At 46.0% G+C, this 64,678-nt stretch overlaps 5 protein-coding genes and 1 long non-coding RNA gene across 20 annotated transcripts; 2 read left to right on the top strand and 4 right to left on the bottom strand.

Moving 5' to 3' along the window:
* Positions 1-7,329: 7,329 nt before the first annotated feature.
* LOC118507562 (proton channel OtopLc) lies at positions 7,330-17,446 on the bottom strand. 5 transcript variants are annotated; one of them, XM_036046188.1, is made up of 9 exons: positions 17,084-17,446; positions 15,297-15,975; positions 12,557-13,270; positions 12,341-12,458; positions 12,161-12,266; positions 11,883-12,089; positions 11,647-11,807; positions 11,405-11,570; positions 7,330-11,339 (listed from the first exon to the last, which is right to left on the bottom strand). In XM_036046188.1, the coding sequence occupies exons 2-9, from the start codon at positions 15,758-15,760 to the stop codon at positions 10,375-10,377; spliced, it is 2,901 nt and encodes a 966-aa protein (XP_035902081.1). In that variant the 5' UTR covers positions 15,761-15,975; positions 17,084-17,446; the 3' UTR covers positions 7,330-10,374. The 5 variants fall into 5 exon arrangements, with proteins under 5 accessions (XP_035902081.1, XP_035902089.1, XP_035902101.1 ...); XM_036046196.1 differs by having other exon boundaries at positions 17,167-17,446; XM_036046208.1 differs by having other exon boundaries at positions 17,292-17,443.
* Positions 17,447-21,940: 4,494 nt separating this feature from the next.
* LOC118507981 (vesicle-associated membrane protein 7) lies at positions 21,941-25,622 on the bottom strand. Of its 2 annotated transcripts, none has more exons than XM_036047341.1 (4): positions 24,722-25,622; positions 23,877-24,117; positions 23,497-23,793; positions 21,941-23,425 (listed from the first exon to the last, which is right to left on the bottom strand). In XM_036047341.1, exons 2-4 carry the CDS (start codon positions 24,078-24,080, stop codon positions 23,228-23,230), a joined length of 699 nt encoding a protein of 232 aa, XP_035903234.1. In that variant the 5' UTR covers positions 24,081-24,117; positions 24,722-25,622; the 3' UTR covers positions 21,941-23,227. The 2 variants fall into 2 exon arrangements, with proteins under 2 accessions (XP_035903234.1, XP_035903244.1); XM_036047351.1 differs by lacking the exon at positions 24,722-25,622 and adding an exon at positions 24,270-24,656.
* A 289-nt stretch (positions 25,623-25,911) lies between these two features.
* Positions 25,912-28,385, top strand: LOC118507895 (mitochondrial amidoxime reducing component 2-like). 6 transcript variants are annotated; one of them, XM_036047165.1, is made up of 5 exons: positions 25,912-26,034; positions 26,104-26,326; positions 26,686-26,729; positions 26,859-27,717; positions 28,081-28,385. In XM_036047165.1, the coding sequence occupies exons 3-5, from the start codon at positions 26,720-26,722 to the stop codon at positions 28,259-28,261; spliced, it is 1,050 nt and encodes a 349-aa protein (XP_035903058.1). In that variant the 5' UTR covers positions 25,912-26,034; positions 26,104-26,326; positions 26,686-26,719; the 3' UTR covers positions 28,262-28,385. The 6 variants fall into 6 exon arrangements, with proteins under 6 accessions (XP_035903058.1, XP_035903079.1, XP_035903068.1 ...); XM_036047186.1 differs by having other exon boundaries at positions 25,913-26,034; positions 26,880-27,717; XM_036047175.1 differs by having other exon boundaries at positions 25,968-26,034; positions 26,126-26,326.
* Positions 28,310-29,945, bottom strand: LOC118507912 (mitochondrial amidoxime reducing component 2). The gene is made up of 3 exons (XM_036047211.1): positions 29,682-29,945; positions 28,631-29,525; positions 28,310-28,559 (listed from the first exon to the last, which is right to left on the bottom strand). The coding sequence occupies exons 1-3, from the start codon at positions 29,689-29,691 to the stop codon at positions 28,454-28,456; spliced, it is 1,011 nt and encodes a 336-aa protein (XP_035903104.1). The 5' UTR covers positions 29,692-29,945; the 3' UTR covers positions 28,310-28,453.
* Positions 29,946-30,274: 329 nt separating this feature from the next.
* On the bottom strand, positions 30,275-50,404 carry LOC118507780. Of its 5 annotated transcripts, none has more exons than XM_036046826.1 (9): positions 49,508-50,404; positions 45,650-45,815; positions 42,483-42,587; positions 39,180-39,644; positions 36,929-37,140; positions 36,776-36,845; positions 35,679-35,816; positions 33,082-33,252; positions 30,275-32,962 (listed from the first exon to the last, which is right to left on the bottom strand). In XM_036046826.1, the coding sequence occupies exons 2-9, from the start codon at positions 45,803-45,805 to the stop codon at positions 32,897-32,899; spliced, it is 1,383 nt and encodes a 460-aa protein (XP_035902719.1). In that variant the 5' UTR covers positions 45,806-45,815; positions 49,508-50,404; the 3' UTR covers positions 30,275-32,896. The 5 variants fall into 5 exon arrangements, with proteins under 5 accessions (XP_035902719.1, XP_035902711.1, XP_035902748.1 ...); XM_036046818.1 differs by having other exon boundaries at positions 45,650-45,821; positions 49,508-50,403; XM_036046855.1 differs by lacking the exon at positions 39,180-39,644 and having other exon boundaries at positions 45,650-45,821; positions 49,508-50,401.
* LOC118508195 lies at positions 44,054-45,043 on the top strand. Its single transcript, XR_004905748.1, has 3 exons — positions 44,054-44,151; positions 44,212-44,401; positions 44,481-45,043. It is a non-coding gene; the product is annotated as an uncharacterized LOC118508195 (long non-coding RNA).
* Positions 50,405-64,678: the final 14,274 nt, after the last annotated feature.

Here is a 64,678-nt window from a genome sequence, read left to right as displayed (position 1 = left end):
CAGTTTTTTTTTTTTTAATATATATTTTTTAGAGGTGACGAAAGCCAAATAAATGAAAACTCCGTACGGTGAAAGATGGGAAAATTTTGCGCTAGCAAATAAAAATAGATCGAGTCAGAGCCGCATTTTCCTTTTCCCCCGTTCGTTTCGTTCATTTTTCCAGCACTCCCGGAACTGTGCGGCGGCGACAAAAGGGCTATCTTCTATTGCATTTTCTTGCTTTTTTTCGCTTCCTACCTCATGCAAGCAAATGGGTTTGTCATCCACGGCCCGAAGGAAAAATCAGCCAAACAGGAAAAGCCGTTCGCAGCCGAAAGGAAATCTTTTCATACCGTGCTGCCTTTCTTTCGTCCGGTTGGGAAATATCTAGGTCAGAGACAAATAACTCAAACACTCGTTAAAGGAAAATTCATCCCTCTTTCCGCCTTTTTCCTAGAAACTGTTGTCCAGAGTTAGGTAAAACGAAAGGTAAAAGGTATAATTTAATCAACCGAAAACAACAACAAAAAGTTGCTTTTATTTTTGGACACACCATTAACTATACCGGACAAAAAAGAAACGAAAAGAAATATAAACAAAGCTTAATATATGGAAAGGGAATCAAAATTGACACAAGAAAAGTCTAAAACAACACATTAGACAACAAAGTAGTAAATGTGGAACGCTTCAACATCAATCGCGAGAAGTCAATCTGACAATTAAAATCGCCCATTCGTCGTTCCCGGCTCCAACGGGCGAGAGCACCCATGAGACTCCCGGGCATGGCAGAGTTGTTTACAAGCAAACGTGCAGCATACGCTACTCAGCAGCGATCGCTTCCGGTGCGATCACAGTTTAGCATCGTTCGACCGATTTTAGCCCATCCGCACTAATTCCTTCGCCTCGGTTTTCCAGGGAAGAAAAATGGCAAATCTTGACGAGACGAACAAAAACCTGATCTCCACCACCCAGAACGCCCCTGATGACTGATGCTGGTTAGCGATTTGTTTACTTTCCCATCAATCGAGGCCAACGCACGCAGCGAAACGCACGCGGCAGGATTTTCCGATCGCATTGATGCAACACCAGCTTCCCGAAACAAAACCCAAAAGAAAAACCCCGAACAGGGGACCACGAAACTATATTTATGCCATTATTGCCGAGCGCACCATTATTATGACACGCATAATTTATACTTCAGCTACCCTTAAATCCACCCCAATATTTCGTCCGATATCGACTTCAAGGAATGGCGAGATTTTTTGTGTTTTTTTTTTTGCACCAGAGTTCGCCAGCTCGATTATCGGATACACGCGGAACCAAGCGCGTTGATGGTGCGCGTGTTAAGTTACCCGGTAGCTTCATATTTCAAGCGTACTGTGGGAGATCGGGGTAGAAATTAGCGCCATTCCAGTTCATGAATAACGCGCGCGCACCGCACCCTTTGGGGAAGGAGCGAATTCCGAGACCGAGAGCTCAAGTGTATCAATTCACCTTGGTGCTCGGGGCAGAGTTTATTTGGAGAAGGTTGAAGCATAAATTTGTCGTGTAAAATGGGTGAAAATGGGCAGATCAAAGGGAGGGAAAGAGAGTGAAGGTTTGTATTGGCAATGTTACACCTATTAATTGCACTGGGCGGTAGGACGTTGCGTATTGAAGTCCCTGATGAGTTGGATTTCAAAGCACTAGGGTAGACGTGTTGGTCTTGGGGGATGAGGACGGACATTGGAACGTAGTATTACATCTCATAGCAATGGAATCTCCAGGGTAAAGGTATGACCTAACCAAGACTGGATAATCAACCTTAGTTTTGGAGGTAGAAACGAACATGTTCTGAGATATATCTGTTGACAGTTAGTATATCTGTACAACCTGTTCATGACTCCGTCTACAAATATCTAATACTGCAATCAGGGGTCAACAATCAACTGCGACTACGACATAGTTGTTGACATCCGGTCACACCAAAACTGGCAGAAACTTCTTCAATAAAACTTCTATCTCGAAAGGGAGAAACTGGGACTATATAGGACACATAGCACTTAAATAAGACTCATATACATGAACTCGGACCTCCTAGTCAAGCTGAGAGAAAAATATTCAGCCAGTATTTCCAATCCCGTAAGAACGTTAATGGAGGACAATTGTACAGCAAATAAGACTCGCCAGATTTCGGTGAGCTGGTATCGTCATGAGAATGGTACCCGATGACTTTGCCCTTAACGTGCTTGCCGAGCCATCCAGATGAACATATCAGGTGTGGTTATCCCAGACTGAAATAAAGTAATGGCTTTGATGCGTCCACCAGGAAAATCTGCGATTCTGAGGACTTCTACTACAGGCCCATACCACGCAATAGTTGTAGCACAAAGTTAGCAATTATCTTTGAAGTGTTTCTGCATTTCAACTTATACTATAGCTATCTCACTACTTTGGTGACTCGGTTGGACTTGGAGTAGCCATTCATGTCAATAGTAGCAGGCCATAAACCTCGGGATATTTTAAAGCCAAACAAAAACAGTCTACAGATAACAGCATATACTTCAGTTTTAATATCTATTTTTAATTATTATTGTTTTAATTATCAGGAGCAATGCAAGTCTCCAAGAACTTGGAGTTCTTATTATCTCAGCTTCAGTCTCAATCAAATATTAATATTTTTAGACCCGAAGGTAAGGCAATATCTCAGAAAACATCTCCTGGATTGTTGTGAGGATTTTTTCCTGACGATGTCTAGACTTTTGGTCCATCTACTCATTTTCCTTCTGACAGCCATCTGTGGTGTAAGAGAAATGTATGCTTAACGTGTTTTGTGCAGAAAATTTAGATAGGTTCAAGATATATCTGTATTTAACCCAATGAACGAAATTTCAGAATTATAACTTTGAACAGTAGTTGCAATATGTCTAACTAAAAATATAAATAAAATAAAATAAATAGTAGCTGCAGAAGAGCATATATGCAATCAAGGTATCAATATATCGTAGATCGAGTCCTCCGCTTTCTTGGAACAACAAGCAGTCGTTGTTTACGAAAAATATCTGGACCTAGATATTCTAACCTCACTTGACAATCATACAACCAGAAACCTTGGGCAACGAAAGCAATAAAAATATTTATTTTCGAAGCAGTGCTGCCAAAACTTCTTCCAGGTGGGTATCATATGTAAACAATAAATATTTGCATTCCTACCCTTCAGCTACTGGGTGCAAAAACCCCATAACCCTTCATTTCGAATGAACGAGATTCTCAAACGAGCACAAATAACGACCACTATTGACATTTATCACCATTCCCTCGAAAAACGTCAACGTTGTTTATGTCCTCGGCGTTTTGTGCGGCGATGCACCAATCTAAACCCTGGAGCACAGCTTGAAGATGCACAAATTACCAGGATTTTACGATGGGATGCATCTGTAGGCGTTGGCGAATAGCGGACCGGGCATGGCGGATGGGTCGTAAAAATTTCCACCTTCCTGTCGATTGTTAGGAACAAGGCGTGAAACTAAGACAGCAAACAACCGTCCCCAATGCCGTCATTGTCAATCCTCATGGGAGCGACAGTAGAAAAGAAAAACCAAACACGTAGCTGCAAAGGAGAAGATAAATTTCCCCATTCCACTTCCAGGGAAAACGCGCAACAGTTGGTCTTTCTTAGGATGTAAGAAATCGAGAATGACCCACTGGCATTTTACAGCCGGCCCTCGATTCTCAAGGACGCAAGCTGTGGGTTTTTGCCCTTTCTGCAGTGTAATAAATTTTACAGTACATTTTATTTGTATTTCGGCAGCGCGATTGGAAGCGCAATAAAAACAAACGTCCCTCAGCCAAACGGGGAAAGCTAGTGTTGGTATGAATTAAATGAATTTAATCACTTTCGCCAACCCGGGCACCGATTACCAGCAATGTGAGTACAAATCTAAATATTATTATTTTCGCGTCCTTCATCATTTCGGTAATTACCGCGAAGGTTTCCGTTTGCCAGCGGGCGATTTGTTTATCCGGCATTATAAACATTGACGAAGGAAATATTGGTTTTATGAAGGTAAATATTGGTCAGCTGAAACATATGACCAGCCGAATGCTAGCCCTCGGACATGTGATGGTTGAAATATTTTTTATGAAAAATAAAACCTCGCAAAAGTGACATAAACATTGGGGAAAAAGAAGCGTGACATTGCGCCTAAAAGTATGCAATGTTTCGGGATGGATTTGTTTACGGGAAACTACATCAAATGATGGCACTTTGACAGCAAATCTCGATTGTTTACTACTGAGCTGCAGGGAGCAAGAAGCTAAGCATGGTTAATTAGCATCTCTGCTTTCTGTTTCTCGCCTATTCGCTTACCTACAACCTTCGCAGCAGCCACTTGTTCACGTGTGATCTTAAATTACCGTGTCTGATTGACACCACTCTTCGGGCACCGAAACGCCAACACACTGCAGAACTACTAGCGGCTACTAAGTGCACAACCCGTTTTTGACCTCTCACTCGTCAACCTGCACGTGTTTGAAGCGTCGTAAGGTATCTCGCAAGAGTCTTGGACCACACCACGCCAGCAAAAAAAAAAGAAGAGAACACACAACACAAATTGGACACGCTTCCGGGATGCGTCACATACCGTGCTGCACACAGACTGCTAGGTGTGCTAGGTGTGTTGCTACTGCGTCGGAGGAGCTACTAAACACAACTGATCGGGTTTGGGGCTAGACATGCCCAACGCTACCCCCGCCGGGGAAGGTTGTGGTAGACGATTTCACATGCTCTGCAGAAAATTCACTCCCCTGTCGGTGCTCGGGTATCAAACGGGCCTGGTGGACCTTTCCCGGCCTTCTTCAACACCTTCATCTCCTCCGTTTGCGTCGGTCCTCAAAAAATCATCCGTCTGAGATCAGAGAAATTGTGTTTTTCCTTCTTTTTTCTCTCCCACTTTCTTCCATCGTACGGCGTATCAATCGAGATGTCAATGGCAGCGAATGAATTGTAATGTTTGTCCATGGTCGGAGGAGCTGTTCCTGAGGAGCCGGTAGAAGAGAGGGCGACTCTGCTGTACCGCGTGCGAAGATAAAAATAGTCTTCCACACACAACCCGAACCGTTCGAGCGAAGCACACGACTCGTTCTTGGGGGGAGAACCGGTGGTGACCGGTGATGTGAGTGAAACCGCACGCAAGCCACGAGCGAGATGCAAGAGGGAAGGATCGGTGTACAGTGGCGACGACTCGCTCCGAACCTCGAATGCGCAACCGACTCCAAACGTAACACACTACCGCCCTTGGGGAGCAGCATCTTTTAGTGGTACGGAAGTGTTCTGGTTGCCATTAAAGTTCTTGGTGTTTGCGTATTTGGGCAGACGAAAACGAACTAGACGCAAAACAATCGGATGACTTGAGTCAGGATGCGGCGTGGTTTATAGTACATAGATAGAAACATCAACACAGGAAGCAGCAGTAGAGAGAGAGTGAGTGTAGCTTAAGGAGGCGAAGATGCGAGGAAAAGAAAGGAGACATAACACCGAGGATGACAACAATATCGTGGATGATGACTTACGGATGCTGATGTGCTGAGATTTGCTGATGTTCGTGTTTTTCACTTTTCTTTTATTTTCTGGATATCTATATTTGTCCTAATAAATGTATCACACGCCGGAGTTTGTTGCTTTACATCGCAGAGTTCTTGCTTTCTCAATAACGGCGAGACGTGGAAAATCCAACGACTTGGAGTCTAGACTAGGGATACGGTAGAGTAGAAAGTCGAGAGGCACTATCTCGTGATGGACGCTATCTTGCTTTGGATGTTTATGACAAAGAATGCACCCACAAAAGTGTATGGGCTCTAGCCTAGCTACGTTTATTACGGCTTACGGTAGACACTAAGAGATTGTCTAATTTAGCACTATATCACTATATCAACACCACCCGCAATGAACACACGCAACACGCATCGATCGGTGAAGCGCTTTCCGCAATCACTAGCAGAGGTTGGCGTGGATGGCGTCTAACGCAGGAATGACCTAACCGGACGTTAGCGGACCGCCAGCAGACGGCATCCTGTGCGTTGGGGTAGGTTTTGTGAGCCCGGTGGTCCCGCGTCAAGCAATCGTGCGGGCCGTTTGCAGAAACGTTGCAGTTACCGCCTTGTCAACACTGTTCGGTTTTACCACGTGAGCAAACCCCGACGAACCGATGCAACAGCGCATCACATCACGACCACTGTAAAGCCCACGCAGGTGGCACAAAACTTCCTTCTGCGTTGAGGTGTCGGTGTGTGTGTGTGCGCTTGTACTGCGGGTTCGGGATCGGCATCGGCAGTGCTGGCGAATGGATCATATGACCTCGATCCTAGAACCGACGGTAGCAACGGCAGTAGCAACGATGTCGTACCACGACCAAAAAAGCCTAGTGCGAGGAAGCTAGCAGTAGTTGAGGTTTGGGATCTGGCTTTTTTTTTGCCAAACAGGCTCTCCCGAGTACTCGGTTTCTTGTCTGCAGAGCTCATCTAGCTAGGGAAGTACAGGTTGACCCAGTTGAAGCTGTGGGTTACAAAAGGACGCTCTCTCAATCTCTCCCACCAATCTGCAGCAGGAAGGAAATCTGAGATGTATTCAATTTCGTGAGTTTTTTTTCCGGGAAGAGAATAGGAAGTCTTCGGTGGATAAAGCTCCAAAAATGGTGGTGAACTTCAAGATTTTACAGTTCTTGCTGAACTTTCTTCGGAGGGTATATCTCCACCACCAAGCATTCCGCTGAGCATCGAGTTGAGATGCTATGTGGGGATGCTGGCCACATCCACACTGGATATCACCACTCACTCTCTCATTGTATCCCCGAATCGGGAGGCTGACTCCCGACGAGCTACTTCAGAACGAACCCATTTTCCAGCGATAAGTTCCCAAGAACGAGCAGGACTCCTAGCGCCGGCGCACTACCGCCCATTCTATCGGCGTTGACTCCTACGGTGGACACTGAGTTCCCATGAGCATGATTTGCCCTAGATGCCCACACACATACAGATACACATACAAAACGACTCCCCTCTCCCCCTTAAACAAGCTTCCCCCACAAAGCGAACACGAGCCTTCGAACCAAGAGGATTTGTGTTTGGGGAATGACACTTGAGAACTAACAATCAAATATAACGAGGTTTGATTAGTGTACTTGTACGGATGGTCTTTTGTTATCGATACTGGCTGCGTCTCGCAGTACGACATCTCGTCCCGCTTCAAGTACCGTGGACGAAAAGTTGAAACAAATCCGAGAAAAGCAGGATCTCTGTATGCGATTAACCCTTGAGTGAGCATTTGGATGTAATTCAAAGTAGAAAAAATAAAATCTTCAGCAAGTACAGCAATTAGTACGATAAGTTTTCTGTCTCGGTTTATTTTTTGCAAAATCCCGAAAATGGCCGTCGTAGAGTTTGTGTAGACTTTTATTGAGTTTCGTTTTGATTTGTTGTTTGTTTTGTTTTTATTCGATAATATTCTCTACCGGAACATGGCTGTTCGTGTTTTCGTGTTAAAAAGTATCCCAGTAACATACGCATAGTATACATATATAAAAAGAACATCGAAGCCTGAACACCCGACTGGATTCTATCGGTTTGAAGACCTATATCTATACTTATATATGTTTTGTTTGCATTTGCCGGAAACACTGTACCGAATGTTTCGCCGTTTTCCCTCGGAACGCGAGTTCCGATTTCCGAATGTGTCAAGAATGATACAAAATCCAAAAACAAACATGGCAGAATTAATGGCACAAATTAGCACAAATGTTTCGCATCCCTTTTTTTTTTTTTGTTGTTGGCTTTTCTTTTTCCCCTTTTCATTCCCCGAACGCACAACGTATATGGCTGTAAAATGTAACAAACAAGTTAATCGATTGTTGCCTTTTTGTTGTTGTTCTAACTGATCGACACAGCAACCAAATGGAACAGTTCTCTCTCTCTCTCTCTCTCTCTCTCTCTCTCTCTCTATCCTTCTTCCAATTAAATTTTTATCTCACCTTCATTTCCGTTGTTTTTAATTGTCATTTCTTGCATTGGCTTTTTCTTTTTTGTTTCGATTTTTTCTTTCATCTATAAGCGAGAGGAGGATAATAAATTTTTCAAGAATTTAAACGGAATTCAAAAACCACTTTAACAGCATCGTGTTTTCCCCCCGACCCCCTTCACGTTCTTTAGTCTTAAGCTACTAAACGAGAGTCATGTGTGTGTGTGCCTGGTGTTTGTTTGTTTGGTGTCGGTACGTGTATGTCGCCTATAGTGAGCGTTTGACAGTTATAAGATTAGCAATGAGTTTGAGAGTATGGCTAGATACGATCGTCGCCCGCCATAGGAAAGCGCCCGATAATGCACACAAAAGGAGACACGAAAATGTTGCCCACACAGTACCGGGGTTGTTTGCATTGGCAAGAAAAGACAACGATTGATAGCGGTTAAGGGTTAATAGGAGTGGCGTGTACATAGTAGGTATGTGCTTTTCTGGTTTGGTTTTGTTTTTGACATGCAGATGGGAAGCGAATGTACCATCAGGATCAGAATGCTCTACGTATATAAATAAGCGTTTGTTTGTTCTTATCCGTCTACTTCAACTAGTCATAATATCAACCTGCACCTTAACTATGATGCAGTGAGCAAACGGTTTCCCTCAACAACAAAAAGCCGAGCACAGAGCACGTGACTTCGACGAAAATGAAAGTGACAACGATGGCCAAACACGCCGAGACCCGTCTGGTGCGATGATCTCAGCACGGAAGAATTTCCGCATTTTCCCGGTCCCGAGACACGCACATGTGCCTTTTACGCCGTGTTTGATGTTTTGCTTGCTATGTTTGGTTGGCGTGACTTTTGCCTCTTGGCACGCGAAAAGCAACAGACGAGAGAAAAACTAACACAATGCGACACACAGCAACGTTTAGCTTCTGAAACGCTAACTTATCACGCTTCTTCGTACCACGGTACCATCCGCAGCGGTCGGTATTTCCGATATTCTTAACCTACTTAGCACACACACGCAAACTAATCGATCGATCGTGCTCGTTGGGTGTATGTTTGTGTGTTTTTGGCGAATGCGTGCGTGATCCATCAATGAAATTACTTAACGTAGATGACGATGGTGAGGTTGGATGCTACTAGAGGAAGCTACTACGCAAGTCAAAAATCTTCAAAAGTTTGTCTCCGCCATGTTCGGACCAGATCAGTAATACTGTCCCCAGCTGGTGGCACCATTTTCCTACTATGTCTGTATAAATAAACGATTAAAACAGTTTCCACTTCTTCGACTACCATTAAAAATCACCCTTATAAAACATCGCTTACTGGCAGGAAGTTATAGTAGTAGTGACCATTACGGAGTACTCGTCCATCCATCCGCTATCTATAGTTGATTAATTGTTACGTTGGTTTTTGCTTTTGATTTGCTTTGACACTGAGTTTGAGTTTGTTTTGCTTGTTGGACAAAATTGTTTGGCACCGAACATTTATATAGACGGTATAGACGGTTTTGACATTTGATTTTCTTTATCAGAGTATGAGTTTTGAGTATATCCTTTGGTGTCTCCACCCCGTTAACAGCTACACACCTGTACGCAGATAGTATGAGATTAGCAACACTGTTGGACGCTTACCGATTTCATTTACTGGACGTCACACACACACACACTGCTTGCGTTACGGTGACCACACTCGTGTAATACGTGTACGAGCGTGTACCCCAGACCTAACCCTAACTACTACAATTCGATACACATATATGCATATAAAAAAGTTTCCTTCCAAAAATTGCGCACCCGTTGGCTGTGAACAAAATGTATCTAAAAAATCGACTACCGTTGCTATAAAAAAACCACCTCTATCCCGGTTGTGTTCCCGTCGCGTATTTCGTTCCAATAAAACCATGGTCTCAGGATTGATGCACACCGGCATCTGCGTTACATGCCATTCGCAGGTCACGTAGTACGTGTGTAGTATAAAAGATTGGAAGAATCGTCGGTGGGCCGTTTGTCGAATAACTTCCATCAGCATCACGCACAATCTGGACCCTTATTTCTTCATCGGCGAGAGATCCAATCGAACCTGTGGTGATGTCAAAAAACTCCTTAACTGACGTTAAGAGCAGTAGTTTAAAAAAAAACTGCCTCATATACGACTAATCCTCATATTTGATGTGCTTTTCAAGTTGTGCTTGCTCCACTGCATCCCCTAGACGCGCAGATACGCGTTCAGATCGATGGAGGCAGAATCCTGAGGCGGCGGTACGCTAGCGGATGTCGGTGTGATCGGTTGCGCCACACCGCTACAGCCAGCCACCGTTTCCTCGACGGCCGGCGGTTCGTCCGTGCGCCTGGCACATATCCTCGACACGCGTGCCGGACAGGGCCAAGCACTCGCACGACCCTACATGTACGCCGGCTTCATCTTGTACGCCCGTTTCCAGATCTCGCACAGGCAGACCGTGCTGTGGAAGCGGTAGAAGATCGCGAGCGGCATCGACACGTGCGTTATGATCGTCCACGCCCACAGCCCGTAAAAGTGCAGCTGTATCGGGTGCGATTCGGCACGGCTTTTCTCCAGCGTGTTGATGGCCCACATCGCCAGATTGCTCACCAGCAGAAAGGTCACTATCTCCCGGCCCGGTTTCTTGCGGATGTGTTCCTGCGTGGCGGCCGAACGACGGCTCGCATCCAGTATGAACATTGTCTGGCAGGCAGTTTCGACCAGCGAGGCAAGGGCCGTAATTAGCACCAGCACCGTATCACGTCGCATCGTAAAGTGTCCCCCAATCACGGTGAAGGTGCTGTACAGGAACGAACCGGTCTGTCCACCGACGAGCAGGATATCGTCCAGGCTGAAGCTACGGAACGCATCGTACTGCATATGGCGCACCTGAAACATCCCGATAAGCGTAGCCGCCGTTGTCGTGCCGTACAGCGTAAGTTCGCATATGTTCACCTCGGTAACGGCGAGACTAACAAACTCGGGACGCGATATCAGCACGAAGAACAGGATGAGTGAGATGATGGTCAGCACCAGAATCAGTATCCCGATAAACAATCCCTTATGTGCACCGGCACAGTCAACCGAGTAGTGATGTGGGGAACGCTTCATCGGATGCAAACTTTCCTGTCTCTGTGGTTGTTCGTTCTGCGGTCTACTAATACTGCGCCACATCACGTACAAGATGGCGGCACAGATCAGAGAGTACTCAATGGTGCACGGGAAGAGAAATGGTGATGCATCCTGCACGAGCGTACCGATAATGTTTGACCGTCGGCATTCGAAGATGTTGTGAGGACCTTTCAGACCTCGGGCGACCCGTAGATGTGCTACCGTTTCGACTGGATGTGGCATCATCTTGTTACCTGCACAGAGAAGCGAGTTAACTTAGATTTGCAGAAACGATAACAACATTATAGAGAAAACTTACCCAACCGATGTGAGATGCGCAGCGTACGATTCTCCGGATTGTAGAACGTCAATATTTCGTGCTTCGTTTCCTGTATCAACACCGAGAACCACACCGACAGGTTGGTACCGATCATATGCATCAGTCCAAACCGGGCAACGATCTTGTGCCGATACACCTTGATTTGCTTGATTTGTGGGGAAACAACGAGAGATGGGAGAGAGTGAAAATCGTCGATCGATCACAGCGTGTGCTCAAAATACCTCATTGTTTAGAAAGATGAAATACATCTGTATGAAGATGAAGGCCATACGGGTGGCCGGCGTCAGTGCGAGCAGCACGTTGTGGCACTTGGTGTTGCGCTCCAGCTCAAAGTATTGACCGAATTCCAATCCGGAGTAGATCATGCTACCGATACCGAATGCTGCCGGAAGGATGGGTAGGGGAAGAAACGTGTCAGCTATATTGAAGACTTCACCAACTGCTGGGGAATGCTTACCGACCGCGCCCATGCGCAAATAGAAGCTGCCGAAGTGTTGGAGCCGTGAGGCGGCACCGGCAGACAGTGACATACGGCGTGCCTGCACCGGAATCTTCGGACTGGAGCTAATCGTTTCATCCTCACTGTCCGACTGTTCGCCACTGTCCGTCGAGCAGGTAGTACTGGTGCGGTGCATTACCTTCTTGGTGCTAGCTATCGTTTGCTCTGCGATGACAGAGAAGCAGAGAAGCGGAAGATGCAATCACTGATAAGCACTGGTGGCTACCAATACTTACTCTTCACCGGTGAGACGGGTGGCATTTTCGGTTTGCCCCAGAGCAGTGTCGTGTACATGAACAGCAGAAACACCATGCTACCGATGTACAGGTATAGATAGAAGCCCTGTAACAAAACACACGCACGCACACAAACACACATCAAATCTCTGCGACAGAGCGTCGACATCGTTGGCTTACCTCGTAGAAGGAAGGTGGAATGTAGGTGGAGATGACTTCCGCCATCGGGAAAGCGATACCCATCACGACGAGCAGCTTACCGTACAGGGCGGACAACGTGGTTGCGAGGGCTTCACCACTGCAAAAACGTACAAACACGAGAACAAAAACCAACACAACATAAGCGACACAGGCCCTGCACGACGGGTATCTGGTGACAGGATAGGAAGTACTTACGGCTTCACTTCGCGCGGCGGTGGATAGTACACCGGTTCGGGTAGTCTTGATGGGCGCCGGTTCGTGGTCAGGATCGGATGGAGATGGTGATGGTGCGAATGGTACAGCACGGACAGGTGCTGATGGGTGGTGGTGGTTGTCTGACTAGCCGGACCGCTGGCCGGTGTTGCTAGCGATTGCTGCGACAGTCGATGGGCCGGTCGGTGTGTGGAGTGAACCGAGTCAGCCGCACCGGACACCGTGCCCGAACCGGACAGCGGCAGTGGTACGAGCATCGGGCCTGATGCCGGCGGTACTGCGCCAATCGCTTTGCCGCTTGACGTTGGTGTGTGAAGCGTGCGAAACGCTGTGGAGGACGAGGTCGACGAAGACCCGAGCTGGGTCGGTGTTTTGCTCTGCATGCCCAACGATGAGCCGTTGCGCGAACCGTCCCCGTCGGTTGTGCCGAGCTCCTGTACGGAGGATAGCGAAGGATAGTCCGCCCCGGTCGTCAACACTGCCGGTGGTGGATGAAGTGGAGGTGGTGGCGGTGGTGGTGGAAGAGGTTCATGGCAGGGTGGTGGATGGGGCGGGCTTAGGGGACGTCCGATCGGGAGCTGATGCAGCGAAGGTGCTGGAGAGGTATGCGTGCTGAACGTTTCCGGCGACACGATAGCATTCTGTGGTACCGAGGGCGATGGCATGATCGGCTGTGGTGGCAACCCAACAGAATCTCTGGAATGGGACGGGATCAAAAGGATGCACACTGTTAGAAGTCTGAGGGATACATGGTACTAAGCGAACCTAAGCATACCGATACGCAGCAGCGATGACCGGTTTCGATCGCGAACTACTGCGAAGTTGTACCAGCTGGAGCATGGCTCCAGAAGATAACGCTGCACACAGGACTGCTCAAGACACACGCGCGACCGTCACCGGACACTACCAATTGGCGATTGACAATCGCCACGGCTCTTCACCCGAGAGGCACAGATTCGACAGCACTTCAATTCGAAGGATGCAAATGGCCCGTCACTAATGGTCGTCCCATCACGATTAGCATAAGGGCAGTGTCCTCCCCGCGCTTTAAGCAGGCAGCGAGTGGACAGCAAACAAGAAAAACGAAGAACTTCTTGCACTCGTCGCTTGCCAGGGCCGGTATGAATTAATTTTTATTCGCCCGAGTACCGACCGGGCACAATCTTGCTGTCTCTCAAGGTCCCGGTCATCCCTCGGGATCCGCACTAGCCGCTAACAAATATCTTCCTTCGCAAACATAACTTACGGTCCACGAAGCATACGCAGCATTACATTTGGGTGGCGACCTCGGGATCCAATATCAAATTTATGTCTCTTTCTTCTGTCCCCTTTCTGGCGTCTTCCCTAATGCAGTGGACAGCGCCCTACCCACTTTCGCGTGCTTAATGGCGCCCAAAATCTGACATCCTGACATCCATTTGTAGTAGCAAATCAGCGCATTCAGATCCCGGCTACCGATCGACATCACCCTCCAAGCATTCACGGCACGGCACTCTGTCACCTGCTGCTAGTGAGGGGCAATTATTCTATAAAGGCCGGACAGTCAGCCAGCGCGGTCCCCCCCCGCCGGGCGAGCGTGGACACCATATGGTTGTGGTGTTACTGTCCCTCCGCCGGGCTACTATCACCCTCCTAACCCTGCAGCAAACGGAGGAATCAAACAACAATCGTTGTCCACAGATTCCGGATGCAAGCAGTTGAGCATCTGAGTTATGCAATGGAAGCGTTTATCCGCGTGTGTCTGTGTGTGTGTTTACAGACAAAAGTGCGTCACTAACACGCACTGGCTCTCGCACTGGAACGCGAAACCCATCTCCGCCTGGCGATTGCAGGATGAAAAAGAATCAATTAGCGTAAGAGCGAACCATCGGCACCGGACCCACGGTGACACGGTATCCGATTCAATTATCTAATGCGTGCGCGATACCTTCGGGTCGATCCGCGAGTAATGCTGCACAGTGCTTTGTACAGGATACGTGTCCGGTGCCGTACCTGTTGCTGTTTGCCAGCTGTCCGTCCGGCGACATTCGTTGCGACGGAATGTAAAAAAAGAAAGCTGCAACCACACCGGGAGACACCCGGCGAAACCTGCAACTTAATCCCACTAATGGACGACACATCAGTTCTCTGGAACGGGAATGGCGAGTGGGAGCGACCGACCGGAGGCCTTTTCCATTTTGGAGTTTTAAGCCAATTAAAAACTTTTTTCCTGTTTGGTTGTGTTGGAGGAGTGTTTTTGTGAGTGCAGTCTAGAGCGCCATCCGGCACCAAGGCTCGTCCAGGATCACATCCTCCTTAGAAAAAAAGCTTAATGGCTTCCGGGGACCTACCTACTAGGAGCATCTAGAGTCTCGAAGTATTTCGTGGTAGTTCCGTTTACACAACCGGATCTCGATGGTTCTGCTTGAGATGCAATTTCTATGTAACGGTTGCCTGCCCGTGCCCGGTGCAACGATGTCGAAACGTTAGTGATAGCGCATAGCGCTCTGGGGCTGCTAAATTGTCACATACACATTTAGTGCAATTGAGAGCAATTGTCTTCATATAAATCTGGCTCATATAATCATCTGCTCATCCGATTCCGTGTGGATTAGCCACACGGGGGCGGACGGAGAGGTCGTAATAATGTTTGCACGATTGGCTCGATCGCCGGAGCCGGAGTATGCTCGTGTGCGCTTGGATGGATGAGTGCATGCGGCGGGTACAGTGCAGGACCACCTACCTTTCGATGTCGATGTCCAGCGCGGGCAATGGTACGAGCAGGCTGGCCGGAGTATGGAGCGGCGATGGGAAGGAAGAAATCGGTGGCAACTCGTACACTCCACTCTCATCCGGCAGGTTGTTCACCGCTTCCGGTCTTGCTGGTGGCTCCTCCATCCCGACCGTTTCCTTTGGCAGCATCTTCTTCTCCTCCTCCTCCTCTTCCTCCTCCTCGATCAGATGATCTTCCTCCTCCAGTATGACGTTGGTTTGGTTGGTGCTGGTGGGCTGCACAGTCACCACTTCCGGCAGGCTGGCGGGTGGTAGCGAGCATGGCGATGGTATGCCTCCAGCACCACCGGATGTCATCGTAACGACGTCCTCGATGTCGGAGTCGATGCCCTGGGCAAAGTCCATGTAGAACGATTCCCGCGAATCGCTCGACCCGCGTCGCAACTTTAGCGACAGGTCCGGCGAACTGTCCATCCTGCGCTTCTTGAGGAAGGGGACTGTGTCGAGTGTGCTGAGCGCGTTAGGAACGTATCCTCTCTAACCCACTGGAACACACACACAATACTGGCGGGATATGCACGGCCTAGCGTAACATTGGCAACAACCGGGTGATGTTCACTCTCACTTTCTACCGCGCCCTAGACCACACGTTGCACGCGCGCGCTCACCCAACTTACTGCAGGGGCTCACTGAGCAAATACGCGAGGATGTTTGGGGAGAAAAATGAATCAATTATGAAGTCTGTGTAGTACTGATTTTTTTTTCTTCTTGTTTCCTGCAATATCTTCCCGGATCCTTACATCCTTCGCACTTGGCTCGTCCCGGTGTTGGGTAGAGAAATTGCTTTTCACCGTCCTCCTAACTCGCATCACCTTCACTATCTGACGGCCTCACTAAGTGCAATATCCTGCCATCCTTCCGGTGTTTGAGTGCCGACGATTCATCTGCTATTGAGTGTGGTATCAAACATCAAGCTATTGCTGCCGTTGGCTTCGTAAGCAAACAGCGGACATCAACTACTTCGCCCCAGAGAACGTGGAACCTAGGATTCCGAACTTCTGACACCTAATGTAAGTGTACTTCTGTTTTTGACTGCTAGCAAAAAGTAATATAAAACCTCTCTTCAACAAAAAACAACACCCAAAAAAAAAACAGCGTCAAATCCGGTAGTAATCGTTTTCTTCAATAGCTCCAGGACGCTCTGCCAGGGAATTGCGGAAGGGTGTGGTACGGACGCGAAAGTTGAAACGGGACGGTGGACGATGTCAATGAACAAATTCCACCACACTGAAGTTTGAAGATGCGCGAAGCGAATGCACGAGAGTGCGAACGAGAGACCGAGAGTTACCGCCCAAAAAGGCGTGAAGAGATGCTGCTTGCGAGATGAAATTTCCCAGGCTTTTCGCTGGATGCTTCCCCGAAAAAAAAAACCTAATTCCACCGATACTCGGCTGCTCTCCAATGTGTGGCTTATTGTTTTGTTGGACCTTCAGAATGGAGGGCTTTCACTCTTGCACTTTCACTTTCGGGTCAACTTGCGAAAAAAAACACTTGCTCTCGTAGGAGGGAGTTCTCAGAATTTCTTCGACGGCGAAAGGATGTAAGAAACTGGGACAGCACTTGGAAGGATCACATCGTCCACCAGGTGTAGAGCATTCTTCATAGATGTCCACACCTATGCACACACGCACACGCACACACGCTATTCGGTCTGTGAAACTTCACGCAAAAAGTCCTCCAGGAAAGATGTCCCACACACGGCACCGGGACATCACTAGCGAAACACCTTCAATATACCTGGCGCCGACGATTCTTGAGATCTGGGTGTGTGTGTTTGTGGATGTGCGTTGATCGAGGCTGTTGTTTGATTGCGGCCATACGGGAACTCTCCGGCACGATAAGGGACGCCCGGCCGTGACGGTGCCCGCTGGTAGGTAGGACCAGGATGTCCTACACATACGATCCCCGACGACACCGACCACACTGCCGAAAACCGTCTGTCAACCTGGGGCTGGTGCGAGTGATGCTGCCTCTGGTTCGTATCACGCGCGCAAACGGGTACTGAATCGTTGGTGAGCGGTTCCGTGGTGCCGTACCGCGACGGGCAAACCCCAGGGCCAAGTGCATCCACAGCGCAACCGGGCAAAACACCCTCGGGCAAAACAGACACACTGACGGCACGGTGTGCCTGAGCGGGATAGAGCGCGCGCTCACTCGCTCGCACAGAACGAGCAGGGAGATTACACCAACAACAGTGCTCAGTACCATCGTAAAGCGCGCTCGAGAGAGAGAGAGCGCGAAATGGCACCGGTCATGGGGATAGAAAATTTTCACCTGAGCAACGTGAAAAACGAAAGGAAACAACGGCGCCCGCATAAAAGCGTCGAGTTTCCCTCCAACAGTAGCGAAGGGAAACCTTTTCGGGGCAAAAACAAAAGGAAACACCTGAAAAGCGATTGCGCGTGTGTAATAGGGAATCGGGAGAGAGAGAGAGAGCGAAAGAATACTGGAAGCTGTAGTGGAAAATTTGTGACTTGTTTTTAAGTGAGCATGCATTTTCCAACTGAAGTAGAGAGAAAGTGAGAGGTGAATGAGATATTGAAGAAGAGCGAGATAGCGAGAGAGAGAGAGAGACTCCGGACGAGAATGAAATGTTTATGCATGAGCACGCAGGGAACGCGCGTTGTCCCGCGTGTGAAAAGCGACAGTTTTCCCTTGTCGACATCCCGGGACCCCGTTCGCTTCGGTATAGTGGTGTTGATGTCCTTTTCTCGCTCATCGCAACTCAACTATCCCACTTACGACTCCATATACGCGAGACATCACAGGACCGACGACTGTTTATTGCTGTAGTTCACGGCGTAGTTGAGCAGCGATGAGTACCGGACTCGTTCTGTTTGGTGAGAATTTTCCCTGCCATCAGGAATTGTTTTGTCCCCTCATTCAGCTTTTTTTCCCACAAACGCGGAAAATGCGTGACTTGCGCACCATCGCCACCACCACCAACATCACCTAAATAATGCGCCGAAATTCTTGAGCGCCTCTGTCATTCATATCACATACCCAAACAACCAGCATGCCGTAACGAATGTCGGACGGAGTACGCTCTTAACGTTGGTGAGAGCCCAACATCAGCAGCAGCACCCATTAACGATCGAATTGACGATCCGCTGCGGTGCGGGGTATCGTAAATCATAGCAATAAAACTTCTGGACAGGAATCGTTGGTATGGAAAAACCAACGGCCAACCGATGAGTTACGAAAACAGCATTGCTTCGGATACCGATACGACGCGTCTAGACCTATTATAATCGTGCGTGAAGTCGTCACGCACATGTGAAAGTCGGAGGTTATTCCTCTCTTAGCGTTATTCTAGGCTAGCTTCTAGGCCCTTTTCTTCCAGACATCTGCAATTTCGACACGCCGGATGTCGATTTCACATGCTGGGCATGCGAACATTCGTGTAAACAACATTGCTCGGATCTGCTTTGTTTAGATCTCCCAGCGTGGATGTTTGAAGAATAAAACCCTCCGAGTTGTGGAGCAGTATATACAAATATCGCAGTGCTGGGCGACGGGACGAATGCCGACTGAGAGCTGTTCCCCCAGCAAAGAAAAAAAAAAAATGGCAACTGACTTGTCTATGTCGAATGCCGAAGGGAATTTCCAACCGTGCCCAATGTTGGCCCACTTTCTTTGGGCACGCTCCTACCCCCCCCCCTCCCCATTCTAGCACGGACGATTTTCCCGTGACGCAGATAATAAACATACCGTGGACGTATGTCGTCACAGCCGAAACGCAATAGCGGCACGGGCAAAACAAAAGGGGTCGCGGAGTTCCAACGCGTCACTCCAGCTGGAGTGAACCCTCTCCAGACTGTGGCTAAAAGTGTAACAAAGCACGCAGTTTATGTCTTCCGTTGCCGAGATAGGATATCGTAGAGTCTAGGTTAGGCTAGGCAATATGATAATGGTATTATCCTTCCGAACACGGAGAACTCTAAATTGCGTCGGAAGTAAACAATCTGGTAAAGGAAGATCTCAGCAGCGATCCCTTAACAGTTATCGTGTGCCCAGGAAAGGCGCAATAACTTCCAATCTCGTGTCCTCGTTCCCGACCGACACTTCAACAGTAAAACCCGAGCGTAATGGCAACCCGAGACAAACAACCCAAGACAATAAAGGACTCCCCCCCGCATCCAGATAATGGGGGGTGCATGGCAGGCGCTATTTGCTTACAGCAGATAACTGCTTCGCGTAGATCCCGAGGCCCGGAAGTCTCGTCCCCTTGCTGTAGAGCACTGAATATTTCATAAAACTGCACTCCAACTCGTGTCTCGCCGGTGGTAAAGGAAGGATGCACACTTCAAACCCGACGACCGATGTCAGCGACCGAGTCACGCGCTCTCGAGTGCAACCGGCGTAAAGTAGCGAATGGCTGCATCAGTCAAGGAAACCTCGTGTGCGACTCCGTTTCCGTTTCCTTTTCTGTGGCTGCCCTTGCCCCAAGCCAATTATGCAACTATTTGTCTGCCAACGTCAACCATCGGTTTTTTTTTTGGTTAATTTTTCCCCGTGAAAGGGCGTGGAGCGGATGGGCGTATCGTTTTCCCTCCAAAATCGACATCTCGCTGCGTGTCTGTGGATGTGTGGGTGGCTGGTATGCCATACTCCAGTGTGACCTCTTTTCCGAGCATGATTTTCCTGCTATTCATGTACCCCGTTGCATCTTAACCCCTTTTTTCTCATTCCTTAGGCCAATCCTCCCTCACGTTACAGGGTTTACCGGGTCAAACAGCAAGGCTAGACTTGCTCATAACCGTACGAATTGTAACAAATCCTTGCACTTTGATTGAGCAAACGTCAGATTGGTTAGTTACGCTGATTGTGAACAGTTTGAAACTGTGGCGAATCAAGCTCCGTGGAGGGTCCTTCTTCTTCTTCTTCCTTGACACTACAACCTCGAGAGGTCTCGGCCTGCCATTTCTGGCTTTCTGTGACTTGATTTTACCCGTAGCAAAGTAGTCAGCAAAGTAGTTTGGGGCGGTCCGGTGGCCGAGGCGATACCGGCGCGTGTCTTCACACGGCAGGACCGGGGTACAAATCCCATCCAGACCGCCTCCCCGTACGCAGGGCTGACTACTTTGCTACGGGTGAATCTAATCACAGAAAGCCAGAAATGGCAGGCCGAGGCCTCTCGAGGTTGTAGTGCCAGGGAAGAAGAAGAAGAAAGTAGTCAGACCTGCGTACGGGGAGGCGGTCTGAATGAGATTTGAGCCCCGGTCCTGTTTGTGAAGACCGGCCCTTTTATCGCCTCGGCCACCGGACCGCCCCACCTAAGCACCTAAGAGTGGAGGACCTAAGCAGAGTAAAAATTGGAGGCCTCTGACACGACGAATCTGCTGGCTTGGCCAGAGTCAGAGTACGAAATTGCATGATAGGGCATTCTAAATGATCCAGATTTCTAGGACCCTAAACCTTGGTTAAAGGAAGATACTCCTCTGTCAATATGAATGGAGCCCCAAACAGCTGCTTAGTTTGCATATAGAAACTATGTTCCGCCCTTGGTTTGAGATGTAACTATGTTATGTGAGCGACCATTAAGTGTCTCCTAGCGTAAAAGAGCATCTAATGAGATTCGTTTTTTATGAATTCTAAAAGTCCTTGTCCGAGTTGTCTACCAAGAGACCACGTAATTCAAGAGACCTCGATATCGAAGAACTATCCAAGAACATCGCGTAACCTAAAAGACTGCGTCATCTAGAGAAGCTCTTCGCTGTCAATTGAGGAGACCCCAAGCCTCCACATACATAAACAATACATCTTCGCACTCAAAAGACCTTGACGTACCAGATATCTCGTCTTCGGGATCGGGGTCTAAAAACAGGTAAGAAATCTTCATATTTTCTGAGGTTTAAGGAAATTCCTCTCTTCCACAGTGGAGAATCAAACAGTGGGAGGAGTATAAGGGTGTTCAGTTAAAAGGAGGAGTACAAGACAAAGAGGCCCCACGTAAGGGGCGCCATATCGACATACGTACAATCTCGAAACTCGAGCTGATAGGAGCTCCTTACTTCCTCCTTCCTCCAAGACCTCTCAGGTGCTTGCTCAGTCACTTCTCTTCGACACGACATGCCTATGTTCCTAATAAAGGTACAGATTGTTTAATCAAAACCTCGAAAATTGTTAAATTCTTATGGACAATTAGAATGGTGTAATTCTCGTGTATATCGCAGTCTAATGAAAATACTTCGGCTTTCACATAATTTCACACCTATCCATGAAACATGGAAAACCCTGTAACTTATAACGACCGACGAGTGCGAAGCAAAACCTCTCCAGGGGAACTTTACTTTTGATGAAGTATTATTTTCGCACCGCTCGCTTGCAACTGCAGCTCGCCCATTCACCATTATGCATCGCGCGTGTCCCTGCGCGCGGCACAGGTGCATTTCGTGCTCGGATTGGGCGAGGGAGCGTTAAGCATCGAAAGCAACATTCTTCCAGGGATAACAATGGGCGGCTGGTGGAGTTTGGTATTTGTTAACACATTGCTTACGCTCTATTTACCCTGCCGTAGGTACGGTAAGTGTAAAATGTAACGAGAAAATGCTTCGGACTACTGTAGAAGAAAATGCAAAGAAATAGGCATTATACTGAACAAGCTAAAATCTTTTAAATCCACGATGCCTGCTATATTTTGTTAATATGTATATGTATATATATATATATATTCGTTTCGTTTTACCGCATAAAAGTCTCAGATCATTTCTTAGTATTGTATTCCTGTTCCATGGAGGGGGGGAAACAAAACAAAAAAATAGGGTTCCTCATTCACGTTCCGCACCGTACAATTAGATGTAAAAAAAAAACACGATTTAACAAAATAAAACCAAAAAAAAACGAAAACAAAAAACACTAGAATCAGCATCATAATTAGAATCAAGAGTCCTTCGCACTACCAGGTTCAACGTACGTTTCGCTAACAATTTGCTTATACGCTTCTCTAAACTAGATTTCGTTCGCACACTCAATACTTATGGAACTTTCTGCTCTCGTCAACCGGAATTGTTAACCCCCGTTCAGCGTATATTCCCATTTGTTCGCACACACTTTACACGTATGTAATAAGGGAAATGGGTGTAAGAATATTCGTTCGTATTATTTTTTAAACCGCGATTTCTTGCTCTTGTGGCGCCCGTGTTTTATTCGTTTTTTTCGCACCGTGTGCGCCAAAAATGTGCCTGTGCCGATAAGCCTTTTTTTCTGTGTATCGATGCATTATATCACATGTAACTAAAAGGCAGTGGAACGTGAAAATAATAAAGCATAGGATTTGTGTTTTCTTCTTGCATTCTTTATCGCTTCTCGCGATATAAATTAAATTGCCACGACAGTGAGCCACACAGTAAGCAATCCGTTCGAGTCCGGGTTTAAATATTAGAACAAAAAATAGATAAACAAAAAAAAAGAGGCACGAAAAACTAAATATAACCCTTACGTGTGTTTCCGCTTTTCGACTACCCCGTATTGCGTATGGAATGGGGAAGTTGTACGGTTTTGTTCTCGTTAAATTTGATTTTTTCCCCCTTCTAATTCGAAAGCTCTTGCCAATCACAATTGCCAATCACCGTGTACCGAGTGGGAGGTGGGCGAGGGGTGGAAGGGGTGGATTGGATGCAAGAGAGGTTTAAAAAAGCAATCCTCGCAATATATATAAAACAAACAAAAAAAAAACAAAACTAACAGAAATACATGTCTTCAAGCTATACTGTAACGCGTGTTTATGTGTATGTGTGTTGATTTTCGTCTACTTTGTTGCGAGGAACAAAGTGTTTCTAGCATAACTCCTAACCCGTGTGTGTTGACCGTTTCCACACCACACTCCCTCCCCCCACACCGCCATCCTGCCTCCCACACTCTAGGATTTTGCTCACCCACTTACAAACCGCCCGCCGGTGGCTGTTTCGGTGGTGCCGACGAGTTGATGCAGCTCTGCCACAATAGTCCACCGCACGCCATGCTCACGATCACGTAGATCACGAACAGCAGTATGGCGGTCACGAGGAAGTACATGCGCATGTTGCGCCAGAACATGGTGCGGGCCAGATTGCGCGACGTTTGCCGGAATGTCACTGACTGTAAGGCACGAACAAAAAAAAAAAGCAGTCGTTAATAAATGAAGAGCAAAAAACAAGCGGAAGACGTACATTATTGCGAAGGTTTTCCGTTTGGTTAACGAGCAGCTCCAATCGTTCCCCGCGGTTCGTGATGTTTTCGATGTTCTTCACCATAATGTCCTTCAGCTCACCGATCTCCCCGTTCACGCGGCTTATCTCGTCCTGCTGCTGGCCCTCGTTCATTGCCCGCATCTGGCTTGCCAGTGTCCGCGCAAACTCGGTGTTCATGGCGTACGTAATAGCGGTGGCAACCGAAAGCCCATACATACAGATAAACCGTTCATTGATGTCCTGCAGGTACAGGAATGCACGCGAGCGATCAAATTTCTAGAAAGCGAACGAAAAAAAAAAATGTGTAAATGATCGGTTAGCCAACAACTTCTATACCGTTCCAGATTAGAAACACCTACATCATCCGTAATGCACAGATAGATGATGCGATTGTCGCAGATGTAATGGATCAGATAGTTGCCGTGCAGGTAGGTAAGCTTGTGATCGTTCAGCTGTATCTTCGGGATGATCTGTTCCGTCACCTCGGTAAAGTTGCCGACACAGTCCGCGTACTTGGCCAGCACGGTTTGGCCGCGTGCGATCATACTGAACAGGATCGGCATTTTGACCCCCTGATGTTTGTCCGACCGACACTAAATACTGGAACGACAGAGAGAGAGAACACATGTTAGCAATGGGACACTCGCAGATGAGTCAACCCGTGTGGTTTCTTATCGAAGTGTACAACGAGATCTGGTATGACGCGCGGGTCCAGATATGAGGATCGAGCTCATTAATCTAATTAACCTCACCCTGGGTGCTGGTTACTACAGTGCTCGTTGCTATCTCGAGCAACCTACACCGACAGATCAAAGCCCTAGCAATGCAGTGTGTTTGTACAGGGTGGTATCTGGGTTGTGGAGTACTCGCTCTCGCGTGGATCAAATTACTTCCAACGGCTAGCCTTACTGTCGGAGCTACACTTTTTCGTTCCGTCCGCCCTAACCAAGATTGGAACTAGTAATGAACGTCTGACTGGTAGAAATCTTTCACCGCTATTCAGACGGCCGTTGTAAACCTTCTTCTACACGCGATGACTAATGCCCGCTGTATGTAAGAATATGTGTTACAAGCTCTACTGAGATGCTTGTGCCCTGTGCCACACACGACACATTGGAAGATTGGTTTTTGGTGCATGGTGTTGTGCAGCTAAAATTTAATAAAAGAATAAAAATTAGCAATGTCACTGTTGCAATGTTCTTACCGTGTATTCTTGTCCTTTAGCTCTCTCTCACTCTCTCTCTCTCTCTCGTTGGCTCGTTGTAATGCGTTGTAATTGTGTGTAGGTAGGCAGGCAAGTGCTGCTATTGCAGTGCGGTTTTTGCCCTTTTCCCTAACCTTGCCCTGGGTGTGCACACAGGCACTCAGGCACACGCACACACAAGTCCGCAAGCGGAAATTGCTTATCTTTTTAGACGAACGGCTCGCACTAAAGCATAACAAACCACGGATGCGTACACGAGCACGCACACACGCACGCAAACAACGGCAAAACCGAAATGAAACAAAAAACACTCACACACACGAAACCAATTCCACTACACAAACAAACAAATCCCAAAATGGAACTGATTACCAGCCGAGCAAAACAATGGTTCGAAGTGTTGCACCCGCCCCGGTTGGTTGCGTCGTGGAAAATCTCGGCGCCTGACACATACGGCGCTCAAAAAACAAAACAAAGGAAACAATTTTTAGCTACATCCGTCCGACCGGAACCGACGGGCTGGTTGACTTGTTTCTTGGCTGGCGATTGTTTGTTGTTGTTTGTTATTGCAACTTGAGGTTTCTTTTGTGCTTGTCGCTTCCTGACCAGCTTCTTTTCTGCTTTTCCTCCGTTCTGTAGCTATTCTTTTAATTGCTTTTGCTATTACACCGCCAGCTTTACATTTCGATTTCGCATTCCCTTCGAGTTAGATAACCTCTATGTTTTGGGTAACAGACACCAAGATTTAACCGCAAAAGTAACGGGAACCAGCGAGAACGGCCACGGCGTAGAATCGAAAAAAGTGCGTATCTTCCGAGCGCTGGAAAAGCTTGAATCGAGGTCGGTTCTTGTTTTGGAATGCGTTTTGCTGCTGCTGCGGTCAGCTGCGAGCTTTTGACAGCGCGCGACCAGTTTGACAGCAGCTGTCAGTGGGGTTTAAATTTTTATACCAATGTGGGCGGTTAGCGGTTACATGCCGCGGCGTAACGTATGTAACGCGTTACATTGCATATTTGAGTGCGAGTTTTTCGTAAATTTTGGTTAAATTTTTTGTTTAAAAATGATAAATATTTTTTTACAACCAAATCAGACTATTTTTGATAAATAAAACAAAATTCAACTAACAATTCATCCCAGCAGCATACAAATGTGAATGTATGCAACGGTCAAATTTGACAGTTATGATGCGTGGCAAAAATGTTCCAAGCGAGAGCGAGATAGCAAATGTGCGTGAAAGAACGGCGTGACAAAAAAAATCGCTCGATGGAAAGTAAACAAACAGAACGGGAGAAACCAGTGAAAAGCATGACCGGGTAACCGAACAAAACAATGTAACAAAAGGGGGTGAAAATTCACCTCCAAAATTATTGATCGTTTTCCAGTTTTTTGTTGGCTCTATTTTAGCTACCGTCGGAGCAATCGTCTCTGATCCAGTATGTTACGGGTCCGTACCGTGTGTTCTGCCCTGGAGTACCGCTAGAATTTGTGCCGTTCATTAACACCTACACACCGCCGGAGCACGAAACAGCCCTTGAGACACACGCATACAGGCACGGCAGTGGGTTTTTGATTAGCGTCTTTTATTAGCGAAAAGACTAGGAAAAAGTGAGTAAATGCCTTATCAAACGTTATCCCACGAAAAAAAAACCGAGAGGGGTGATGAGCACCGAACGCACACACTTGGGCCACCGAATGGCCGTGTCTCTTATCGTTGCGGTACCGTACTGTTGACAGTTACTGATTGGGTGCTTTACTGGGTGGTTTTCTCCACCATCCCAACTCCCCCTATCCCACTTCTCCCTCATTGTTGGGTCTGGTTGTTCCTAGCGGAGCTTTTGGGCCCCAAAACGTTTGTTGTCCCTCTCCCAGTAGTAGAGTGTGGTGGCTCGAACCTTTTCACCGTCTGGCCCGTTTTGCTGGGAAGTATTAATGATTGATTTCTGCTCGATACCGCTCACTTTTAGGCATCATCGCGAAGCGGACGGGTTGTCGGAGGAGATGCTATCCAGTAAGTGCCCACCAAGAATAACAACATTCCATTTACATTTCGTACGGAGCTGGCTCATATAACGCATTCTCCACTCATCGCCATTTCTCATTCCCCGTTTCCCAATCTGCGTGACGCACACTAACCAAGGAGTTTCCGTTCTGCATCTAGAGCTGCTGAACAATGGTGCGGGTGGAGCGGGCGGCAAACCGACGGCCGGTCAGCTGCTGGCGGTGGCAGCCGGTGTCGGTGTGGTGACGGCGGTCGGGTACGGTGTGTACCGGTTGCTAAAGTACCGGGCCGAGCAGCAACCACCCACCGAATGGCACCGCGTTGGCGAAGTGTCCGATCTGTGGATCTATCCGATCAAATCGTGCGGTGCCGTACGGGTACGCCAGTTCCAGTGCTCACCGATCGGACCGCAGCTCGGGCTGCTGCGGGACCGTATCTTTATGGTTGTGAAAAGTGCGGACGGAAAGTTTATTACCGGCCGGTCGCATCCGACGCTGGTGCTGGTACAGCCCGCGTTCGATGAGCGGTACGAACGGATGACCTTGTCCGCCCCGGGCATGATGGATATCGCGGTGAACGTGAAGCAATTGCTCGAAACCGTACCGGGCAACTTTTCCGTGTGGGATCAACCGGTCGCGGCAGTTGACTGTGGGGAGGAAGTGGCCCGATGGTTGTCCCGGTTCCTGCTGAGCGAAGATTTTGGCCTCCGGCTAGTGTACTATCCGCTGGAGGGGCCTACCCGCCCGGTGCGGGAAAAGAACCGGATCCACACACTGCTGACGGCACGTGATTCCGGTGCGCTGCACGATGCCACGAGCTATATGCTCGTGTCGGAAGCGTCGGTAGCGGATGTAAACACACGGCTGGAGAAACCGGTTCCGGCGCTTCAGTACCGGGCGAACATACTGGTAAAGGGACCGAGTGCCTTCGAGGAGGATGACTGGAAGTGGATCCGGATCGGGGATACCGTCTACCGGAACGTGAAACCATGCACCAGGTAAGCGCATCACCTGACCGTACACGCACGCACGCGGTTGTCTCCTGGGAGGAGGGGTGGGAGAAACAACCAAGTGCTTATCGCTCATCCATCTTTCAATTGTCTTTCATGCCTTCCTTCCGGGCGGGGTGGCGCGCACTATCATACACGGGTAAATTGAGACATCGTGTGCAATACGCGGCGCTATGTGTACTCGCCTCACTGTGCTCTTTTATCACCCTTATCATTTCGTCCTCTGAATGTCTTCTGTTGATAGCTTATCGTCTGCGCTGCAATTCTTTACCTTACCTAAGCACGATAATTTATGTACCAACCGCCTGTGTGTGTGTGAGGTTTTAATCGGTTCACTTTCTTCTGTCTCAGATGCCTGTTTACGAACGTCGATCCCGAAACGGGTATCAGCAATCCGGCCCAGGAACCGCTGACCACACTCCGGAAGTATCGGCTCAAGCCCGGCCTGGGCAACTCACCGGTCGTCGGTATGCAGATGGGCATCCGGACGCTCGGTGCGATCGGGCTCGGTGACACCGTGTACGTCGGCTGAGCGAAACCCCCCCGGTTCGAAACCACCAAAAAGGCCAGGCAGGAAGTGTGTGTGTTTGTATGCTTTTTATGCTTTATTTTTAATTTAAATGCACTATCACACGGCTATCAACCCTGATACGGTACGCCCTGTACGGTCCTGTCTTTGTGTGTGTGTGTGAGCTCCCGAAAATCGAAACGAAAGAAAACGGATTTAGGCGAAGTACACCGGATCGCCCACCTTGATTGTGCCGGCACGGCGCAATCCAAGATGAATGCCGAGGGCAGGTGATTCACCGTACTCCGGCTTCTGACGGTATCTGTAAGATGGATACGAGAGAGACCGTACTTAAAATAGCCGACTTAATACATCTATCAACGAGCTACTTACTGCTTGAGCGTCCGCAACGGTTCCTTATCCGGATGCGCCACACCGGATGTTGGATCGATGGTGGTGAAGACGCACCGCAGACACGGTATCTCGTACCGGAACACCACCTCCCCGATCCGTACCCAGCGCCAACGATCTTCCGCGTACGCTTCCGGTCCGCGGACGACAAAGTTCGGCCGGAACTGGAGCACCGTCACCTTGTTGTCGAGCCGGCGGTTCAGGTCCGTCACGCTCGCCTCATTAAACAGCATGTAGCTCGTTTCGTCCTGCAGCGAACCCGTATCGCTACCGTTCCTCTGGCGGCTAGTGTACGGCAGCGGATAGTACCGCAACCGGTACCCTTCCTCCTTATCGAGCAGATAGCGTGAAAACCAACGAGCTACCTCATTACCACAGTCAACCGTTGGCACGCTTTCACCCCACACCGTACTCCGGACGGAGTCCCCGGTTTCCGACTCGGACGACCCAGCAGGACCTGCCGCCAGGTTACGCACATCGACCCGCAACTCCGGCATACCGGGTGCGGTCAGGAACATTGTCTCGTACCGCTCATCAAACCGGGGCTGTATCAGCACCATCTTCGGTTTCATCCGTGCCGTGACAAAGGCCCCGGACGGGTTAGTTACCATGAAGATGCGATCGCGCAGAAAATTGCGCTGCGGTCCAAGGTCCGCACAGTCGACCTGCTGCATGATAATCGGCGCACAGGACTTGATCGGGTACACGTACAGCTCGGCCAGCTCGCCCGCCTTGCGCCATTGCTTCGGTGGAGTGTTTTCGATCCGCTTCTTCACCAGATAACCACCGGCAGATAGCAGTGCGATACTGCCGACACCGGCCGCTACCAGCAGGGCCTTCTGGGACACCGGCAGCTCACCAAAGTCGCTCACAAGCTCTAGAACAAGAGGAGTTGGGCGTAAACGAAAATGAAAAAAAAAAAAAAAACACGCACACACAGACATATTACGGATGCTGGATTAATTGCGTCGTTCCTACAGGTGTCTTTAACTGGGCGTGTGTATGTGTGTGTTAGAAGAACAGTAATACTTACTGGACAACATTTTGTGATATGCCCGGGAATGTCCTTGGGAATGGTGTTGACAAGGGAGAAGGGGGCCCAAAACCGAGGTTTCTTTCCTGCTCGCTGCAGCAGTAGCGTTACGAATGGGCGTCTAACACCGGATCGGAGTACTCTACCCGGGCGTGATAAACGAATCTTCTTTCGCTTTGCGAATCAGCTGATAATCAGCAGCAGCACCATACCACCATCGGCGGTTGCGATGCGTTGTTTGCGCGACCGTTCGCGTACTGATTTATTCATATTATTATTAATGCTGCCTTTGTCCGAGTGTGAGCACTCGCACATGTGTTGGTGCGTACAGCACACTCACGGAGGCGTAGTCGATGATGGTGGATGCGCTACCAAGAACAAGGGCGCGAATCTATCTTATCGAACAGCGGCGCGATTTCGCGCACCGGGAATCTTTTGTGGGGTCGCCCGTTTCAATTGAGGTTAAATATGTTGCTTGTGTTGACTGTGCCCACCACAGTAGTAGCGAAGGAATTTATTTCATTTTTTTTTTGGCTCGGAAACCCTCCTCCGAGATACAGCAATAAATGAAGAAAAGCAATAAAAACACAGCGTTTAAATAGTTCCGTTTTTTTTTTTATTTAATTTGTTCGCTTTTTCTTCTTTCCGCCTTTCCATAGAACTAAGAATTGACCGCCATTACAACATAATACGTAAATAATATAGTATTGATAGTTATGCATTTTTTCCGATTAAAGTTTTTGTTTTCCTTTTCCGTTTTTTTGTAGTTTTCTTTAATAAAAAAATAATAATCACTTCATTTACTAAGTTAGATAGATGCAGACAGATTATAGCCAGTACACTGCCTGTAGCTAGACAAAACAGACATGTGACGTGATTTGGTGACGAGTGAAGTAGCACGAGCAGGAAGTTTGAAACAGTTAGAAACAGTTGTAGTCCGAGAAAAAAATGTGCCTACCCTACCCAGTAGTGCCTAGGGTAGGTAGGCATTCATGCATGTGCGAATGCATTATAAGCAATATTTCGAAGGAAACGGGGAAAGAAAAAATATATTGGTGCCAAGGGGAGATAAAAAAAAACCTAAACAATCTCAGTTGAATAATAGTGTCACCTCAATCCAAAAACAAAAATAATAATAATAAAATAAAAATCATTACATTATTGCTTGCCTACTGTTTTACGCAAACAAACCGCCTAGTATGATACATTTCGTTTCCAATTTACTTGTTTTCTTTTGCTGCTCTATGTGATGATGGGATGATGGGAAGAGAACAGTTCACAGAATGAAGAAGGTAATACAGGAAAAGAGGAAAGTGTACAAGTTGATGCAGCTTGGAAGAGGTGAAGAATAAAACAGGTTCATACCTTTCGCAATGAAATATGATTATATCGAAAGCATAGCGTAGCGAAGAAAAACTACAGTGGTGCCAGGAAGAAGAAGGAAAAAAAGTTTGAGAAAATGCTCTGTTTATCCCAAAAGAGTGAATAAATTACTAGCGAGGAAAGAGTTTTTTCTATTTGCCAGAAATAAACAAAGAAGAGGGAAAAAATTACTAAATGAAACAGAAGTAGAGCAGTCGAAAAAGAAAGGTAGATGAAGCAAGTAAAGGAAAAGAAATAAGGAAAATCCGAAAGAAGGTGAGTTAGAAAGAAAGAGAATGAAAATAGAACAAAAGGAAAGCGAGCGAGAGGAGAAAAAATCGAAAGATGAAAAGATGAAAATTGACGAATATTTACAAAAGACACTTGCGTGCATGTGTATGCAAACGATTGAAGCATTTGCAGCAAGCACTACGTGTGGTGGCTGATGGTATGAATTGAAAAAAAAAAATACTAGGAAATGATCCTGTGAGTGTTTTTGATGTTTTGCTCCTTGCCGGGAAAAATTAATCCTATCAACACTGCCTAAGTACATCTTCTCCTTCCGGTTTGCTGTCTGTCCACTAAACACCCAAAAAAAAAAAGTTTGACCATCGCTCTGAATCGGGCCCCTTGCTCCCCTAATCTACATCGTTTCGTATCGTTTACCGTATGTGGTAGTATGTGTCACCCGCACACGATTGTCTACTAAAGCACTAAGTGAAATGTCAGTGGAGTCAAACATGTGTATCAGAGAGAGAGAAACAATTGGTGCAAAATATCATGCAGCAAAGAAGAAACAAAAATAAGAAAAGTAAGACAGAATACCACACATGCAGTGTTTTCATGTTAGTAAACCAACATGAAGCTAAAAACCAAATATCGAAGTCAAAGAAAATGGTGACGGTTCGTCCTGTGGTGGTGGTGGTGGTGTTGTCTGTTGTTTGACTTTGTCCGGCTTTTCGTCCTGCTTCGTCGGTTCCGACGACGACTTTACCGGCGTACCACCAAACCCGGACACCAGACTGTCTAAACCGGACGCAAAACCTGTGTCGAGCGGAACTGCCAGCGCCTTCTGCAGCTCGGCAACGCCCTGCTGTGTAGCGTTCGTGAGGTCATTCCGCAGATCGGTCATTGCGTTAGCAAAGCGTGCGGTAACGTTGGACAGCTCACCGGGAATATCAATGGTGGGCAGCGTGGGCATCGCGGGACTACTCGCTTCGAAAAGCATCGGCTGCAGATATACATATACATGACACAACACACAGATACCAGAGATAGGTGCAGAGACAGAGACGACAGAGGGTAGTAGGGTGCCATCTTTTGCAAGTGATTCTAGTGTTGCGGTGTGGAGAACGCAAAACATAAAAACAAACACTGTGGACAAACGAGTACGAGCCTTCGAGCTTTACCAATAACGATGGGAAGGTCGACGTGGACGATGGGTTTAGTGGTGTTCTAGGTGCGCTTGAGGAGAATATACAGATCAGGTCAGGGTGCCCGCCCGAAGTACGATGGTGACTTGCCGTCATCTGAACCTAGGACGACAGCTCGTGGATGAGCAGGACCCCACACTGGTACGCTGGTACCGTGGTGGAAGGGAAGATGGGAGGCTCTGTGGTCGGTAGGGTATGTCGGATGATAGTACTCTACATTTAAGGAGGGTAGATGTATTGCCGGCGATGATGATGATCAGGTCACGAAGAAGGAGCTAGGATGCAGAGGGAGGAGTGTGTTGGTGAACAGGAGTCGGGAAGGATAGTGGATGGTGTTGGAAGGCGTGATATGAGCGTAGGAGTGGTCCTACGCATCGCTCACACCACAACCGTCCACTAACACAGACACCTCGTGACACCTTAGATGAGTGACGTAATTAGACGTGCTTTGAAGTTAACCACTCGTTCACTGGTTTGTGCGATTCGCTGTAAAAGAGAGAGAGAGAGAGAACATAGGGATAGGGAATATGGTTGCAGATGCATGGGTCTGTGGGGGGAAGGGTGTGAAGGGTAGTGGCTGCCAGCACCCCAGTTGTCATGCTTACCAGAATCAGATCCTGGATAAGGTTGGAGAGACCGCGGTTGGCCAACACGAACAGACGCGTCACCGGTCCGGGAATGCCCTCGGTGTAGCCGTCACCCTTGCCGAGATCGTGATCGTCCGGAGAGTGGGCCTTCTCGTCGCTCTGTTCTGTGCCCGAGCTGCCCGATACAAGCTGCAACGTGATCGGAACGATAGGATAAGTAAGTGTAGGAGAGAGGCGAAAAATAAGAGGTACGAAGAAAGAGAGAGATAGTGGGAAAGGCAAACAATAATGTAAGATCTAGCTATAACTATCAGGATACAAAATGGCGACGGAAGTGGTGCGTCTAGTGAACGCAAATGAAGCGATGAGATGTAGTAAACACAAAGTAAAAGATAAAGAGTGTAAAAAAGAGAGATAGAAAGAGAGAGAGAGAAAGAGTAAATGGAGGATAACCACAGCGTGCCAATGCAGTACGGGAAGAGTGGATAGGGTCGCACAAGAAATAGATATTAGTAAGAAAATCTAGTACATGGACATGGTAGTGTCGCACGCAACGAGCAAGAGAGCTAGAGCGACTGAAGGAGAGCAATGCAGTGGTGTTAATGATAGCAACACAGAGACTACTTATTAAACGAAAGCTTCGGTACAGATACAACCAATTATATGTACAAATGGTCGGGGGCGGTGGCAAATATGAACGGGGCCTGAATGCTTGATAAAATGGCCGCTAGTAGTAGCCGCTAGTTGTAATAGTGGGTCAGGGAAGTTATCGCGTTAACATTATTACGCACACACAAAAACACACACATACATAGCCACATTTATACACATCCACACAGGCACAAACACACAAGGGCTCGCGCTCGTTCGCCTATACTAAGAGTCCGACAAGTCCAATGAGTCAAGGTGAGATCGATGAGATGGAAGAGGTATGGTGTGAGTGAATCGAGAAACTACATCACTGTATGTTGAATAACGAGTTTAAAACAAATGGAATCATATCTACTTGGTACGGTTACGCATTATTCGTCCGCTTCCGGTTACAATTGGAACACGTTTGTAGCAGGGCAGGCCGGGTTTAGGCATGTTTTGTTTTTTGTTTGGTATTACTTTTTTGATGTCCTGAACGTTGAAGTTGATTTCGTGGTCAGCAGCAGTCACCTCGTGGTGACAGGCGATGGTCAGGTACACCGCTATTGGGACATGAATTGTGGGCGCATCGGGCGTAATCATCTGTCATTTTGTCATCGTTTAGAAAGGAACGTAGGATCAGGACAAGGTATGGGATGAGATAAGGATCGTGAATGGAATAGGATACACAGGAGTAGAAGGACCTTGATGTGGAGCAAATGATCGTTTTTGGAAAAGGAAGAGGCAGCGAAAATCGTTTTTCTCTTTTTTGTAGTTTATACATGTTAGGGCCCTGAGGTTTCGGAGGTGATTGGGGGCTAGTTTATGGAAAGGGGAAGGATTAGAGTTGGGGATTAGAAAGCAATGAAACTAGGTTGCATAGGCAGAGAGGGTATTATGTGCTCGGACTATAAGGGCAATGAGCTCGTAAGATATCTGGAAACGGAAAATGGAGCACCAAGTACGCTTAGATTATTAGTATAAAAGAAGAGCCGAGATCGTTCCTGAGCTTTTGTGCAAGTAGATGTGACAGGGAGAAAACCCAACCTGTTTTAAGTTTCGATGAGTAATAGAAAAAGGGAAGCACTAGGCGAGGATGGCATTAATATGGGGAATGATATGTGTGACTTTGAAGTGCGGTGATTGGGAAGAAACTACAGCAACCATGACAACACTATGACAGAGGATCATTCCACAGAGTGCCGTGCGAGGAAGCATTTTGTGGTGAAAGAGAGTGAGAGAGATAGTGTGGGAAGAAGAGAGAGATAGAGAGAGAGAGAGAAAGAAAGCTTGCCAAAACAGGGATAAAGAGTCGGCTCAGAACTTTGTTCGCCATTAAAACGGGACAAACATCTCCACCTCTAGAAAGGCGTAGTACTATCAACAACCCTGCTCAATAGCGCGCGTTCTGAGTAAGATGGCGGCGTGTCGTGTTAGCACGGGAAGAAGTGTTGCACAGGATAGAACCTACTACTTGCCGAAGGTGCATTGTGTGACAGAACATTGTTAGTATGCATTGGCCTACGGTAAATGAGGAACCGAGAGGATAGTTGGGGCAAATGAAAGATGGCACCGGGCGATAGAGCTCGTTTGAGATGATCTATGTACAGTGATAGTGAAGGGATAGGATTGCGATAGGAGAAGAGCACATTGAAGAGGAATGAAACCTTGGAAGTTGCCTTGGAAAAAAACCGGAAAACCCCCGGAAGGTAACACAGAAAAACACATGCAATGTGAGCACAGGCACAGAATGAAGGAATCGCTCAAGTGAAAGGGGAACTTTGGAATCTCAACGGGAGTCAGCGGAATGAGGGTAGTAGTGGTAGTAGTAGTAGTAGTAGTAGTAGAAGTAGTCGGGAATCGTTACAGGAATTGGACTGGACAGGGCGGAACGTTTATGGAGATAGGTCGGGTTTTATTGTTGGGGACGGAGTTTTGGGGAAGTTTTGCTCTTGTTGATGGTATTAATTGAAGGGTCTAATTACCGGAGAGTGGCTATGAGAGGTGGCAGAAGAGGAAGTGGAATGTCCATCGTCATTACTGTCGTCGGTCGTCAGCGATTCGGTGCCGGCCACGACCCGATACACGGTTCCGGCGGCACGTGCGGCACGGTCCGCTGCCCGCTGGTGTTGGAATATGCGAGTATGGATGCGTTCAGTTCAGTTTTGCTGGTTGCAGGGTTTGCTATAACTGTTTTGCAATAGCTTTTGTTTTGTTTCCTTTTTTTAGAATTCAACACACGGAACGTCAGTCCACATTTAAGCGTTTTCTTTTCCATCGAAGTCCTAAAACAACTCGCCCATCGTCACCATCATCATCGATCTATCGTGCTCATCATCGCGGTTTGGATTCGGTAGCGGATCCATCTTACTTCTTCACTCTTCTTTCTAGATTGGCAAGCGTGTGTTATGTAGTGGTTGTGTAGTAGAAATTTAGCAGTCAATATTGTAGTCAAACCCCTAGTTCGTTCCAGTTCTTAAAAAAAAAACTAGCAGCAGTACATAAAATCGCGATGCCCCTTCCACGGATAGATGGTGATGCTACGAGGGCATTGGTGGTAGTGGCAGAGAGGTAGTTATAGGTAGTAGTGGTAAGAGGAGAGCAGTAATGGGGGTGGTGGTGGTGGTGGTGGTGCGATACACTATACTCTAGTAGTGCTTCGATGTATGTGCGTGCAATAGTTGCCGTCGCTTTACTCTGAGTCTGAGGTATGGGGTAGGGTCAGAATAACCTTGCTGTGGGTAATAACTTTCAGGTTGAGGTTAAGTGAAAGACCGAGAGATACTGTGATCAGGTGAGACATAGCGAGATAGTGTGCAGGGGTATAGCTTTTTTTTTGACTGATCTTGAAGTCTTGATCAATTCTTGAAGTTTTGATGTAACCCTGCCACACTATCTCCCCATTTTGACAGCTGTTTTACCAACATCCAGAATGTGTTTTCGAATGCGAATGCGTCGGTGGGAGGGGAGGCGTGTCGAGCATTGCAAATGTTACAAGGGTCGCGGGTAGAGATACTCAGATACGAAGTCATCTGTTACGTTCGGTAAAAATGGGCAGGTGATCACACCGCAAGGTACTTACGCGAATGATATCGAACAGGAAGTTGCCGGAACCGCCGCCGCCTCCGCTGCTACCACCGAAGGACAGGAATCTAAAGGATGGAATAGACAAAACAAAAAATGATTAAAGTCTCTCGGTCTCGGCATCTGCAGCAGTGTGCTGTCGGCATGTTACCTCTTGTTGCGATCCTCATCGTTACCCTCGGAGTCAAGCGTCAGTTCGTCCAAGCTGGAGCTGTTGGCGGACGATTCGGCAGCGTTCTGGTCGTTGGACGAGGCGGCCTTCTCTTCGCTGGTGGCACGGGCAACACGGATCGCGTTCAGCGTATCGCTCAGACCGGCCAGATCAAGCGTATCGAGCGTGTTGGCGTTCTCGTTGGTCGTGATCTGTTTTACCGACCGGCAGTACATCACCAACACACGCACACACATACACACACGCACGTAAACGTGGATAGGTGTCGGTAGGAATGTGTGAATGTTTGATTTTGTATTGGATAAGGGGTATAAAGGATTGCGCCAGTACAGTTTTGCCCGATGATGGTGAGTATGATGACGGTTGGATGTTTAGTTCGATGATGTTGGTAATGTTGATTTGGATATTTTTGTTTTCGATTTTTTGGGAAGATAAGGTTTTTTGTTTGTTTATAGCGTGTAGCATTAAAGTTGGAGTTGGGCACGATTCGATTTCATCCGCGGATTCCATGTCCATGCGCGCGCGCAAACAACGCAACAGAACACGACGGCGACACGACACGAATGGAAGAGATGAAGAGATGGTATGGCGTTAATGGTGGGCATATTGATACGTTTTTTTTTTAAATATATGTTTGCATGCGAAAACAAAACAAACGGAAGCAGGCTTCGGTTTAATCGTTTCTTCGTTTCTTTATAGTAGCTTCTGTATTTTCTTCTTCTACCTCAGTGTATCATCGCTATACTACGTGCACCAGCTGTCAGCTGACAGTTCGGCGCTATTAAGTACTAATTATAAAATTCACTACTAAAGAATTGCGCCAATGGCTCAAAAGCTAAACAAACTATGAATGTTTGGAAAGGTGATCGATGAGCTCATAAAACAGATTAGTCAGATCAAAAGATGAACTTGCTGTCAGCAGGAAATGGTTTAAGAGTACAGAGAGGTGTAGGTGTGTTGTTTGACAGAGAGAGAGAGAGAGAAAGGATCGGTATGGAGGAGGCATGTAAAGAGCGGTAGGAAGAAGAAGTAGGGTGATGTGAAAATGGTGGTCGCAAAACCAAAAACAATATCGGCGCTAAAAGAAAAATGCGTGCAAATGTGTAGGAGATGTTGTGACAGATACCAAACAAAACAAAAACAACTCATGGTGAAGAACAGAAACAAACGCTAATAGAAGTGAAGGAGCGCAAAAACCAACACCCCCCATAGTACGGTTCACACTCATGCTGTCGCTACCGTCGGGTTCGATGCAAAAGTTTGTGTGTGTATAGGAAGCGGTACGCAGAACCAAAAACACAGCTACCGAAAACGATGGTATGAAGTACACGCGGATGATGGTATGTGGAGCGATATGGCGATACGGAACGGTAGTTTGACCGTCCACTAATAGACCACTACATGTGCTACTACCGATGGATGTAGATGGAAGATTCGGAAAGAGAGTAATAGTAGTAGGAGAAGAACGAATCCGAAAGAGCCAGGGATGTAGAATGCGATGAGAATGCGGCAAACAGTAGAGATGCGAGAAAGAGATACAAACGTGGAGCGTATAGGAGATAGGGAATGAGTAGAAGTGAGAACACGATCTCGCGAGTGATGACACGCAACCTTAGTAAAACGAAACTGTCAACGTGATTCACTTATCGATCAAGCGGGTTGCGATTGGCGTGCGTAGAGAAGAGAGAGAGAGAGATGATAGAGGGACAGAGAAGAACAGATTGAGGTGATGGAAAGGAGCAGCAAAGACAGTCTCTCCCCACGATAGATGAACAGGGTACAGATGCGCTACTAGCTAGAGTTATACAAGAGTTATACTAGGCCACCTCGTCCATTTTGCATAATTTCCTACACTGCACGGATTCCGCAATGGTGGTTTGTATGGTTTTTGTTGTTGTTGTTGAAATGTTGGTCCCTGTAGTTATGTAGCACCCGGACTACTAGCACCCGGAATGTGACGCGCTTCACACAGGATGCACCCGCATCGAGTACGCTGAAGGACAGAGATAGCTCAGAGCTCACAACTATAGGTTACACACTGTTAGGCGATGCGGTTTGCTTCGGAAGGGTACAGAATGCCAGTGATAGACAGGGAAGATAGGATGAGCGGTTCGAGCGTCCGGAGCAGCGCTCGGTACTAAGGTCTACGAAATGTTTACTGTGTTTAGGTTGTTTCCGATTTTTTTTGTTTTGTTTGGCCTGTTGCCAATGTACCCGCCACAACTCATACCAGATTGGTTTCGGTCGCACCGGTCGTTGGGTTCGGTGCCTGCGTCGTTGTGCCTGCGTCCGGCGCTCCCGTACTCGCCACCTCACCGAACGCGAGCAGATCGATCCGGTCGTTGGACGGTTCCGTCGCCGTCAGCGTGACGGTGGCCCGCTTGCGCACCTCATTCTTGTCCTCGTCCTCGCCGAGGCGTAGCGATGGTGCGGCGGTCGTCTCCTTCTCGTCGTCGTCGTCCGACGGTGGGAAGGTGGGCAGCGAGATGCTCACCTTCGGCTTGCTATCCTTGCCGCTGTCGTCGTCGTCGTCGTCGAAGTCGAAATCGTCATCATCGTCGTCGGAGCTGGAGCCACGGTTGTTGTTGGTGTCACCGGCGCCACCACCGCTCAGCCCCAGTCCGCTGCGCAGCAGTATCGGACCGATCGTGCGGAACAGGTAGGACGTGATCATCTGTATCTTTTGGTCCAGTATCTAAATTTCCCCCAGGGATCGTACGACGGCGACGGCGTGTGGAAGGCAGTGGGTTTTATGTGAGCTTAATTACTTTGTATCGCAAGTTGGGTTTTTGGGGTTTTTGGTTGGAAGTAGCATCTCCTCCCGCGAAACGAATCGAAACGGATTGAGTCGAGGTTCTTCTATTTCCCCAAATAGTTTAACCGTATTCTACGAATAATGGACTAACGTAATCGAACCGTAATGATATGTCTCTTGTATATGTGTGTTGAGAGCCTGGTGGTTAACGTTTCCGAAGGTGAATGTTGAAGGGTTAAGCGATACGTACAGGAAAATCCCTTCCAGATACAAGATCTTCCAGAGACTCCGAAATGACCAGAAATGTTCTGAGCAAGCGTAAGCGCATGTCGAAAGTACAGCAGTTGGAAAGATATGGCCAAGTCCGGCCAAGTAAAGTTCTTGCACGTAACAGAGAAACTAGAATGACTGTCAAGGTTTTTTGATGCTGAATCGGAACGGGTGAAGACGTATGAAGGGGATGAGCTATTCGCTTATGGTGATGGTGGTTTGGTTCCTTGTTGCGAGCCGAGTGATTGAATGTCGCGAGATGATGCATACTACTACCTTTCGGGGTTACTGTCCATATAGAGAGTGCGCCCGCTCGGGTGATGACGGATGAGGATCATGACTGACGGCGGTTCGGTGACAGCTCGATGTCGATGAGAAATGGGAAGGTGACGGGCATGAGCACGATGATCCGGCGTATGAATGATGATGGAGCAATGGTTGTGAGGGTTTTGGTAAGGTTTGCTGAGCCGGCATCTTCGCGATCAGAGACGTGATGGATCATCTTCACTGCCTTCCACGGGTTACTGATGCGTGCCTCTAACTATGTCAACGCAACGAATGTATGTCCGTGGCCTGTGCGCGACACAGGCGGATAAGGTCCCACTCCTCGAGGGCAGGAGAATTGGGCCACTCGTAATATGCCGCCCGACCTGCCGTACTATCTAACCATCCGGACCGGTGTAGGTAGTGGTGGAGTACTGGGTGACAACTGGGTGACCGAGCCGGTTCCATCGGCAGGCAGCGCACAAGACCTGCACAAGTGTGACGCCCGTCTGCTGAACGGGCGCGGGGGTCTTTAGCTCGCTCGCTCGCTCTCTCGCTCTGTCAGGGGCGCACTGGTGGACTTTAAAAATGAAAGTAGTTTTACTACTGCAGCGGACCGCCCCGTTGACGCCGGAATGGTTGTATGCATATGGTGAGCGCGTGCGTGTGTTTGACCACATGTATCCGACTGGCTTGGACCCCTTCCTTCGCACCAATGCGGGGGAACTTCGCCCGTACAAGTTGCTGTCCTTCGAAAGAAGACTACTACTAACAACGACGGTGGTGCGCGGCGCAGAAGAGAGCAGAGAAGGGGACTATCACCCCGCAAGCAACCACAAGCTACAACTCCTGGTACGTCAAAGCAGGCAAGATGGAGGAAAAAACCGGGCGGACCACACGGAGGAGGGCTGAAAAAAACCCACCGCACGATAATAAGATTGATCTCGAACCTCTGGCGCAGAGGATTGCCACAATCCTTGCCCGAAACCCTTCCCTTTCGTTTCGTTGACTGGCTCGCTGGCACGCTAGCTGGCTGGCTGGCTGACTGGCTACGGGTATAATGCAACCCGGAATGGAAGCCCCAACCTTCTTCTAGCGAAGAAGTTGTTGGCTCAGATATCTGAGAAGTTGAAACACGGCACCGAAGATGCTTCCGGTGAGTGGAAAGCACCAATCTGACCATAAAACGACCATAGACACCAGGAAGGACCAACCGAAACGGTAAGGCGATACGGAGGTTCTCGGGGTTTTCGGGGCAAACACGATCGCCCTCTTCCGCATATCATGTCTGAACGCATCTGAACCTCGCAGATATTTCGTTTGTCCTACGATAGGGGCTTTGTACAAAGATCTAGTTGGTGATGCTCGCTGTAATTCTCCTCTCCTGGTAGAGGAGCCTAAAGCCGTACGAGTTCTACGACAAACAAGGGAAGGCATACCCATTCTACCGAGACTACGTGCATAAAGACCCCGAGAGAAGATATCCAATGGTCTGCTGTTCGCGGTGCAGTAAGAGCTTGTGCGGGTTGTGGTTTGTGGAATTTGCGGCAGGATTTTCGGGTGTAGTTACGAAGCCAAGTGCGCGAACATTCGCGAACCTCAAGGGAGACCGGGGGAAGAGCACGAGCACCGGACAACATGAGTGTGTATTAGGTAGGCTGGGTTGAGTGACGGTGATGGTGACGGTGATACTTTCATGGAGGATAGATATATGTATGAGCGGAGCTTAATAATGGGTGAAATTAGCTTTGCATAAACAATTTTCATGTCTGACTCCGGGTACCCATCGAATGTCGGGGACACATATTCAAGAAGCGATTCCGGGTGGTGGACATACAAAGAATAGAAGCTGAGCGAGTGCTTTGACACTGGTACTTGATCGGTTCATGGATAAGAGGAAGATCGGATTGCTAGGATTGGAGGGAGCTCTTCGGGATAATGAGTAAAGTTTGGACGGGGGGGTTTAATTTTACTGGAGGAGCAGAGTCGTGTTGGACGTCGGAAGCCGCTCGGTAGCAGACTACTTCATGAATTTTTGTTTGCGGTATTCTGGTGAGACAAGAGCTTTGACGAGTTTTGACAGCTGTTTGTTTTTGTCTAGCTCGTTCACTAGTGGCGTTTGGTGAAGTTTCGTTAATCAAAATGACCTAATGATGAATGTGTGTGGGTGTGTGTTTGTTTTCTTCTGGTTGTACGTACTCTGGCGTGTGTAGATATTGCTTAGATTGTGCTTGCGAATCATACCTGAGAGATCGTTGGGAAGAGTTCCCGCAGGATGCCGATCGTGCGCTTGTTCCGTTCGTTGATTTTCTGATCCTCCGAGTTGACTAGGGTAATAACGTCCAGCTCCTGTAGTAGTGGGGGGAGTGAAAAGAAGGCGAATACATCAAAGCCACGTTACGATTCCTTGCTGCCGTAGTGTGCGTCACATTACATCATCCCCAACAGCGCCGGTGCACCGGGAGATCCCCATTTGTCACACACATCGCTTAATAAACTTCTCCTCCACGTTTTTTTTTCGGCTTTTGACAGCCACCGACGACGACAGCAGCGGATTTTTAATGTGCCTTGACATGATATAACTCAAAAAACCCCGACCAATCTTCGCCAATTGTTACGCACACCCATAAAGCCCGGGCCGAGGCTGGCGACTTTCTGGGTGACTGTTTGGAATAGTAATTAATTTGCCCTTCGGCACTGTCAAAACACAGGCGGCGGCATACGGTGCCTTTGTGCGCGGCTGTGTTTACACTACTGCGCCACATGACTATGGTGGTCAAGTGGCGATTCTTGACATCATCGTTAAAGACACGATTAAATGACACCGCATTGGACAGCACACTATCGGCGTTTACCAAAAAATCCTCTCGAAATAAAATAAAAATAGAAAAGTCATAGAGAGAGAGAGAGAGAGAGAGAAACCCTTGTGACAAACCGTCTCCATGAAGCTCGAGCTGGAAGATCGGGCGAAGCGTTGAGTGGATTATGTATGCAAAAGCTTGCCCGACCGCTAATGGCCGACCATAAACACCGGAAAGAAAATGGGTCGCCATGTTTTTGGCCTCTGTAACCACCGAGACACTGCTGTAAAGCTGAGAAAGCAAGACACAGAAAAAAAAACTAGGCGCTTACGGAGCAGTGGCACAGTTCCACACAAAAAATACCCACTCCAAAAAATTCATCTTCATCACCGATCGGTCAGGATGCACCAAAACAGATGGGTGTTTTCGCTTTCGCTTTTATCCAGTAGACGGTTCGGTTCGGGTGAGCGAAATCGCCCGTGTTACGCCCGTGTTGTCCCACTTTCTTTTATCGCTTGTTACTGCCGCTCGTTCTCATGGTGTGTGTGCGTTATGAAATTGGTTACGAGTCCCTAGACATACGTCCGCCAACCGTGCTTTGCGCTAATCTGTATCTTATCGTAGGAAGTTTCGGGAGCTTTCGATGTGTTGGAAGGATGACACCTCCAACATCATCGTTACGTACAGGTGCTTATGCACGACGGTGAACTGTAACGCCTAACTCGCTCACACACACACACACATGGATGAGCTCAAATTGACCTTTTCAATGGTCGCGAGATAACGCGAGAGAAAGGGTGAGAGAGAGAAAAGGATATTGATTGTGCTTAGAGGAGCGTGTGATGTAAAGTTGCTTTACAGAGTGTATCTTCCCGCTCGATCGCACTAACACACTAACAAGAGATCGCATTTCGCTCCTACCCATCCAGTATAACAGTGTTTGTGTGTGTGTTTTAAGTAGCGATCGTTTAGTATTTTGTAAACGGGCGCCTATAGTGATAAGATTAATACGACCGGAGTTCGATTGGGTCACTATTTTCTAACAGTACGACTCGCTGTGTCAAATTCTCTCTCTCTCAGTCGCGCTCGCTTACTCTCGCGGCAGAGCGACCGTAAGCTAAATTTGTAAATCGTTTCTATCAAAGACCAATTTGAATAATGGAAAACCGTAGTTCTTCTTCTGCTTCTTTTTCTCTACAGCCGCTAAACACTAGTAAGCCATGCAATGGTTCGCGCGGTTGCTACCAGTCACGCCACCATCAAGGTTCCCCTAGCCTAGCGCCCATGCAAATGTCAGTATTTGGATCAATCGATCGAAATCGTTTCTGTGACCTTCGGTTCCGCTGCGTGTGTGTGTGTGTGGTAAGTATTCCAAACTACCTGTTTACCTTTCCCAATTTCCAAACGATGTACTAATAAGGCACTTCACCTGCCATTTCAGACAGATTAGCAGTGCACCGAATAGTGGGGAAAAGTAACCCGCTAAGTAGCTACGTTAAGCCCTTCATTCGAAGAGCCGCAAACATTCTTGCCCTATCGAAAGCGCGCGTGTGTATGACTACAGTGGAGATGAGATCATAAAATCTGGTGTTCAGATCTCGCGACCTCGCGAGAGTTGATGCGTGCACCCGTCTGCCCTCGGCTGGTCAGTTCTCAGCATTGTTAGACGAACATCGCTGCCACGTGCATGGCTGCCACACACACACACGGTCGCTGCGTACATCTTCAAATGCGTTTGTGTGTTCTCTTCCTCCGCCAAGCCACCCACCTGCACCGAGGAGGGAGGATGATTGCGATTCGAAAGATTTCACCTCCACTGTGCAACACGGGATCGAAATGTGAAGGACTTGGTGGACTCCCTCTACCTTTACGCCACTTGCTGCTACTGTGCTTGTTTGCTTGTGGATGAGCAATTCGTTTCACATTCGTTACTCATTAGCGGATTATTCAGAACTCCCAAGAAGTGAAGCATGTGGAAAAGAAAACAGAAAACCTGACCATGTTGCTCGGCGCCTGTTTGTATGCAATCTTTCAATGCTTCTATTTCCGTAGACTATCTTTCGATGTAACGAAAATAGAAGAAAAACAACCTTGACAACTGTGTGTGTTCAAATTTCCACCAATTTCCGCCTGATGGATTTAATTAATTTTGAACAACCGTTATAAATAAAAAAAAACTTGCTTACACTTCCTGATACGTGTCCATCCATCACAGCGCATCATCAAATCAGGTGGAGTCGTATTTGGAAAAGGCGAGTCAACGAAAACGAATCGTTCTAATGTGTGCATGCGCGCGTGTCGAGTCACCATGTGTGGAAAACCTCGACTGATTTGCATGCTGTGTTAATTGGGAATGCATTTGTCTCGATAATTTCAACTAAAATTGGACACGCTAACCTTCGACGGGTTTCAATTTCAGTGCGCCGTCCGTCCTTCCTTTCGGCTATAATTTGTTGTTTTTTTTTTTCCCCAATAGTGTGCACGCACGCACACGCAATCGATTTGTTAATCCTTTTTCGTTTGCTCGCCGCGTTTGGCCCAAAGTGGCCGCTGGTGACCGCACCGTGGTGAGCTCGATGGTGCTTGAGTCGCGTCCGAGTGCCCACTTACCTTATCGCCGTCGAGAGGGATCTTCATCAGCTCGATGTCTGTCTTTGGTTGTGCCGCCGGTTCCGGTGCTGGGTCCGGGTTGGCCGCTGGCACCGGTACGCCTAACGTTAGTGCGAGGGCACTGCATATCACAGCCGTCACTAGTAAGAACTTCATTGTGCTGCTACTGTTACTGGGGGAAGTAGAATGTTTCGTGCAAACGAGAGAATGAAGAAGAGATAATCGAATATTAATACGCGTTATTACTTTGACGTCAATTGCGATCGAGTGGAATATATTTTGGAGTTGCTTAACTTAAGACACACACAAAAAAAACCCCTTTCAGAAGACCACGGGTTGTAGCTTGTTGTTTAAAAAACTTTTTAAACCAGCCGTCGACCGGCACAAGGACGCCCTGTTTTTTTCTCTGTCTCTCTCTCTCTCTTTCTCTCTGTGCTGTGTGTGTACGTAAAGGGACACTCCGGTCCGGATGTGGCGATTTTCCTTTTTCCTTTCTAAAAACCAAATTCTCCCACCGCTTTGAGTGGCGATCGTGCCTGTGTACTGTTGGGCGGTAGGACACAGCAAAAAAGCAACAAAAATCCAAAACAACAAGCTGGCGATTGGAAATTCGAGTTCGTGCCTTGTTGCCATTTCATTTGCTATGCATGCGTCGCGCTGTATAAAGCGGCAGGTCGTGGGGCGTGGGGACCATTATGCTTCTCAGGTACACAAACACATACACACACACAGTGGCACACGCGCGTGCTGAGAAAGCCCGACACTAATTGACGAGTGAGGGTCGCACACTGAAGGATTACGTGTGCTGCGCGTTTGCTGTAAGCAGTACAGCTAAAAAGATTTTTGTTGAGCCATTATACTTCAACGAATTAATTGATATCGCTCACCGTCCCTCTTGTGCGTCATTTAAAAATCGATCTATTTTATTTTTCATTCTTCCTGCTCCCCGTTCCCTCCCTTAGCCTTGCCCACCCCGAGAAAATTGGAACGCAACCGTTCACTAACCGCCAGCCCCAAAACTCTACTCAATGCCATCGTCTGGGCGAACCAGTCTTGCATAGCGTCGCAAAGATGCAAAGCAAGTTTGTTTTTCCCAAAGCGGGGAGCCCGGGGGGAAGGTTTCGGAGCATGGTGGGTGGTAAAAGAGAACGCACCGATACCAATCCCGAAATCCCGGAAGTTCGATCGGAGCCGGGCGATAAGGTACGCCCCATGTGACAACGACCCAACGAGTGCAATTGCTCTTGAAGGACGAAACCGTGGTTTGGTGCTGCATGGGGACCGAAAAACGAAACAAAAAAAAAATACCTTCGAGAACAAAGCAAATCCCTGGGACGTAGGCGTCCTCCAAAACGGGCAAAGTCTGGTTTGTCTGTCCGCTTTAGAAAGGAAGCGTACCGTTCAAGGATTTCCGAGAAGTCCTTCCAGGTACGTGTTATTTGCAATAAAAAAGTGAGTACATACGGTCGGCATCGCAACACTGAAAAAGCAAATGTAATACAAGATCGTAGAGAGAAAATATTATTGCGGGTTCGTTGCTTGTTTTCGCGTATGTGAGCGTTGAAATCTTTTGTACCAAAGAGCGCTAATAATTTATTTTAATTGTGTTCTTTTAATGTTTTAATCAAACCACAATTCAAACCGAAAATTTAAGTCGGCTGATAAAATTCTAAAATTTTTAAAAAATTATCCAAATAAAATTAAAATGTCTTGTGAGGTTCGTCGCCTGCTCTCCCATGTTCGGGCGTTGAAATCTTTTGTACCAACGAGCGAAAATAGTCTATTTTGAATTCATTTTTCAATATTTATCATTGAAAAACAATTCCAACGAATGAATTAAATCGTTTTATGCAATTTTTCATGTATTCAACTGTACAAAAATGAAACTAGCACAACCAAAATATATTATGGAAAAAACAAATTTGTATGAAGTCTCCCACCGCGAAGGAAATGATTATGTAATTTGATCGTGCCGTCATAACGTACCTTCTCACCCTGTTCGGAGGACCCAGTGAAAGTCCTTCACCAGTATATCCCTCTTACACACACAGGCACACACACACACACGTGCAGAGCCAAAAAACATTCAGTAATGAGTAATCGGGCAGCAATATGATCCCCACAAGCCGTTTGCCAACGCCCGGCTTTACCAACTGTGTGCGTGTGTGTGTGTGTGTGTACTGGTACCAAGTGCTTTTGTGCTATTAATCCCTCCCCTTTCCCTTCTCCTCTTGCTCACCATTGTTTTGCACTTCCTTCTCTTCCCGATTGTGGTCGCAAGTCGGGTCGCAAAAGGTTGCCAAGTGAAAGCAAAACCTGCGCTCAATCCCCTTTTGGCGACGACGATCGGTTCTTTTTTTGCTGTTGTTGGCCTTTTGTTTTGGTTTTCGGTTTTTTTTTTTTTGTGTCAGTTGCTCAAGGCAAATAAGGTGACGGTTTGTATGGTCACTTGGTAAAAAGGACGGTTTGGGGGGGGGGGGGGGGGGGGACTGTGTGGTTGGCACAGAGAATAAAGAGATATTGATTGAGTGCACAAATTATGCACAACACGAAGCCATTTCAACGTGCTTCACAATGTGTCTCTGCGGCTTTATTATGTAAATGGCAAAGTGTTATCAAGCCGTTATTAAGGTGATTGCTTGTCGTTGTTTTTTTCTTTTTCATTCCCTCCAACAAGCATTATGTGTGAATTACTTCGTGCATCAAATAAAAATGCAAAAGAAAACAGAAGGAGAAGGTGCTAAACATATCTGGAGGTCAAACATCTAGAGACAAATATGGCGCATTCGAAAAAAAGCTTAATAACACCATATTTTAAAAGCGAAGCAAATCGTCTGGAAACGATCTCCAGCCGTATTACACAAAAAAAAACAACCACCACCGGAGGTTGTCCGCGTAGCGTGCTTTGCAAAGGAAAGTTAAAAGCTTCACTTTCTGTTTCGCCGCAGAGGGGAGTGTTACAGCTCCCCATTGCCTTCCCTCTGCGCGCTGAAGGTGCCGAATCTAATCCGCTCCGGAACGGCGAGTGCGCGCGCTCACTCGTCCGTGCGTTCAAGCGACGAACCTTTCGTGGTGTCGGTGTGTGTTCACCAGGGGTGTCGTTGGTTACTCAATCGATCGGAGCGTATTTGGATGATTTGTTGACCCGCCGCCACTCGATATGTGTGTGTGTTTGAGTGTGAGTGTCACCATTGTTACCCTTTTCCTCATGCCACATCCCCACCCCCTCCCCCTATCCTTCCATATTCAGGAATGTAACTTGATAAGTGAAAATGAATGTCACCATGATCCGCCGGAAGTGCGCACTGAGGTCCTCTTCCGAGGGAGAAAATACAACTCTCAGCTTCCTCCTTTCCTTCCACTCGCAACCCAAGTGGCCCCCGCGGGTGAGACTGTCCGCGGTTGGGTAAGGAACCAGTCGGTGACCAAAGCTTCGGCTTCGACCTTGATGACTTGGTCGCTGTGGACTGGTATTGGAACGCCCGGTTTATTTATTTTTTCTTCTCTTCAGCCGTCTTCTTTCTCCGATGGCGTAATCCAGGACCACAAACACACGTACGAGACACCGTACGGAATACGGTGGATACCACTTTTCCTCTCACTTGAGCACACGCTTTCCTCGGTATGAGTGTTGAGTTGAGTGTGGTGCAGTGAGCAAGTACATCACGTCGCGTTACGTGAGCAGCGTTGGACGTGTGAGCGAGCTTGATCCACAGGATGGATGTCATCGCGCCACACTCCACAAACCTCCAAATCCTCTTCCTCTTTTACCCCCACCCCCCTTTCTCCCTTCCCCCTTCACTCTTAAGTACACTTGTCCCCTTAACACCCATCGAAAGTTCAATTGATTTTGCTCACCTTTAATTGTTTTGCGGCACGAGTGGTTTGTTGCTGATTGCTGCTCTGTTGCTGACTGGGCACCGTTTGCTACCCGGAATGGAATGGATCAACAGCTAACTACACTAACTGCACTTGCACGCCAAAAACAAAAAACGAAAAACTATCCTGCCGAATCCGAGTCCGAGCGTTAGCTGGGGCGATGTTGTTGTTGCGATCGACGTCTTGAGCGCACTGTTGCCTGCACTGTGCTGCACCGACCGTTCTCGGTGTTCGGATCCTCGCTGAACGGTGGTGGTGGTAGTGGTAGTGGTGGTAGTAGTAGTGTTGGTGGGAGGTGATAAAACAGTCGCAGTACACCAACTCTCTACCCTCTCTCTCTCTCTCTCTGACACGCTCTCTTAGCAATAATCACTCACGGCGTTTTACAACAAAACCCCGAAAAATACTAATGTACTGAACTGAACTTTTTCGAACTCGAGCACAACTGTCAACGACTGTCAACAACAGTGACAAACAAACAAACAACAACCAAAAAAAAAACTCTTTCTCCCGTTCTACTGGGGCTGGAGTTTTTTGGGCTCGCGCTTTTTGGTTGATAGAAGATGGGCACCTGCCTGATGCTGGCTGATGTACGTTAACTGCGTGATCGATGCTGCTGTGCTGCCGCTCGAAACTACTAACTGCAGCCGTTGCAAGGCTTTCGGCTGATGGTCAAGATATGGTCGTGCGGTGTCGAGTGCGCGCCGTTTTCTACCACCCAACAGAAACCCGCTCTTACGCGGAGGAGAACGGACCCGGGTACACGCGACGAGAGCGAGAGATAGATATGGTTTTCTACTCGTGAGCTTTTCGCTAAACCGTACTCGCCAGCACGTCGCTATCGAATGTTGGCTGCGAATGCAAAACGTCCGAAAATAATAGTTTTGTAAACACCACGAACGCACCACTATATAGTATAGGCTTTTAACGCTTGGCCGTGGAGTGGTGTCGGGGCTTCGGGCTCGGCCGTTTCGGGCTCGGGCCCGATCGAATTGGCGGGGATGCTGACACTCTCTCACTTACTCTCCGGAGCGGGGATGGCAGGTGGGGAGGGCGGGGCGAGAAGGTGAGACAGGGATGGGGGGGAGGGGGAAATACGGGGCGGGGAGGATAAAAACGAAGTTTTCCACCATAGTACATAGTTCGGTCCTGGTGTGGTGTGGTGGGATTGTTTCCCATATTCACCACGGCCTACTCTATCACTTTCGCTCCACACACACTCACCATACCTGCCCGATTCACTTTCATCACAACACCGTGCTACTTTCCGCGTGAGAGAAAGAGAGGGCGAGCGAGAGAGACTGTAAGCGAGCTTGTAAACTTTTCTATTATCAACTCTAAACCTAGCCACTGGCCAATTACGACAGCGCGATCGGGTTGATGATTCGAATCCTTCCGAAATTAACAATCAAACAAAATTAGGAAAACCCTACAAGAAAGCGGGTTGGGAAAAGCGTTATGATTAACGAAACACACACACGCACATACAGTTGATTTTTGAGAAGATTGGAAGTGAAGGAAATTAGGTGAAAAATAGCAGCAGCCGTGTGAAGCAATGTAGGAGCCGAAAAGGTAGGATGAAATTTTCGTCTGCTGTTTTCATTTTAATGAATCGTTGCACCGGTTTGTTTAATTTGATTTTGTGTCGCTTTTCACACACGATAGGTAAAAAACGTAAGAGGAAAACAAAATTTGGGTCCACTTTAATGAGCTATTAATAAATAGTTCGTAACGAAACAACGGTGACTGCCTAACGGACCACTAATGGACCACTAATAGACCGGGCCGGGTGTGGTCGTTATTAGTTTATAATTCGTTTTTGCTCTATTTGTTTTTTTTTATTAGGGATAACTTTATGGTTCATTACACCGTAAAACTATGGTTTATGCATTGAACAAGAATCAAAGAATTGCAGTTTTGTGTAATGTTGCCAGTTGCACTTTGTGGTCTAGAAAAAAAAACGCACAACAACAACAACGACTGATTATGCAGCTAAGGGTGAGAGATATTGAGCAGTTAATCAAGCACAAATAAAATGGGAGGGAGGTAAGCGTTAGCAAACAAGAAGCAGGCGAGCTTTGCGCGTCATGCATGCGCGTGTTAAAATAGAGAAGCAACAACAAAAAAAAAAACCAAAACCAATCCAAATGAATCATCCAATTGCTATAGGAGGTGCGCTAGTGTCGAAGGTAACAATCTGATCATTAGGATTGATTTCATACATCACGAACGCAAGGCAGCAAAACGGTTTTTGATAAGGTTAGTGCGAGGTAGAACATGACGCAATGGGTGATTAGGGGAGACGCTCTAGCATGACTACTGACACGGCAACAATCTACCAAGAACCGAATTTCGAGCAGTTTTGTTCGAAGAATTAATATCCGTTCCGTTGCTCTTTCCGTACCTCCGGCTGATTACACGCCATTGGAGGGATCGGGTTAACGAGATGCTGAATTTGCGTTTTCGAGGTTTTGCGAGGTACGCGTGCATACAATTCCGTGGGTGATTAGACTGTGGGGTTGAAGGTTTAAGCAGAAGGAAAGAAAGAAAAAAAAAACACACTGCTTCAATGTGTTCCAAATCCGTCGACCAAGGAAGGTTGTTGCGAGTGGTACGGATTAAATGAACGGAGCAAGAAACTAGATCAATCCGTACCAAACAGACAAAAAAAAAGCTATACTAACAAGGCAAGACATATAATGGGAATGATAATGTGCGCCGGTACGGTTACAATTAGGAGCAAGGTTATGTAACGCTTTTTGAAGGACCACGGTTGTTAGAGTCCAGCAGGTCCTAGCTGACTTTATGAAAAAGGGTTCATCTTCGGCCGCTTCATTGACCGTAGATAATGAGCGTGATGTCTCCTGGTGGTGGACACTGTAAATTACAACCCTAATTCTACGGCTAATGAATACCGTCAACGGATGTGGACGTTTGTTGACAAATTATTGGAAGGTCATTCAGGGATATCACGTCAAGGTTTTTTTTTAACTTGAACTATTTAGAGGTCCAATGGAGAAGCTGCTACAATGACGAGATGTGCGAGAACTGTAAAGAAGAGTTGTCGGGCTCTTGCCGGTCATTTCATGGGAAAGGCAACGGACAACCCGTCGCGTAAAGTCCTTTTGGTATTACGTCTAAATGGACAGGGGAGGCCGTGGTAGACTCAATTTGAGATGGATAGTGTGAATAGGGCCGTTCGGTGGTTGAGGCGACAGCGGCGTCAGTCTTCACACGGCAGGGCGGGGTTCAAATCCCATCCAGACCGCCACCCCGTACAAAAAGGCCGAGGTTGTAGTGCCAAGGAAGAAGAGGAAGAAGTGTGAATGAGTTCGAAAGAAATGCCGGGGTGTTGGATATTGATATCATGTATAAGAAGGTCCATTACATATGGCCTTTAGTCGATCCTATAGTTGTTTTAGAGGCAATTGATGATTTCATTTGATTTGATGAGGAATTTTGGCTACGAATTCTTAACAGTTCAAGAACATATTGGGACAGAATTGCGTAATTGCGAAGTCTCAGGACACTCTATTTTCTAGTCGTTTCCCGGTAATAACTTAAAGGTATGAAGCTGACTCTGAAGAATTCCAGGAGATATAGCTACTAGTTGCCGGTCCTACAATAGCTTTAGACGTAATTGAGCAGTGATTGCTCGTAAATGCATACTATCTTTGGGAGTCTCAGGTTTATGGATTATGGAACTATTGACGATGAGGAATTTAAGCTACCAACTCTTAAGAGGTCCATGAAATACGGTTACTATTTGCCGATCCTGTAGTTGGTTTAGAGAAAATTGAGCAATCTTGAGCAGGAGCGTCTTAGACAGGGGCGGGTTATAGTATAAGCACACTAAGCAGATGCTTGGGACCCCCAGCTTACAAAGGGCTCCAAGGGCTATCCTCCTGTAAGGAGGCTGTTAGGTCCTGGGAGCCTCGGTTATTGGCAGGAACTTGAACTTCATAAGTAACTTCGTGTAATATCTCTACTTGGCTTTTGATGCTGGCCCAGTGCGCATATTTGACATATAAGGGGCCTCCAACTTTCATTTTGCTAGGGTTTCCATGGGGCTTGATCGATGATTTTGGGAAAACCCAGGATGTTGTATTCCACTAGTCCTACCTCAGGAACACTTCGCAGATAAGTCAGAGACTTACATCAACGCATAGGAATCAACTGAGCTCAATTTGACATGAGCTATCAAGCTTTTTGACAAGGAAGAAACAGTTGATACTGAACCTTCGGTAGAACAAGCCTAATTATCTTCAAGAAAAATCTTTGAATTTGAAAAATTGAATATCATGAACAGTTTCTCAGAGATAGCATTCAACTCGCCTTTAGATTCATTACCCCGGCACAGCAAACATTGAACTAACTAACCACCTCTATTTATTGGTGGGCTTTTTCCAGCTCATTTACCTCACCGACTTCATTAGAATTGTGCCTTATTTTCAATGCATTGAACATCAGACATTCCAATCATAGAACTCCCGCTCGCCGCCACACACCACACTCCCTCTCCGCTCATAGCATCACTCAGTAACGCAGAAACCTCTACCGGAGGCCATTTTTATGAGGTCCCATAAGGTAATCATTCTAAGGCAATGCCGAAACGTTGCCGTTAACAGGCAGCCGTTACGTGTGTGGAATAATTGACGGCACTGGAATCCGTTGCCACCTTCCACCGCTCACAGCTCGTTCCCTCCCCCCTTTCCCCCCATTCATAAACTGTTCTGATAGCTTGACCGGAAAGCTTTTCGGTCAAAAAATGGTAGCCAAAGCGTTTGAACACTTTAACGCCCGCTCAAGGATAACGAGCGATACGGGTCGTCGGTAGCGTGTCTGCTCACTGTAACGAAGGGCGACAGAAAGGCGGTGGCAGGCGGGGTGCATGGGACGAGCTAAATAGCTTCTTTGTTTCTGGGCGGGTGGGTTTGGAGGCGCGTGCATAAACTGCTGGAATCACCACAGGAAGTTGTTTCGAACGGCGGGCCACCGTCGGCTAATGCAAATACCATTCGACGGGCGTGCTGGGCGAATCAGTTCGATTCACTGAGCCCACCCCGAAACGGTGGCGTTCGATTCTCGCTAATCGGGTATGAAGAAGAGAGGGAGGGGCGGGAGGGGGGTTTGAGGGAGAGAGAGAAGAGGTAGGAGAGGTGGCGTTGGGGGCTGATCGCTTATCATGCCCGCTTATGCAAGGCTGTGTAATCGTGTGCATTGTGCGTTAGCCGTGGACGGGTCACTTGGCGTATCAAAAACGGGCGTACCGAACTAATGAGCGATCGCGTAAGCCGAACTCGGTATGAAGGGGATTATGAGCTTGTTTTTTTTTCGCTGGCTAACTTGTGCACGCCTGCTGACAGTTGGCACGTTAGAAGTTGGCTGTCGGGTATGGTTTGAGTTCCAGAAGGTTTGTGAAGCTTCCTGATATGCTTCAGGCAGAGGGATTATGAACTGTTATGTGGAAGGCTGGTACAGGATTTGAAGCAAAGTTGTTGAAGTCCTCGCACCAAATGTACTGTTTGCTAGTTTCATAGCTTTAGTGTAATGTAATATAAGAAAAGTTCCTCACAAGCTGTACACGAGCTTCGAAATAAAGTCATTAAGTCTGAGTATGGTTAATTCTTCACAGGAATTATTAAACTATGAGACTGACAATTTTAATATTCAAAAACAAGATTAATGCTTTGGATGTCTTGATTCTTCTAGAGTCTTCAGAATCGCTAAAATTCCTGGAGCTGATAGTATAAAAGGTTTCCTGGTTTGGGGTCTCAGAATATCTGGAGTACCTACATGATCGTACTATGCCACGCTGAGTTGATCATACCGGCCCAGAGAATGTGCGTTCTGCTCTTTTTCATGACAAGTTTGCTCTAGAGACCCAATAATTGCTTTGAAGCACTCCAGAACAAATAAAAAAACTGAAAAGTAATCATGAGTATAGTTTTAAGAAATGACGTATGTAAAATTTAAGGTATTTGGAGTCTCGCGGACTAATCAAACTCCATGTGAAGATATATGGCTTGACTATGGTTGTGATGTACCTACATAGATCATCCAGAACAACTATCCTGTTTGAACTAACTCAAAGATGTCCTTGGCGGAGGTTTTCGTAGAGTAAAATTTTTCTACCCACCTTCAGGACACTGAACGAATCATCCAGTTATAGGTTAAAAATTATGCCAAGAAAGTCAGAAACATCTCTTGAAGTTGTAGAGTCCAATAGCATGAAAAAGAGGAAGACACCAAGAGCTTTGTAGATCATTCAAGTCTCTAGGACCAAACGAGTTTCTGGGGCTGGATGTTTGACTTCCCAGAGCTGCGAGTCATATATGTGAAAGCATCTATCTCTACCAAGCAGACTTCTAGAGTCCATTCAGAGCCACTATCATCACTCTACAATGTCTATGATTAAGATTTTGGAGAAGCTTTCAGGAAATAATGTAATTGAAGCTTAATTCTCCAAAATTTAAGAACTTCTTGGAGCATGGAATGCACTGAACATTGGCGGAAAGTTTGTGCTAGAGGTCTAGCAGATAGATACTGTATAGTATTGTCATCAAAGATATTCTAGAGTGATATTAGGATACCGTTCCAAAATGGTGTCCGAATCATAAGAGATCGAGGAGGTCTCCAGAAAAGCTCAACTTCCGTGCTTTATGCCTCAAAATGTCTAACTCTCCTACTGCATTGCATGCTGCCATTCTGGTGACAAATCTGCCTAAGAGCGGCACGTGTAAAACATCCAATTTTCACTTCTTTAGCAGACAAGCATCTGTTTCTCGTGGAAATTCGCTGTCAAAGCAACCTTGCAAAGGTATCATAGCAAGCCATTCTACTCACACCTCAGAAATCACTCAAACTTACCATACAAAAACACCACCAGCTTGATGTCACGCTGGTCACGATGTCACGATCAGCTTGGCGGCCTCAAAATGTCTAACTCTCCTACTGCATTGCATGCTGCCATTCTGGTGACAAATCTGCCTAAGAGCGGCACGTGTAAAACATCCAATTTTCACTTCTTTAGCAGACAAGCATCTGTTTCTCGTGGAAATTCGCTGTCAAAGCAACCTTGCAAAGGTATCATAGCAAGCCATTCTACTCACACCTCAGAAATCACTCAAACTTACCATACAAAAACACCACCAGCTTGACAGCTGTCAGTTTCCTTTTCATCACATTTCACACGAACGTGTGTCGCTTTTTTGGCAAATCAAAGCAAAACTGAAAAAAGAGCATCCATAACACAAGACGTTCCAGTTGACGTGTAGCACACGATCTCTGTCCTAGCTTACATCACCTGCCATTTGTTGACTTTGCTTCTTTTTCGTGTTGTTGTTGTGCCATACAAATTACCTTTTCCGCGGGAATAAACACATTAGCGATTCGGGGGTTTTGTGTTTTATTTTAGCTTTAATTTAATTACTATTTTCTCTAGCACGCTGCATAATAGCCTACCCACAACTGTCACTGGACGTTTGCGACAAGCAACAAGAAAGCAAAAAAATCCATACACTCCATTTAATGTTTCTCAGGAAGGCAAGACCAAAACAAAAAAAGAGCAAACTCCAACCCAAAAGTACACACGCTCACACACATCTCAGGGAGATACGGACATCCAAGAAACATCTCGCGCCGGTGACGCCGGTGACGATAATATAAGAAATTACCAGTTACGCAGGGCATCATGATCGTAATCGAGTCGAATTTCGGGCATGATGTCATTCACTTTCGCATGATGTCGGGGCGGCGTGTGACAGATGTGTGTCCATCAATGTGTGTGTGTATGTTTTCTTTTCCTCTTTTCCGTTTGTTTAGCTTCGACCGTTGTACGTACGGTTGCTATTTTAAGTGTGTACAGCGACACACGAATCTTTAAGGGGGGGTTCTACCCATCGTAAAAGCATCATTCGCAACACACATGATGGCCATTAGAACGGGCTAGTGGTTCGTGATTGTACGAAACGATCTTTCGCTTCCATTAGCGGATGGTGATATCGTTTACCTAATCTGGCGGAATGACAAATCTCGTTGCGCGTTAAACAAAGTCTGGAACAAGTGACGGGACAAGATGAATGCAGGACTACTGGAGTGATGTTGTGTAAATTTTTGTGTTGTGTTAGAGTCTCTTGTTCACGCGCGGGCGAAACACTACAACAGGGTTTGCTGTAGCAGATTTTTCGAACAAGGAACGATTATAGCATCGGGTACTACTAATTGCGACTAATGATACTAACGAATAGAGGTAAATTTGCTGAGCGACTCAAAATACATAAGGAAACAATTTATTAACAGCTCAAAATAAACTAATTTTGGGAACGATTACTAAATTTATTCCATAAACAAATAACACCAACAGTTCAAAGTGCTCTGTAGTATACGAATATTATAGCAAATATCTAATATGCTTTAGCTATAAATAAATCGTAATAAAATTATGGGAATTATGCAAACTATCAGAAGACCGAGGCGGCAGTGGCGAATCTTATCCAGGCTATCGCTCTGTAAATAGGAGTGAATATCTGGCTACTTAGTTTCAGTAAGTCTAGTATGCCATCTTATGGCCGGATTGACGCCACAGACCATTAAGCCATGTAAATGATATAGCACTCATAGACAATCGATCATTAGTAACTCATGTTTTGTACTACAACTTATTAGTAATTTTTTTTATAACAGCCAGTCCGCATATCTAATTTGTACAATTTATGGCAATATGATTTAAAGGGCCGATCACTTCGCTCTTCAAGGCTAAAAAGTGCTTAATGTTTAATCTCAATTTCATTTGGCTTCATTTCCTGTGTCCAACGATTAATATTTTAGAAAATATCTGTAAGCATTTAGCAATCAAAACCGATCAGAGGTTTGAAGACTAATTATAACCAAGAAAGCCTAATAATACTTGTATATCAGCAAATATAAACCTTTCATTAATTATTAAACTGGTTGTGTATAAAATATCCATCAAAGCTATGAAATAAAACTAATCCAGTTGTGCTATAAAAACTAAGTAGGCTTTTTTAAGCAACACAAAGACTAGAAAATGATTAATGCATCCTTTAATACATTATAACGAATATTTTTAAATCTAGTTTTTGTTTCAATGAAAGTATGGTATTGCTACAAATAGAGTTAAACAAAACAACTAAATGTCATTCATACGTATTGTAAATAATATACTCACAGTCGAATATCAAATACAGTTACCTTCTCTTTGTGCTATAAAAGCTAAGTAGTTTTTATAGCAACATAAACGAATCTCTTTACGCTATCGAGTTTTCTCTTTCATACTTTTAAATGGTTATTGTATTCTATAATAGATTTTTACGAACGTTTTTTCGTCTTATTCAAAGCTTGTTTATTTTGGCAAATATCCTGCAGCTTTTACTGAGCTATGAACAAAGAAGAATTTATCAAGCAAAAGGTAAACAGATAACGCTTTTCCTTTTTTGTATCATAAAAAATAAGTAGCTTTTTTATATCAGCACAAACTAAGCGTCTAATCCCGCATTTTCGTAATCACGATCCCCGTGCAGAGACTCCCTGACTGCTTAATGCTTCATTTTCTAATGAAGCTGAAGAAATACCCGAAGACCGAAACTAAGGAGCAAATTAAATGCATCCATCATCAGTGAGACCCGCCCCGCGTCGTAAGTGCATCGAATCAATTCCGTTCCCTAGCCGTAGCCGGCCAAGTTTAATTGTTCGGGTATACAGCGGATAAAGTGTCCTCCTTAAAACAAGCTGACGGCGGTCAGACATTTTGGGGCGTTGGTGTTTTGTGCCGAATGCACACAACCGTGAAAACAACGAAACCAAATCGTATCGCAACGGGACAGCAGCGTCCACGCCGGATGAATTAAGCACCGGTGCCCGGTTTTTTTTTGGTGTGGATTGCCAATTGCAAAACGGCTCACTTTCGGTCGTACAAGGCTGACGAAATTCGCCCGTCAGCGCTCCAGTAGCGGCGCGAGGCACGTGATCGCGTAAGACGGTGTTGTGCGTTTTTCCTCAATTGGTTTTCTTTTTTGTTTCTTTTTTTTCCTTTACGGGGTGTATGTGTCGTGATTTTGTCTCGCTGTTTAGCGTGTGTGTATACAATGTCTGATTTGGTTGGCGTTGTTGTTGCTGTAAATTTTAGTTTGGCTCGTTCCTCATCGCGAGATCGCGTCACGCTAATGATGAAAATTTCGGTGGCCCGTTGCGCGCGTCTTGTATTCTGTGACGCGTTGCTGCAACGTCGATCGTGTTTTTTTTTTGTTCGTTCGTCTTTCTATTCCTTGCTGTTGTTGCACCTGAAAGCAGAAGCTCATCAGCACAACCGGAACGAATCGGGTTGCAGTCGACGGCGCGTTCAATCTGCTGCTCCTAATTTGCAGTGATTTGCAAGCGATAGATTGTACGCTGGCGCTTACCTACCTTGTGGATGCTGGGGCGCGCCGAAGGAACGAAATTGAATTAGGCTGAAGAAAGGGCAGCCTTGAATGTGTGTGTGTGCTCAATTGAAGTGGCAAACCGTTGCGAAATTAAGTGTGTTTGCAAAATGGTTGAGAAAAATCCATCGTCGTCGTCGTCACCACCGTCGGGGGTTCGTCGCTGGACCTCCCATCGATGTTGATTGATTTTAAATCAACCGCCGTTGCGACTGCTGGGGCAACAGACAGAATGAACTTTCGCTCGCCAGCAGCAAACATCTCCACTCGGTTCGATGCACTCGGGCGCAGCGCTCTTCAGGGACATCCGCTAACCGAATTTGCCAACCAGAAGATGGCAATAAAAAAATAGAAATATGAAGAAGAAAAAAACACGCAGCACATAATTATGTCAGATCGTCGCAAGCAAATACGCCCGTGTACGGTCGCCCGGTCATCACCATCCTTCGATCTGGTTGATCCGAAAATTAACTTTTAAGCAAGCAATAATGAACCGTGCCGAACCACGGGCAGGTATGAATGATTTATCGACTTTGCTGTACCGCACAGCTAGCTAGCGAACGTCAGTAGCCGACAGGTGATTTTTTTGTGTTTTGCTTCTCCACAAACGATTGGTAATTTATGGTTTCCCCCCAAAACGGTGTTGCACCATACGAACGCGCATCATAATTCGTTCTGTGTACGATCATCGAATCAAGCCAGGGTCTTAAACGGATCAAACGTCATCCCGTCACATGTGGTGGGATGCCATAATTTTGCCAATACACCATTACTGCATGTGTGTAAGAAATGTTGTTGTACAGAAAGGATGGCACATCTACACGATTTCGTTTATTAGATATTATGCGACGAAGTTTTTACTGGTCAGTGCTTTTTCCTAAAAAAAATAGGAAAAATGAAAGTTGAAAAACAGAAGTAAACAGATAATACAACTAAATATGTAAAAAATTACTAAAAATAGTCTTAAAACAAAAACAAAACACACAACACATAAGATAAAAAAATGAAAGTCTGAATAATAAACAATATAAAAGTAAGCAAGATAAGGTACGATGTGTATAGAAACGAGAAAATGAAACCTTAATAGAACGACTTGGACAGAACGATAAGAACAGTGTAAAAAATCGACATTTAAGGGAATAAAAGAAGGAAGAAGGTAAGTGAAAACAATCACAAACCTGAAAAAAACAGGCTGAGGTAGTTTTTTTTTATGTTTACTAAAACACAAATCAAAACTCAGTTGAAACTGCAACAAAATCAAAATCAACAAACAAATAACCACAAAAACGCAAAGAAAGAAATAAAAGGAGAATGAAAAAATATATAACTTACTCGAAACATTAGAAAATACAATATTTTAAGAGAAAAACAAAAACTAAAAGAAGACAAATACTGTAAATAAAAAAATGCATGCAATTTTTTTTAAATAAATGAGAAAACAACATAAAAAATTGAGATAAAATACAAATTTTCGATAAAACTGTAAAGTATATAAAATAGAGTAAGTCGCTAAAAAATGGTTGCTGAAATGAAAACTTGCAGCGTAACGATACAATGAAGTTTGCTTATAATAAAAACTTAAGAAAAAATTAAGAAAATTGTAAAAACTACAAGAACATATAACATTTTACAAAAAAGTTATAAGAGTTTAAAAAGAAGCTGAAAAAATAAAACAAATGAAATATAAAAAATACGAAAATTTAATAAAATTAAACGGAAATATAATTAAAGAAACTAGCAAAAATGAATAAAAAAATGATAGAACCAAAACATTTAGAGCAAAATGACTGAAATAAATAAAATAAAATTTCTAGTATCATAGAAAAAAAACATTTAAAAGTTGATTACAGAAAAACTCTCTCTCTCTCTCTCTCTCTCTCTCTCTCTCAAATAAGAAAAACAACATACAATTAAAATGAAACAACTATCAACAAAAACTCACTTGATTACCTTACAGGGGTTTTCTAGTTATAAGGCAATAGCATCCATTTTTAAAACAGGATTCTTAGATGAAATGGCAAACAAAGCTAGTTGATTTGAAAACGGCTTCATATTTCAGGGAAATCCAATATCTTTTATTAAGATGTCCCTGAAATATGATGACTACTATGATGTCCTCAGATGATATTGTCATAGTAGCCGTTGATATTGCACGCATTTACTCGAGCGCTAAAAAGACGTGTACAATATCAACGGCTACTAAGACAATATCATCTGAGGACATTACAATAAATGATATTAGATTTCCCTGAAATATGAAACCATTTCCATATCAACTAGCTTTGTTTGCCATTTCATTTAAGGAACCTATCAATAAAATTGATGCTATTGCCTTATCAACTGAAAAACCCTGTATTATGCAACAATCTCAACAATCAACCTGTATTATCAACAATGTTCTGTGTGTTTTGGGTTTTTGCTATGGTTTTAAATGCACACAAAATGGTGCCTTATCTATATCGCAATTGATCAGAATCTTAACTGGAAAGCAATCTAACTTTTTAATTGACAAGTGATCCATACCAACAAACCTCAATGAAAAAATCAACATTCATGCTACTGACGTCATCTAATCCAACTTAGTCGTGGCACGTGTCCAACGCAAATGATCTGTTTTGACAGATACCGATACACTACTGACTATCTACTACCACTATCCCCACTCTAAAGGCAGTATGATTTCTGATCAATTTCCGTGGAAAACTCTCGCTCGTACAACATTCTCGAGCTGCGTAATAATAATCACCCGCACCCGCCTTCACTTCACTTCGCTTCTGTCCTTTGTGTGTGTGTGTCTTTGTGCGGTGCCAATTAAGGAGCACTATCTGACAGTTAATTGCTGTCCGATCGTTTGCTGACGCTCTAGCTGACCCGGACGAGTTGGCAAAAGCGAGGAAAAACGTGCGCTTAGATCTAGTTCTGATATTGATGAGGAGAGAATAGAGTTGCAAAAAAAGCTCTAGAGTGCATTTATGAAGCATATTCATTAGAACGAAGTCGATGAGGTAATTTCAGCGTGAATATGTCTTGTTCTGGTTGCTCTGCTACTGTTTAGGTGAGCGTGGAGCAAAATGATCCCACACGGGAGTAAAGAAGATGAGAATAATATCGTTGATCTTAATAGTAAGTTTATTACGATTTAAGCAATAACATTGATATTTATGGTGTTTTGAGTACTTTTACTACCAAGTTTGATATTTACCTCGACAGTCTTTCGTTGCGATATTAAAATATTCCATACTTTAAATGTCACCTGCAAAGCTCACTGTACACGCAGCTGCGTTTGACATTTCAGGATGTGCTTATGTGTTTAGAACTTCAAATCTATAAAAAAGGTAGGATTTTTTGTACACTTTCGATACATTTTGGTGCTTATAATTCGATCATTAGGATCTGTAGATTTAACTTTAAGAAAGGAGAATTTTGCTACATAAACTGAAAATCCTTCGTATTTTGAATTAAATGTTTAAAGATTCCTAGATTAAATAGCAGAATTAGAAGATTTATAATGTATCTTTAAATTATTTTATTCGTTAAAAATGATAGCATTTAATCATCATTTTATTCTCCTCTTGGCTAGATCTTTCCTTGGTCTAGGTTTTGGTATGAAAAAGTTTCCGAATTTGATCATACGCATAGTTGGACAGTCAGACCAGCGAACAGGAAAACGGTCGGGACGGCCTTGCGATGGAGTATAATTATCACAACTTCAATTGATTTAAAAATATTTTTAAGTCTTTTATTAAACGTTGAATAAAACTAACGATAAATGAAATTGGAAAAAAACACGTGCTCAAAGTTTCCATTAGCTCCTGTTTTCTTCGATATTACTAAGTGATTGTTGAATTTAAAAGAAATATGTTTTCAAATTATTTTAATGAACTTTTGAACATCCACCTTTGAGATTATCATTAGAAATATATTATGAAAAAATATTGAAACAGCATTAAGTTAGAAAAAATAGTGATGACTTGCGACTTATTAAAAAATCTGTGAACATATATGCATATTATCCTTAAAGAAATATTCTGCGATCTTTTTCATGTTACTGAATACTATTTCTTTTATCCGTTTGTATTTTTTTGTTTGATTTCACAAAAAATAATGTTTCTATTGTCATATTAGAGACTGTATAAAAATTTCGATAGTTATATTTTTTAATCTTTTTTGGAGATTTTTTAATAAAAAAATTATAATAATTCTTTACGATTTTAATTGTCATGGCTGATTATAAAAAAAAAGGTTTTTATGTTCATTAATTTTCTCTCGTATGTAGATAAAAATTAAATGTTTTATAATATTTTACCAAGAACCTCTTAATGACTCTCTTTTGCTCCACGGTCCCTTTAAGCTGCCCAGTCATATTCTAGTCCTCTAGAAGTCCTCCATATCTTAACACCGTTTCTTCTGTATCGTTATCTACTGCAACTGTAAGGTAGCAATTGTGAATCCCGCTACCCACTCCATGCATGCCCTCGCCTCTTGAAGCTAATTATGAAGGCATTCTTTCAACTCCAACTTCTTCTTCTTCCCCTGCCGACTGACAACGGACTGTTGCATCTAACAGCCACATTTATTAGCAGCAAGCGTTAGAGCCGGGCCAGCGGAGGGCTTTTACATAATAAATGAGATATTTCCACCACAACCCCCGTCAGTCCCTTACGGTGGTTATTCTTAACACGAAAAAGATCACCATTCAAAAGGTAATGCT

This window comes from Anopheles stephensi, chromosome X (assembly GCF_013141755.1).
Source record: "Anopheles stephensi strain Indian chromosome X, UCI_ANSTEP_V1.0, whole genome shotgun sequence".
Classification (NCBI taxonomy): Eukaryota; Metazoa; Arthropoda; class Insecta; order Diptera; family Culicidae; genus Anopheles; species Anopheles stephensi.
This window is presented reverse-complemented; position numbering and strand designations above follow the sequence as displayed.

Excerpts from the sequence above, each read along its gene's own strand:
- LOC118507895 (XM_036047149.1), top strand. The coding sequence starts at position 26,651 with ATGATTGATTTCTGCTCGATACCGCTCACTTTTAGGCATCATCGCGAA. Across the intron at positions 26,730-26,858 it reads GTCGGAGGAGATGCTATCCA|GAGTTTCCGTTCTGCATCTA; the intron begins GTAAGTGCCCAC and ends ACACTAACCAAG. Across the intron at positions 27,718-28,080 it reads AACGTGAAACCATGCACCAG|ATGCCTGTTTACGAACGTCG; the intron begins GTAAGCGCATCA and ends CTTCTGTCTCAG.
- LOC118507780 (XM_036046826.1), bottom strand. The coding sequence starts at position 45,805 with ATGAAGTTCTTACTAGTGACGGCTGTGATATGCAGTGCCCTCGCACTA. Across the intron at positions 36,846-36,928 it reads GATGAGGATCGCAACAAGAG|ATTCCTGTCCTTCGGTGGTA; the intron begins GTAACATGCCGA and ends TCCATCCTTTAG. Across the intron at positions 32,963-33,081 it reads TTATCCAGGATCTGATTCTG|CGAATCGCACAAACCAGTGA; the intron begins GTAAGCATGACA and ends TCTCTTTTACAG.
- LOC118507981 (XM_036047341.1), bottom strand. The coding sequence starts at position 24,080 with ATGCCGATCCTGTTCAGTATGATCGCACGCGGCCAAACCGTGCTGGCC. Across the intron at positions 23,794-23,876 it reads ATCTGTGCATTACGGATGAT|AAATTTGATCGCTCGCGTGC; the intron begins GTAGGTGTTTCT and ends TTCGCTTTCTAG. Across the intron at positions 23,426-23,496 it reads CGGAAAACCTTCGCAATAAT|TCAGTGACATTCCGGCAAAC; the intron begins GTACGTCTTCCG and ends CGTGCCTTACAG.
- LOC118507562 (XM_036046181.1), bottom strand. The coding sequence starts at position 15,760 with ATGGACAGTTCGCCGGACCTGTCGCTAAAGTTGCGACGCGGGTCGAGC. Across the intron at positions 13,271-15,296 it reads CTGGACATCGACATCGAAAG|AGATTCTGTTGGGTTGCCAC; the intron begins GTAGGTGGTCCT and ends GTCCCATTCCAG. Across the intron at positions 12,459-12,556 it reads CCGCCGCGCGAAGTGAAGCC|TGGTGAAGCCCTCGCAACCA; the intron begins GTAAGTACTTCC and ends ACGTTTTTGCAG.
- LOC118507912 (XM_036047211.1), bottom strand. Across the intron at positions 28,560-28,630 it reads CCGTTGCGGACGCTCAAGCA|ATACCGTCAGAAGCCGGAGT; the intron begins GTAAGTAGCTCG and ends TCCATCTTACAG.